The sequence below is a fragment of the Mustela lutreola genome, chromosome X (assembly GCF_030435805.1).
Source record: "Mustela lutreola isolate mMusLut2 chromosome X, mMusLut2.pri, whole genome shotgun sequence".
Taxonomy (NCBI): Eukaryota; Metazoa; Chordata; class Mammalia; order Carnivora; family Mustelidae; genus Mustela; species Mustela lutreola.
The window spans coordinates 99,070,275-99,142,363 of NC_081308.1; the positions used below are offsets into that span (position 1 = coordinate 99,070,275).

General features: G+C 41.8%; 1 protein-coding gene across 1 annotated transcript; it reads left to right on the plus strand.

The window, feature by feature from the left end:
* The first annotated feature begins 13,012 nt into the window (after nucleotides 1-13,012).
* Nucleotides 13,013-40,400, plus strand: LUZP4 (leucine zipper protein 4). The gene is given in 7 exon segments (XM_059156830.1): nucleotides 13,013-13,103; nucleotides 35,133-35,264; nucleotides 36,821-36,936; nucleotides 37,189-37,525; nucleotides 38,097-38,262; nucleotides 38,424-38,534; nucleotides 40,346-40,400. Coding segments are annotated over 7 exon segments (1,008 nt in total).
* The last annotated feature ends 31,689 nt before the right edge of the window (nucleotides 40,401-72,089 follow it).

The window sequence follows — 72,089 nt, forward strand, 5'->3', positions numbered from 1 at the left end:
GCCTTTGGCTCTGGTCACAATCCCAGAGTCCTGGGATCAAGCCTTACATTAGGCTCCTCCGTCAGCTGGAACTTGCTTCTCCCTCTCCCTCTATACCTCCCCATGCTCGTGCCCTCTCTTTCTCTCTCAAATAAATAAATAAATAAAAGAAAAAAAGAAAAAGCAAAAAAAAAATTCATAGAAAGCTTATGGGACAAAAAATCTTGGGAGTAGAAAAGTACAAGATTGCAGCAAAAGAAGAGTCTGAACCCACTTCCTCCCACAGACACACCAAATCTATATCTATGTATACAGCAATTTCTTCTGAAGAGGAACTGAGGATTGACTGAATAGCTTCTGCACAACAGGGATATAGGAACCACACAAAGAATGGCAGGAGAGATCGAAACACAGTAACAACAAAAATCTCTCCCCCGATGTCATGAAGTGTAGTGGAGATGGATAGCCCTGAGGGATCCACGTGCAAATTCACACTTTCTAGGACATAGAAAAAAAATCTGCAGTTTAAAGGGCAACTAGATTACAAGTAAACTAACCTTAGAGTTCCCACCAAATAATAAGGAAACTGCTGGAACTCTCTCTGGGGTCAGATGTACTGTTGAGCAAGATTGTTTACATTGTTTTTTAAATTGTTTTTTATTTTTAAGTAATCTTTATACTCAACATGGGACTTGAACCTACAACCCCACATCAAGAATCACATGCTTTACCAACTTAGCCAAGCAGCTCCCCATCTATCTTTTTTTTTTTTTTTAATATTTTATTTATTTCTTTTACAGAGCGGTAGAGAACCAGAGAGCACAAGTGGGGGAATGGCAGAGGGACATGGAGAAACAGGCTCCCCACTGAGCAGGGAGCCCGATGCAGAGCTCAATCCCAGGACCCTGGTATCATAACCCGAGCCAAAGGCAGACGCTTAACCAACTGAACCACCCAGGTGCCCCACCCCATCTAAATAATACAAATGGGAGTAAGATCTGGTCACTGTAGATGACCTGCTGCCTCAGCAAGCATTGCCCGTGAGCCCACATCAGCCCCAGCTGATCAACTGAGCCACCCAGTTGTTTTGGAATGAAGCACCCTTCATTGTTTTGGGTTTTTTTTAAGTTTTTTTTTTTTTTTTTTTTTTTTTTTTACAAAGAAACAGTAAAAGAGCCAACACAAGCAGGACCCTGAGATCAAGAGTCATGTGCTCTACCTACTGAGTCAACCACATTCTCCTATCAACTGATTTTTAAAAAAAGTTTATTGGGAGGAGAGAGAAAAAGGGCACCAGCCAGGGGTGGGGGAGATGGAGTGGGGGAAGCAGACTCCCACTGAGCAGGAACCCAACACGGGGCTCCATTCCAGGACCCTGAGATCATGACCTGAGCCAAAGGCAGACACTTAACCAACTGAGCCACCCAGGTACCCCTCAGCTCATTTTAGCAGAAACTTTACAGGCAAGGGGCACCTGGGTGGCTCAGCTGGTTAAGCATCTGCCTTTGGCTCAGGTCTTGATCTCAGTGTCCTGAGACAGAGCCCTATGTTGGGCTCCCTGCTCAGCAGGAACCCTGCTTCTCCCTTTCATCCCCACTCTTGCTATCTCTCCCCCTCAAATAAATAAATAAATAAAATCCTAAAAAATAAAAGAAAGAAAGAAAGAAAAAAAAAAAGAAACTTTACAGGCCAGAAGGAAGTCGCATGAGATATTCAAAGGGCTGAAAGGAAAAAACTTTTTCTTATAACCAAGAATACTTTACCTGGTAAGGTTATCATTCAGAATTGAAGGAGGGATAGTTTCCCATAGAAACAAAAGTTAAACAAGTTCATCACCACCAAACCAGCCTTATAAAAAATGTTAAAAACTTCTTAAAGTGGAGGGACATGGGTTGCCTGGGTGGCTCAGTGGGTTAAGCCTCTGCCTTCGGCTCAGGTCATGATCTCAGGGTCCTGGGATTGAGCTCTGCACTGGGCTCTCTGATCAGCGGGGAGCCTGCTTCCCCCTCTCTCTCTGCCTGCCTCTCTGCCTACTTGTGATCTCTCTCTGTCAAATAAATAAATAAAATCTTAAAAAAAAAATAAAAAGAAACATTGACTTTATTACCTAGACTTTGACTGAAATGTCATATTTGTTTTAAAATGTCATATCTGGGCAGAGATGTGTGCAAACTCAAATATGACCAGAGAGGTTTTTTTTTTTTTTTTTTTTTAAAGATTTTATTTATTTATTTGACAGATCACAAGTAGGCAGAGAGGCAGGCAGAGAGAGGAAGGGAAGCAGGCTCCCTGCTGAGCAGAGAGCCCGATGCGGGGCTCGATCCCAGGACCCTGGGACCATGACCTGAGCCAAAAGCAGAGGCTTTAACCCACTGAGCCACCCAGGTGCCCCTGACCAGAGAGTTTTAAAGAAACTGTGTTTGAGGGGCACCTGGGTGGCTCAGTTGTTAAGCATCTGCCTTTGGTTCAGGTTATGATCTGATCCCAGGGTCCTGGAATTGAGCCCTGCATTGGGCTCCCTGCTTGCCGGGAAGCCTGCTTCTCCCTCTCTCATGCTTCTCCCTCTCTCACTCTCCCTTCTAATGTTCCCTCTTTCGTTGCGTCTCTCTGTCAAATAAATAAAATCTTTTTAAAAAATCTTAAAAAAACAAACAAACAAAAAAAACTATTTTTGACTTCTTGAAGCCACTGTGTCCTTTGGAAAAATCAGCTTGGTACCTTGCTTATGAGGTTTCAACAAAGCAGCCTTAAAAAGACCTTAGGAGTGCCTGGGCAGCTTAGTTGGTTAAGCAACTGACTCATGATTTCGGCTCAGGTCATGATCCTAGGGTCTTTCAATCGAGCTCCATGTCAGTCTCTGTGCTCAGCAGGGAGTCTACTTGGGATTCTCTCTCTCCCTCTCCTTCTGCCCCTCTTCCCACTCTCTCCATCTCTCTGTAAAATAGGTAAATAAATCCTTAAAAAAAAAAAAAAGCATGTAGGGCCAATCACTATTCTTACAGCATTTATGTAAATAATCATAGCAAATTTAGTATAAACAAATTATCTTGGGGAAAAAGGGAGGCTTAATTATAGAAAGGAAAATTAGGTTAGCACTTTTTTAATATTAGATTCTAATTGTATTAATTGCCTTAAGGTTTTATTATACACCTATAACTGGACTGGGTTCTGAATTCTTCTGGTTTCCTCAATGATCTGGCTACAACTTTCCAAACTAACATTTCCAAGTTTCTCCCGCCCTTCCAATTTGGAATCACGCAGGACAAAGACTACCCTTGAATCTTCTTGGAAAGGACTTAACTAGGTCTTCCTCATTAATAATATGGCAGGTAAATTTTAGGGCATTTAACCTTGGTTATATATTTCACAGCTAAAGAAGTCTCCACCTGACATCTACCCCTCCACACAGCTGAAATCTTCAAAATCAAATTGGGTAGGAAAAGAAGTAGATGACATCAAGGTAGACTGCTTCCTCCCAGCACTCTGGATCAAGACTTCTTACTTTAACTAAACATGAAACCCTTTCTTTTTCTCTTTCTTTCCTTTACTCTGTCATTGGCCTGAAAAGGTAATGTCATCATCTCTATCTCCCAGACAATTGCTAAGGAAGGCAATCCAACCTCCAAACAACTGTTGAATTTGCACAATGCTTCTGCTTTCTCTAGAACAGACTCAGCCCCCTCACTACTCTGTCATACTGCTTACCTGGAGGTCCATTTGGTTGTCTCTGGTTAATGATCCCAAACCCAGGGAAGCTTTAGTCTAAGCTCTACACAAAGAAAGAGAAACAAGGGCACCTGGTTGACTCAGATAGTTAAGAGTCTGCCTTAGACTCAGGTCTTGGTCTTGGGGTCCTGGGATGGAGCCCCACTTCAGACTCCCTGCTCAGGGGAGACTGTTTCTCCCCCTCCCTCTGCCTGTTCATGCTCTCTGTCTCTCTCTCAAATAAAGAAATAAAATCTTGAAAGAGAGAGAGAAAGCAAGCAAGCAAGCAAGCAAGCAGAATAAAACCACTGGTATGGTCTATAGACCCTTACATTTTACTTACCCATGTGGCTCTACCAGAGGTCCTCGTGAATTAAAATTAGCTCCCTTTGACAGGTCCCAACTTCCCCATTCAGGAATAAATGTAAATAAGGTTATGAGCAAGAACATCTTCTTAATTCTTGAAAATATTACAGAATCTGTTGCTAATGCAACAGCTGTCTGACAAAAGTCCTTGGACTTTCTGGCCAAAATTCTTCTTGATTATAGGATAGCCCTTGATTATGTTTTAGCTGAACAAGGAAGTGTCTGTGCTGTGACCAAATACCATATGCTACACCTGGATTAACACTTCTGGGGAAGCTGAAACTTAGTTCCATAAGATCACTGAGCAAGGCACTTGGCTTAAAAAGGTGACCCCTTCAATGGGGTCTTTGACTTACTTGATTTTAATTGGCTTGGGCCTTGGAGACCATAGCTTTGAAGTACACTCCAGACATGGGTAATTATCTGCTTGTAATAATCATAGTAATCTCCTTGGCGTGCTATATTCTTTCAAAAGTTTAAAATGCATGTTTGCAGCTGCTAACCACAAAAAAAAAAAAAAAAAAAAAAAAAAAAACCTAAAACTGGAATGCCAGAAAAAGAATGAAGAAAATGACCAACTGAAAAATTGTGAGTCTGAAGATGCGACCTGTGTCAGCAAAATTGTTGTGACCTGTGAGTACCACACAAGAATCAGCAAAAACTGGGAGATCTTGAGAGGTCGCTGGAAGAGGCACTAATGCCTTAAAATTTGGTTATGTCTCTCAGCTGAGAGTTTGATCAAAGGGGCTGGGGATTGTTAAGAAAGAGACAATGGTCCAAAATGGAGTCACTTATGCCATATCCCGCATCACCACATTGAGACTTAATACTTAATGTAATTGTGGTTTCAGCCTCTTCCAAGAATGTAATCTTTAACCAGTTGATCTGGAATTACTTAGTCAGCACTAGTGAGGAAATCTGTCATTAGACCCCTTCCGTAGGAAGGCAACCTTATCTGAAACAATGCCCTCTTTGCTAATAAACTTCCTTTTCCTTCCCCTTTTCTGAATTAAAAAGCTTTCCTTTCCTACAGTTCTTTGGAGGTCCTTTCTGTTTGCTAGGTGGGGTTCTTCCCTATTCATGAATTAATAAATAATGCCAATTCGATCTTTAAATTTACTCAGTTGAATTTTGTTATTTAACACAAGTAATAAGAATCACTGTATTCCCAGAAGTATGTGTTTTTTTTTCCTTTAAGATTTTATTTATTTATTCACCAGAGAGAGAGAGATAGCAGAAGAGTAGCAGATAGAGAAGGGAGAAGCAGGCTCCTTGCTGAGCAAGGAGCCTGATGCAGAACTGGATCCCAGCCCCTGGGATTACAATTTGGCATTACAACTGGAGCCAAAGGCAGATGCTTAACCCACTGAGTCACCCAGGTGTCCTTCAAAAGTATCTGTAAAAGGGACACCTGGGTGGCTCAGTCGGTTAAGCATCTGCCTTCAGCTCTGGTCATGATCCCAGGGTCCTGGGGTGGAGCCCCACATCAGGGTGACTGCTCCTCCCTCTTCCCCACCAGGGCTTATGCTCTCGTGCTTTTTTTCTCTGCCTCTCTTTCTCTCAAATAAATAAATAAAATCTTAAAAAAAATTTTTTTTTTTAAAAAACCTGACAGACTGATAGTGGTCTCTATGTCATGTGACTGCACTCATTGGCCAGAGAAGTCACCAAGTGTTTGTTTCTCCTGTAGACTCAGATTTAGAAGGAATCACAGAGGTCATTGAATGTAAGCCATTGAAGTAGTCAGTAATTTAGTTTCTTTTTTTTTAAGATTTTATTTCTTATTTATTTGACACACAGAGAGGAAGAGAGAGAGCGCAGAAGCAGGTGTAGCATCAGGCAGAGGGAGAGGGAGAGGCAAGCTCCCAGCTGAGGAAGGATGTGGGGCTGGATGTGGGGCTCTATCCCAGGCCCCCGGGATCCTGACTGAGATGAAGGCAACTGCTTAACAGATTGAGCCACTGAGGTGCGCCAGTAATTTAGTTTCTGCTACAATGCTCCCAGCATCAATACCTCAATTCGAGGCAGTTTATCTCATTGTTGTGGTTTCGTCCCACTATTGTAGTTTCTTGGAATGTCTCTGTTGAGTACAGAAATGAATTTTCCTGTAACTTGAACTTGTGCTGCCCTCTAGCGCTGCAGAAAATAAATTCTTTCCCTCTTTCCAGGATTTTTTTTTTTAATTTCTTTTCAGAATTCATTGTTTTTGCACCACACCCAGTGCTCCATGCAATACGTGCCCTCCTTAATACCCACCACCTGGTTCCCCCAACCTCCCCCCCACCCCGCCCCTTCAAAACCCTCAAGTTGTTTTACAGAGTCCATAGTCTCTCATGGTTCATCTCCCCTTCCAATTTCCCTCAACTCCCTTCACCTCTCCATCTCCCCATGTCCTCCATGCTATTTGTTATGCTTCCCCAGGATTTTTTTTTAAAACAATTATGTTCCCCTGAGATTTCTACAGGCTTAAACATCTGCAATTTCTGCAATAATGTTTTACATGACATGATTTAAAACCCCTTGCAAAATTAGTTGATTTCCCTTGTTTCTATCCGGTTTGTCAGTTAATATCATGGCAGCCAATACTAAAGCAAAACTCAACTTACTTCTCTAAGGATGTGATATTGATACCAGTAGGAACAGTGTTCTTAGTTGAAGGGATTAACTCTGGTTGCCTTAAGAATGGAAGGATTTTACTGGGAGTCAGTTGGGTAGCTCAAGAAATAGCTACAGACTCTAGAGAACCAGGCTCAAGAAATAGGACGGGAACAAGAAGGGATAGAAATTCAGAATTGTCACTAAAATCATACCTCAAAATTAATCTGATGGCTCCACCAATGCCGTATGCTGATGCTGGAATCATACCTCTGCCGTTGTTGGCCCTAGGGACTGGCTGTTGTCTCCAGGATGAAATCTACACTGTCCCTACTTCTGTGTTGTACAATACCAGCTTCCATGCAGACCAAGTCTAGGTCATATGTTTTTGCTCAGTTTCTTGGAAATGTTCTTGATTTGTAATGGGAGACAGGCTCTGCCTCTCAAGATTCAAATGGTCAGATGTTCACAAGAATAGGAAGGGACTTCATTTGCTGAGCAGCTGACTAATGTTTTAAAAGCCTCATTTTAGCTTCTGTGTGGTGACTACACCAAGAGCCATGGCAGAACTGCGAAGAGTAGTTAGAATGCTATTTAAATAATCAAGGCAAGAAATGATGTTGGCAGGAATCAGGATGGTAATGGAGGTGGAAAGAAGTGGTGAGATTCTGGATACATTTGGAAGGTAGAGCTCACAGCATTTGCAGATGGACTGGATAGGGCGTGATAGAAGGAACAAAGTCAAGAATGACTTGGAATGTTTGGTCCCGTGCAAATAGAGAATAGAGGGACCATTCAAACCGTAAAACAGACTCTGGGCTAGAGAGAACAAATTAAGGGTTGCTGGAGGGGAGGTGGGAGGGAGGATGTGTTAGATGGTGATGGGGATTAGGAGGTCACTTGTGATGAGCGCTGGTTGTTGTATTTAAGTGCTGGGTCACTGAGTTCCACACCTGAAATTGATATTACACTGCATGTTAACCAACTGGAATTTATTATTATTATTTTTTAAAGATTTTATTTATTTGACAGATGGAGATCACAAGTAGGCAGAGAGGCAGGCAGAGGGGGAGAGGGAAGCAGGCTCCCCACAGAGCAGAGAGCCTGATGCAGTGCTCCATCCCAGGACCCTGAGATCATGACCTGAGCTGAAGGCAGAGGCGTCAACCCACTGAGCCACCCAGGCGCCCCAACCAACTGGAACTTAAATAACAACTTAAAAAAAGGAAAGGATGGTGTTGCCATTCACTGAAATGGGACGGAACATGGCAAGAGCAGATTTTGTGAGGTAAGAATTTGGTCTGGAAAAATTAAACCGGTAATGACCATTTTATATCTGAGTAGAGATGCTGATTAGGCATAGCAGTCACACTCTCTGTAGAGAGGTCTGAGCTAGAGATTCAAGGGACAGCTCTGTATAGCTGCTTTTGAAAACCACAAGACTGGATGAGATCACAAGGCGATATATGTAAATACGGAAACTGAGTATGGATTGGACTCTTGCTCCAGTGGCTATAGCAGTGGTTCTCAAAGTGTGGTCCCTAGATCAGTAACATCAGCATCATATGGAAATTTGTTAGAAACACACATTTTTCTTTCCTATTGCTGACCCACTGAATCAGAATCTCTGGGGGTAGAGCCAAGAAAGCTGTGTTTTAATAAGGTGACTCGAACATATGGGACAGTTTGAGCACCAGTGGTTTAGAGGACAGGGAGATGAAGAGGAGCTAGAAAAGAAAACATAAATGGAGCAGCCAGTAAGACAGTACTGTAGAAGGAAGCCCAGGAAACCAAAGTGTCTTAGTGATGTAGTTTCGGTATGTAGGTGAGGTTTGGTGGGGTGAGGTCAAGAGCTCCCAGCCAAGAAAGAATTCTTGAAATGTCTTTGGTGCAAAAGGGTGGTTTTATTAAAGCACCAGGACAGGACCTCTGGGCAGAAAGAGCTGCACTGGGGTTGTGATAAACTATTGATTACATACTATGGGATTGGGGGAGGTAAGGAAAAAAGGAGGTATCCAAAAGGAATTTCATATGCTAAAGACCTTCACAATACTGGATGCCTGGCTATTATCAAGCTAAGGTTGTTTTTCCCTCTAGCAAATCATTAACATTAAGACAGTTGGAGGTTTCCTGGAGGAATGTCCCACATACCCCACCCAGGAGTGTATATGTGTGGGAGAAGGGGAGGTTGCAGGGTGTCATCTTATGCTTTGTCCTCAGCTAGACTTCTGCTCCTTTGTCATTAGGAGTCAAGACAAGAAAACATTTCAAAGAGGAAAGAGTGCTCAATTGCATCAAAGACTGCAGGTGTATCAAATAAATAAACCAGTTCCTGTCTTTTGGGAGGATAAACAATATTTTACACTCTGGCCTTCACTTGATTCTTCTAATAAATCTTCTTTTTCATTTAACCTAGTTGGAGTAGACTTCTGTTATTTCCAACCAAAAGATCCTTGACTAAAAGAAAACCAATTGTTCTACAACTGATTTAGAGAAACAACATTCTGAATTGTACATTAATCTTTAAGTAGCAGGGGAACTCTGGACCTAAGCCTATTTGAATGAAGGCAGAGCATTCTTCCTTAAAAAAAGTTATGGAAGGGGGGGCGCCTGGGTGGCTCAGTGGGTTAAAGCCTCTGCCTTCGCCTCAGGTCATGATCCCAGGGTCCTGGGATTGAGCCCCACATCGGGCTCTCTGCTCAGCAGGGAGCCTACTTCCCCATCTCTCTCTCTCTCTGCCTTTCTGCTTCCTTGTGATCTGTCTGCCAAATAAGTAAATAAAATCTTTAAAAAATTTTTAAAAAAGTTATGGAGCCAAACTCATTAAATAACAAAGTGTTGTCAGAGGAAAGAAGCAATTTCATGCAAAGAAATGTTATATGGAGTGCTCTCTCCCTCTATCTCTCAAATTTGTCTCCTGGGCCAATTTCTACTAGACTTGATAGAGAACACTGTACTCTAAGTTGGCTGACCAAACCAGCAAGGGAATTCCAGTCCCTGTCTCAAGGCCCTTCCGGGTTCTTCTTTCCTACCCCATTTCTGCACGTGCCAAAAGTACCAAGTATATGGAAGTAGAAGGGTATAAATTCCCCTCCCAGTTTGTGCTCGGGGCTCACACCTTTGGAGAATAACGTCGTCTGAGCCCACAGGTGTTAAATAAACCCCCGATCCTCCAAAGTCCCCAAGTGCTGCTTGATTCTTCCGCCAGGATCCCCTCCAGTTTCTGTAACCAGCTCAATTCCGAAACCTAAGGAGGAAGGGGACTGCAAATTTAAAAACAGAACAAAACAAACCCCAAATTAACAACAACAAAAATGTTCCAGTAAAACTCTTTAGGACATTGGGATCTAGAAGCATCACTTTGGGGTCCCTCTAGTAGAAATGACCCAGAAGGAGAGACAGAAGTTCTCTATGCCAGCATGTGGCTTTTGACTTCTCAAGGGTTCCAATTCCTTATTTGTAGCAGGAGATGATGGAGCTTAAAGGAGATGGTGGTACCAGAAAAAGGGGTCCAGAGGAAGATAAAAGGAAAAAAAATAGCAGAAGATAAAAGGATTACTGGATTGTTTGAGATTACATTTATGAAAGAACCCCCCCCCCCAACTCACCCAGGAAATATTAGAGGAAACATATTTCAGGGAGCTGGATCCTAACCTTAACCTTACAAGATTATAGGGAAACAGAAATTATTGAAATTTAAGTTATTACTATTAATGTACTACTAATGATATCATAGACTGAAGATGAGGCTTGGAAAAACGTGTGTGTTACACAGGGAATTTTTCACTTATTAAAGTTCATCTTTTTAGTATATTTTTCCCCCTCCTATTCAAGACTATTCTTTTAATTGCACTCTTTAATTTCATCTTTCCTGTCTCCTCTAGGATAGGGAAATTGTTCAGTGATTATTTCCTATTCTCTTTATTTTTAATGCTTCTCCTTTCCTAGCTCCTTTTCCATAGCCTGTAAGTATGTTTAATTAAATCTTTTCCACTAAAAAAACCTACTGTATAGGTGCTTGACCAGCTCAGTTGGTAGAGCATGGTAGGGCATGTGACTCTTGATCTTGGGGTCATGAGTTCAAGCCCCAAATTCAGAGTAGGGATTATTTAAAAAAAAAAAAAAAAAAAAGCCAAACCCACTGTATTCTACCTTGTGAGAGTAGTGGTTAAAAGCATGAATTCCAGGGGCACCTGGGTGGCTCAGTGGGTTAAAGTCTCTGCCTTCGGCTCAGGTCATGATCCCAAGGTCCTGGGATCCAGCCCCGCATTGGGCTCTCTGCTCAGTGGGGAGCCTGCTTCCTCCTCTCTCTCTGCCTGCCTCTCTGCCTACTTGTGATCTGTCTGTCAAATAAATAAATCTTTTTAAAAAAAAGCAAAAAAAAAAAAAAAAAAAAACAAAAAAAAGCATGAATTCCAGAGCCAGACTGCCTGATGTTGAAAACTCTACAATTTATTAGTTTTTTGTCCCTGGGCGAATTTTGACATGCTCTGTGACTTCATTTCCTTACATGCATAAAGGAAATAATATTAGTTCTTACTTTCTGGGGTTATTTTGAGTATTAAGTGAATGGATATTTGTAAAGTTCTTAGAACAGTGCCTGGCGGATGGTAAATGTTAACATGTATTCATGAAATAAAAATCAACTAATCGATCAATCCTCAACTTACAGCCTGTTAAAAGTCTACTAAAGGTTAGAAAAACAACAAACCAGGGCGCCTGGGTGGCTCAGTGGTTTGGGCTGCTGCCTTCGGCTCGGGTCATGATCTCAGGGTCCTGGGATCAAGCCCCGCATCGGGCTCTCTGCTCTGCAGGAAGCCTGCTTCCCTCTCTCTCTCTCTCTCTGCCTGCCTCTCTGCCTACTTGTGATCTCTGTCTGTCAAATAAATAAATTAAATCTTTAAAAAAAAAAAAAAAGAAAGAAAAACAACAAACCAACTCTTAATTACTAAACTTGAGGAGTTTAGTAACTCCTTAATGAAATAACTGCAGACAGTTCTTAGCTAACCTGATTGTTTAGCAATACTTGACTTGGTGGTCCCCTAGTTTCTTCTTAGAACTCTCCTTTAATTTCCTGGATATTTCTTTCCTGGTTCGTCCCATATCTCTCTGATGTTTTCTATTCAATTTCCTTTAAAATTTCCTTGGTATTATGTCTTTGGTCCTCTTCCCTTCTTACTCTTAATTACTCTGTAATTCAATAAATGTGATATTAAAAAGTGCTCCAAACCCACTGCAGGAAATTCCCTCCATAATCTATTCTCTGCTGATCTTTCAGATTCATCTTTCAGTACCCTACCACATGAAGTGGTTTGAACTTTTCAGAGTGCTGGTAAGGCTGCTTCCCCCGAGAGTAAATACCATTCCTACCCCTAAAATTATTCCCTAATTTGTCAAATCTTAAATGAATTTTTCTTGATACTTTAGGTGATTTTATCTTGTAATTCTCATATATATTTTATAGATAACATATAAAATATAACTAACACAGTAAGGAGCTCAGTATTTACTGACAGACTGAATTATAACATCTACATTAATATTTTACATGTATTTATTGTCTTCACCAACTGTATAGGCTTTGAGAAAAAGATTTACTTATTAATCTTTAGGTTCCTTGTGCTAAGTAATGACTTAAATACAACAGTTAAACAATTTGTATTTTAAAATCTCTTCATATATTTATGTTGTGATTTCTGTAACAACTTAAATAAGTTTTCAGCTCTCAAAATCTATTAGCTTGATTTTTATTGCCTCTGAAGACCCAGTGACATCCAGGATTCTTCTAACATTAAAAAAAAAATAGTGTATAGTGAGCAGTATTAAGATGGTAGAGAATGATTATATTTTTTTCTTAAGAAATGTCATGGACACATCTTTAGGGAAGTCTTCGAAAAGTTTGTGGTGCTGCAAGTTTGTGGGTGGGCCCTAACTACTAGATTTGTGATAGATCTTCAATTTTGAAGGAATCGGAGAACCAGTCTATCACGTCAAGAACATAAGGTCCTAGTAACCAAGAATGCCAACAGCCAAGAGGACAAATGATTTTTTCTTTGTTATGAAAGGAGAAGGTCAAGAAGTCACAGAAGAAAAAAAGTTGCAACTGACTGAGTGGCAGATGCACACAAGAGACAGTTTCCAGAAAGCGCGGGAAAGAAATGGGCGTGTCTTTTTTTTTTTTTTTTTTAATGAGCCAAGTTCCTGATAGGACTTCTGTGGAGGGGTAACTGCTAAGCTCCACCCCCTGAGCCTCAGCAACAGTGAAGGGAAAGACTGTGATTGGGTGACAAGTTTAGCCGAAACCTAGGAAGTACTGAGGGTGCGTGATATAGAAACTTACCTCAGAGCTGGGTGCAGTTACGCTGAGATGGCTTCGCTTTCCAACCCAACTGTTTCTGGAAAAGTGCTGAAAGAACCCAACAATGGGGGAAAGATGACCTATCTAGATATGTCTCTAGGTATGTAGACCCCAGACTCCAGCCCCCGCTAGTCTGGGCTCACTGGCTTTGAATAGCCGACCTCGGTTTAAGGCAGGCTGAAGTGGCCCCATAAGGCATATGCTCCTGGGCAGCGAGGCTTGCGCTCTGTGTACTACTCCTGCCCCAACGTGGATAAAGTCCAGGCCAGCTTAGATCCTACCCTTCCTTTCTGCTCCCATATTCCTATGACTCCTCTTAGGTGGGAAACGGGCGAAAGCTGACAGGAATTGTGTGAGGCATAAGGATTGCTGCCAAGGTTTAGGCTGAGGGAAATAAAAAGCCAGCGATCTCCATATATTTTATTCTCCTAAGCATTGATAGCAAGCTACCCACCCAGTTAAAGCGTGGGGCCACAAGCTCCTCGAAATCACTCTTTGAATCTAAGAGCCTGTCACAAACGACTGTTTTCCAAGGGCTAGTTTATAAAGAGTGAAAGCGGGCAGCAAGACTGGGCAAAGAGGGGGGTTTATTTGCTTGCTTGCTTGTTGATTGGTGCTTATACACCTTAAACCAACTTTCCCCTACCCTGGAACCCTCTAATCTCTTAACCTCAGACCTCTTCGGGACTATCACCCACTTTGGAAGTGGGAAGTGGGCGGGGGATGGGAGGGAAGACTTCATAAATGTGGGAGAAGGATCAACGCTGGGAGGCTGACTTTTAAAATGGCGGGGGATGGGGTGGAGTGGGGATGGGAGGGCAGGAGAGCGGGGAAAGAGAAAACTTTAACAGAGCTGAAAGGCAAGGGCCTTAGAAATGAGAAGGAGAGGAGGAAGGAGTGCTGAACTTCGAATGGGAAGAGCAGCGTAAAGAGATTTCATTTTGAGTTGAGGGTTGGAGAGCTGAGCAGGGAAGGTTGAACTTAGAAATGGCGGAAGGATCTGTTGGTGGGGGTAGGATTAGAGATGCGAGAGTAGGAGCTGGAAGCCGGGGAAGGAGAGTGTGCCATAAAAATGAGGTGAGTAAGGACATGGAGGATGTACCTTATTATGGGAAGGGAGAGTCATGAGGGTGGAGAAGAGCGAGATAGGCAAATATTAGGCATGGGAGGAGCAGAGCAGATGGGGAGATTTGAAGATGAATGGGAAAGAGTTGGAGAAGAGGGAGGCAGACTTCCAAAAATAAGAGGGAAAGCAGACTGAGCAGAGTGGACCTTAGCGAGGAGTGAGGAGTAAGGAAAGCTGACAGTAGACGTGGGGTTGAAGAGGAGCAAGACCAAAGACCCTAGAAATAGAAGGAGTAGAGTAGGGATGGAAGACCCTAGAAGTGGGAGGCTGGAGAGCAGTGAGGGTGGAACTTTGGAATGGAAGGGCGCAGAGCTGGGAAAGTTGACCTTAGAAGTGGGGAAGGAGGATAGACTTTAGAAATGAGGAGGAAGGGGCCCCTGAGTGGCTCAGTGGGTTAAAGCTTCTGCCTTCAGCTCAGGTCATGATCGCTGGGTCGTGGGATCGAGCCCCGCATCGCATCGGGTTCCCTGCTCAGCAGGGAGCCTGCTTCTCCCCTCCCCCCTCCTCCACGCCTCTCTGCCTGCTTGTGATCACTGTCTGTTACATAAATTTAAAACAAACCAAAAAAAAAAAAAAAATGAGGAGGAAGGAGCAGGGGTTGTGATATAAAATATGAGATAGGGAGCAGCTGTGAAGGTAATCAGTAGAAATGGGAAGAGAGAGGAACCGAAGAGTGGACCTTAGGAATGAGAGTGAATGAGCAGACAGGGAGGGCAGACTTCAGAAAGGAGCTGAGAAGTGCAGTCAGGGAAGATCTTGTAAATGTCGAGGAGCAGGTAGAGTGGACCTTACAAATGTGGTCTGAGGGAGTGGACTTATGAAATGAAAGAGGGTTATCTGCCTTTTTATTATTGTAATATATATATATGGAATGCTAGACCTTTCTCAAGTATACAATTTACAAATATTTTCTTCTGTATTGTGGGATGGCTTTTTACTTTCTTGATAGTGTCCTTTGAAGCACAAGAGTTTTTCCTTTTGATGAAGTACAATTTATTTTTTTCTTTTATTGTTCATGATTTGGTATTCTAGCTAAGAAATGATGAAGATTTACCCCTGTTGACTTCTAGGAGTTTTCTAGTATTGGCTTTTACATTTATATCTTTGATCCATTTTGAGTTAATTTTTTCCAAATGGTGTGAGTTAAGATCCAACTTCATTCTTTTGTATGTGAATATCCAGTTGTTCCAACATCATTTGTTAAAAAAAACAAAACAAAACTATGGTTTCCCCTATTGAAGGGTCTCGGTAGAATTGCTTTCTTAACTTCATTTTTGGATAGTTCATTGCTAGTATATAGAAACAGGATTGATTTTTGTGTGTGGATCTTCTAGCTCACAACCTTGTCAAGCTTGTTTATTAGCTCTAATTTGTGTGTGTGTGTGTATCTTTATGATTCTCTTTATATAAGATCATGGCAACTGAGAATATAGATATTTTCACTTCTTTCTTTCAAATCTGGTTTCCTTTTCTTTCTTCTTCTTCTTCTTTTTTTTTTTTAATATTTTATTTATTTATTTGACGGAGAGAGAGAGATCACATGTAAACAGAGAGGCAGGCAGAGAGAGAGTGGGGAAGCAGGCACCTTGCTGAGCAGAGAGCCCGATGTGGGGCTCGATCCCAGGACCCTGAGATCATGACCTGAGCTGAAGGCAGAGGCTTAACTCACTGAGCCACCCAGGCGCCCCTTTTTCTTTCTTTTTCTGGACTAATTCTCCTGGCTAGAATTTCCAGTGAAATGTTCAATATGTGTGGTAAGAGTGGGCATCCTTGACTTCTTTCTGATCTTACGGGGAAGGCTTTTGTCTTCCCTATGAATCATCATTATAGCTGTGGGTTTTCCTAGATGCTTTTTATAAGGTTGAGGAAGTTTCCTACCCTACCCTGTCACCTCTGTGGGGGAATGGCCCCGAAGAGCACCTAAGAGATTTTCTTGTTTCTTTTTTCTTTTTCTTTAATGTGTTTGTAACAATCTATTTCACGATGGGTAACAATAGGCCTTACTATTCTAAGACGTAAGCCTTGTGGATTCCAGGCTGTGGCTTGCCCTCCACCTCAGGCTCCAACATGAATTCTGAAGTATTTTGTGACATTAAAGTGACTTTTAAAAAATAATAATTGGGGGCGCCTAGGTGGCTCAGTCATTAAGCATCTGCCTTTGACTCAGGTTATGATCCCAGGGTCCTGGGATCAAGCCCCTTATCAGACTCCTTGCTCAGTGGGGAACCTGCTTCTCCCTTTCCCACTTCCCCTGCTCGTGTTTCCTCTCTCATTGTCTCTCCCTGCCAAATAAATAAATGGAATCTTTAAAAATAAATAAATAAATAAAAACCTTACTTTAAAAAAAAAAGATTAAAAATTAGTATTTGGTGACTGGGCAGGATTGGGACTAAAGTGAGGCAAGTGAGGAACTTGCCAAGGGTGCAAAATTTAAGAAGGCAATAAAAATTCAATGGTTAAGGGACGCTTGGGTGGCTCAGTGGGTAAGCATCGAACTCTTGGTTTCAGCTCAGGTCATGATCACATGGGTCCTGAGATCAAGCCCTGAGTACAGTGAGTCTTCTTGAAGAGTCTCTCCCTCTGCCCTCCACCTCCACTCTCTCTCTCTAAAATAAATAAGTAAATTTTTAAAAAAATTTGATGGTTGAGATAATTTGTTTGTTTTTTTGTTTGTTTGTTTTAAGGAGCCCAGTGTGGGGCTTGAAGTCACAACCCCAAGGGATGCCTGGGTGGCTCAACTGGTTAAGCATCTGTCTTTGGCTCAGGTTATGATCCCAGGGTCCTAGGATCGAGCCCTGCATTGGACTCCCTACTCAGTGGAGAGCCCGCTTCTCCTTCTGCCCCTCCCCTGTTCATGATTTCTCTCTCAAATAAATAAATAAAATCTAAAAAAAAAAGAACTCACAACCTGGAGATCAATACCTGAGCAGAGATCAAGAGTTAGTCACTTACTGACTGAGCCACCCAAGAGCCCCAAGATAATATATGTATTTTTTTTTAAAGATTTTATTTATTTATTTGACAGAGAGGAATCACAAGTAGATGGAGAGGCAGGCAGAGAGAGAGAGAGGGAAGCAGGCTCCCTGCTGAGCAGAGAGCCCGATGCGGGACTCGATCCCAGCACCCTGAGATCATGACCTGAGCCGAAGGCAGCGGCTCAACCCACTGAGCCACCCAGGCGCCCCAGATAATATATGTATTTTTAAGATTTTTATTGTTTATTTTATTTTAGAGGGAGAGAGCAGGAAGAGGGGCAGAGGGAAAGGGAGAGAATCCTGAGCAGAGTCCATGCTGAGTGCAGAGCCAGATGTGGAACCCAATCTCATGACCTGAGATCACGACCTGAGCTGAAATCAAAAGTCAGAGGCTTAACCAACTAGGCCACCTGGGCGTACCCTGAGATAATATCTTTAATGAAATATTTTTTTAAAGATCTAAAGGATAAACTAAAGCCCTCTGGCTGGTCACATGTTTTTGTAAATAAGGGAAAAGGGTGAAGCAAATTTGGCCATGTTGTATGTGCACGGGGTCTGATCTGGTTTTTGTTGTTGATATTTTTTTCATCAGGGATTGTTCTTGCATTGATTTTTATTTTAAAAAATATTGTGTTGGGGTGCCTGGGTTGCTCAGTGGATTAAAGCCTCTGCCTTTGGCTCAGGTCATGATCCCAGGGTCCTGGAATCGAGCCCCGCATTGGCCTCCCTGCTCGGCAGGAGGCCTGCTTCTCCCTCTCCCACTTCCCCTGTTGCGTTCCCTCTCTCACTGTGTCTCTCTCTGTTAAATAAATAAATAAAATATTTTAAAAAAAGTAAAGAAAGGCCCTTCCAGTTTGAAGCCAAGAAAAATACATCATAAAGGACAAATACATGTTGCTTCTGTGAGTTGATGAGAAATCCATACTCTTCCAGTAAATTTCCCCATGACCTTATTAAAGTGAAAATATTACTTTTAACAATGCATGTTTGTCTTTGGATAACTACACATGTACATATGAAAAGCAATTTTATGTTTACTTATGTCATTTATGTATAAGTTTATATTATTTATGTAATTTATATTGAATGCAAGATACTTATTACTTCCATTTTTAGAAAAGATTTTATTTATTTTTACAAGAAAGAGAGTAAGAGAGAGAGCACACAAGCAAGCAGGGGGAGTGGCAGGCAGAAGGATGGGGAGAACCAGGCTCCCTGCAGAGCAGGTAGCCCAATGCTGCAGGGGCTTGATCCCAGGACCATGACCTGAGCAAAAGGCAGACACTTAAGAAAATGAGCCACCCAGGTGCCCTCTGCAAATTTATTTTTGTTCTTGTCCCTAGTAAACATTTTCAGAAGGTATTACAGTGCTTTATTAGAAATAAAAGGCAAAAATATGGGGCACTTGGGTGACTCAGTTGGTGGAGCATATGAATCTTAATCTCAGGGTGTTAAGTTTGAGCCCCACACTGGATATAGAGATTACTTAAAAATAAAATATTAAAAAAAAAAGAAATAAAAGGCAAAAGTAAAACCAAAATTGGAACTGGCAATTGCAAGAACTTAGTGGGAACCCTACCTCTGTCTTTACCACTTCTGTTTAAAGGAGACTAAGCCCAAAGTACTGTAGTCTGAGAGAAAAACATCCCTTTCTCAGTGTAGTCAATCATGGATCCATAAATATTTATAAAACATCTACTCTGTATTAAGCACTGTGCTGGGTACTTGGTACACTGATAGATAAACAGTGGCTTCTTCTCAAGCTGATCATAATCCAGTTGGGGAGGCAGCTAAGTAAACATGTGCAATTATATGTTGTTTTCAGTGTTCTGGAAGTATGCATAGTCAGAAATTGAGAGGAAACTAAGTCACATTTTTTTGAGGCTTCTGGTATTTCACATATTTAAAGAATGATAGAACAATGTTTACAAAAATCGGGATATATTTTTAACGTTCACAGATAATAAAATAGTGATTTCAACACCTTCTAAAATACAAAACAATATAATTGTGCTTTTTACAAGAAAATTGGTTCTATGACTTATATCAAAATTTGATTATATGGTACCTCAAGCTGGATGATCTATTGTTACTTAAAGTTTATTTATTTAAGAAATCTCAGCACCCAACATGGGACTCAAACTCACAATCCAGAGATCAAGAGTCGGACGCTCTTCCAGCTGAGCCAGCCAGGTGCCCTGGGTGATCTATTTAATTTATTTAATTTTATTTATTTATTTATTTGGGAGAGAGAGAAAAAGATTGGGAGGACAAGTGTAAGGAAGAGCAGAGGGAGAAGTAAACTCCCTGTGGAGCAGGGAGCCCAACAGGAACTTGATCCCAGGCCCCTGGTATCATGACCTGAGCAGAAGGCAGATGCTTAACCCACTGAGCCACCCAGGCACCCCTTGGGTGATCCATTTTAAACTGTTTGAGGAAAGTTGTGTTTCCTTAATCCTCACGGCGTTTTTCTGACACAAATCTTACTTAGGTCAAGAATTCAAATTTGAGGGATACTTGGATTGAGCCCCACATCAGGATCCCTTTGCTCAGCAGGGAAGCTGCTTCTCCCCCTGCCTTTTCTCTTGGCTTGTGCTCTTGCTCATAAGCTGTGCCTCAAATAAATAAGTAAAAAATCTTAAAAAAAAAAAAAAAAGAATTAAAATTGAGGGTCTTTGGGCCTGAACCAAATGGTTCTTGAGAGACTGGCTAGGTAGTCTCCAGATGGAGTCAGTGGAGAATATCATCACAGACAGTACGCAGGAATATAGCACCATGTCTCTGTAATGACGTCATATCCTGAGAACTAAGGGAAAGGACGTGAAAATCTGGAAGGTTGATTATTATGTTAAAGATACCTTCCGGGGGCCCTTGGGTGGCTCAGTCAGTTAAGTGGCTGCCTTCACCTGGGGTCATGAACCCAGGGTCCTGGGATCGAGCCCTGCATCAGGCTCCCTGCTCAGTGGTCAACCTGCTTTTCCCTCTCTGCTCTGTTGCTTCCCCTGCTTGTGCTCTCTCACTCTCTCTCAAATAAATAAAATCTTAAAGAAAAAAAAAAAGACACCTTCTTCGTAACCTCATAGACTATGCTGAAAAGGTCTTTTCATACCTTATCTAGGTCTAAAAGCCATTTGTTTTCTTGTCTCTGTGGATGGGCTGAGCAGCAATTGGATTTCATCTCTAAATCGTAGCTGATAAGATCTTTGATTTCTACATGTATAATGTATATTCTTGTGCAATTTCATCATTATAATGCAACAAATGAAATGGTGGTCTCTTGGAGTTATGAAGTCCAGGGGTTAAAATAATGTATAATTGAAACTTTAAAAATAATTGTTTTTCTTTCTTTCTTTTTAAGATTTTATTTATTCATTTGAGAGACAGAGAGAGCACAAGCAGGGGGAGAGGCAGAGGGAGAGGAGAAATAGGCTCCCCGCTGAGCAGGGAGCCCGATGATGGGGGGCTTGAACCCAGTACTTGGAGATCATGACCTGAGCTAAGTGACTGAGCTACCCAGGCACCCCTTCTTAATAGAATTTCAGAGCTGCACGGACACTATATGGACTCTCTTGTCCCTAAAGTCAAATAAGAAACCATTTAGAAAAAGAATTAAAAGAATGTCATTGTTCAATTTATTGATACTTTCACTGAGTCACTGAGGCTTTACCAGAGGTTTTTGTTTATTTGTTGTTGTTGTCTTTTTTTTTTTTTTTTAGTCTCATAGTACATTTCTGTATTGGGGCATAGATGCATTTTCCTAATACCATTTTTCTTCCAATTATATCTCAATTTGAACATTGGTTAATTTAATATGAAGTATTTATGAAATTGCACTAGGTTTATTTCTAGAAAATCCAGCATAGGGTGGACGTTCAAGATTAAAAACTAAAATGTATTTCTTCTCTCCTTTTTGAATCGGAAGTACTTTTCAGATTAAAATTTCCTATTCGCTTTCATCACAGTTTGTATCTTAGATACTCATATTTGCATCATGCAATAGTTTAGGCAGGTACTATGCCATACAAGCCTGTCCTGAGGTGACACCACATCGGTGTCAAGTGCGAAGAGAAATGGAATAGTTAGCATTTGGCAAGAGGTGAGATAAAAGATCTGTATTATATAAAGCTTTTCTACTTGATTGGGAGCCATGCACAGTTGCACTTCGGAATATACCAAACACATTTGCTTTTAAAGATGTAATGTTATATTTAAATACGCGTAGCATTTACCTTTTCTTTGACTACCTTCCTTTTGTAGCCTAAGCAGCTTTCCAGCTTTTGCTAAAACAAGTTGCCTTTAAAATGTGGTCTTAGTCTCTAAACATAGTCAAATGAAATTAAAATTATTGGATCACAGAAAAGAAGGCAGTTTCCTTTCAAATGGCTGTGCAGTGATAATATCAGTTCTCTATTATTTTTAAAAGTTTTTATTTGTTTAAGTAATCTCTATACCTGTCGTGAGGTTCAAAGTCACGATCTTGTGATTAAGAGTCATGCATTCCTCTGACTGAGCCATCCAGAGGTCCCCTCTCTATTATTTAAAAAGCACTGGGGCACCTGGATAGCTCAGTCGGCTAAACATCTGCCTTTGGCTCAGGTCATGATCTCAGAGTCTTGGGATCGAGCCTCACATCAGGTTCTCGGCTCAGCAGGGAGTCTGCTTCTCCCTCTCCCTCTCCCTCTGTGCTCTCTCTCTCTCAAATAAATGAAATCTTAAAAAAAAAAAACAAAAACAAAAGCATTGATAACTTTCCTGATTTCAGATAACACCTAGCATATTGCCAAGCACATAGAATGCTCTCAGTAAGTGCTTATTATTTGACAGATTGAGACGGCACTGCTTGAAGTTCTGTGGGGTTCTCCCCTCACCCTCATCCATAACTCTCACTACATGTGCCTTAGTTCCTATCCCTTACTGTACATTCAGATACTGATACCCAAGGCCGGCCTGTCTGTCTGTCTTTCTTTCTCTCTCTCTCTCTCTCTCTTTCTTTCTTTCTTTTTAATATTTCTTTATTTACTTGAGAGAGAGAGAAAAAACACATGAGTGGGGAGAGGGGCATGGGGAGAGGAAAAGAAATTTCAGCAGACTCCCTGCTAAGTGTGAAGCCCGACACCAGGCTGGATGCCAGGCTCCATCCTAGGTTCCATCCCAAGCTCCATCCCACAACCCTGAGATCATGACCTGAGCCAAAGCCGGGTGCTTAACTGACTGAGCCACCCAGGTGTTTTGATACTCAAAGCTTTTCATCATCTCCCTTGTCTATCTAACCTCTCCCCCGTAACTCTCCAGCACTAATCTTCCATTCTAGCCAAGCTTATCTTCTCCCTGAACATACTGTATTAATTCCTGGCTCCAAGCCTTTTCTTGCGTTGTTTCTCTTTTCCAGTGTTGGGGTCTTTCCCCTCTTTCAGGTCCTATCCTTCTTACCTGTCTCTGCCACAAAGATGTTCCAGCTGTTCCAGTCCACAGTAGTCTGTCTTTTCTCTGCAGACTTGGAGTATTCTGTCTCTGTGTTATTCAGTTGGTATTTAATCATATATAGGCCATTCCCAGCTGGCAAAGTGTTGTGCTCCAGTACCTCATTTGTATGCCATTTGTTGGATGCAGAAAGAATTTCCCGTAGAAATAATAATATAAAGGGTGAGTGGGATTCTAGGGCAGTGCACAGAAGTCTATTCAGGACTATTCGGGTTGCAACAACTGTTTATCATATGTTATGCAATAATGTTTTTCAGAGTGAAACTGAGAATTCTAGGAAGACCACTCCCTTACTATAGTTCTAAGAACATCTCTCTCTTTTTTTAAAGATTTTATTTATTTATTTGAGAGAGAGAGAGTGAGAGAGAGAGAGCATGAGAGGGGAGAGCATCAGAGGGAGAAGCAGACTCCCTGCTGAGCAGGGAGTCTGATGTGGGACTCGATCCGGGGACCCCAGGATCATGACCTGAACTGAAGGCAGTTGCTTAACCAGCTGAGCCACCCAGGTGCCCCTAAGAACATCTCTTAATGGGTTCTTCTCCCTTCTCAATAGAGCCTCATTTGCTTGGTGGCTTGAGGAGTTATCTTTGGTAAATGGTGGATCAGGGAGAATAGTGTGAACTCTGGGGAAGAGCTTTGTGCTTGCAAGCTGATGAGTAGAAGAGGCTGACTCTGTGGAGACCCCTCCCGTTGCATCTGAGGTGAATGGGGAGAGGACTTCTTTTTTTTTTTTTTTTTTTTTTTTTTTTTTTTTTTTTTTTTTTAAAGATTTTATTTATTTATTTGACAGAGGGAGATCACAAGTAGGCAGAGAGGCAGGCAGAGAGAGAGAGGAGGAAGCAGGCTCCCCGCTGAGCAGAGAGCCCGATGCGGGACTCGATCCCAGGACCCTGAGATCATGACCTGAGCCGAAGGCAGCGGCTTAACCCACTGAGCCACCCAGGCGCCCCGGGGAGAGGACTTCTTGTTTCTCTTTTACATTTCCCCCTGGCGCTACCTTAGGATAAACTTTGATCTCTACCTGCTTAGACTATTGTCATCCTTCTGCCTACCTCAAAATAATTAGTTTTCTTTCTTTTCTTTTCTTTTTTTTTTTTACAGATTTTTATTTATTAATTTGTGAGGGAGAGAGAGCACATGAGCAGGGGTTAGGAGCAGAGGGAGAAGCAGGCTCCCAGCTGAGCAAGGAGCCAGGACCCGGGGATCATAACCTGAGCCAAAAGCAGATGTTTAACCGACTGAGCCACCCAGACGCCCCTAGTTTTCCTTTTTGTCATCGGACATTATTCTACAATTTACTACTGATCATAAATGGCTATTTCCCAAACCATCAATTCACCATAATTTCACTTATATTCTCTTTGAAGTTCTTCATTGACTCACAGGGTTGCTGGGCAGTTTGGGCTCAACATCAGACTTCCTTGGAAGACTCTTAAAAAACAAATACTTGAGTCCCATTCTAGTACTACTGAGTCATAATCTTGCATAGGGACCTCTGTATTTTAAAATAAATCTCTCCAGGTGATTCTGATGCATAGTCAGGGTACAGAACTACCTGAACTATAGGATACAAAAAATGTTGAAAAATCTTAGCATTGGGGTGAGTGGGTGGCTCAGTCAGTTGGGCTTCTGCCTCAGGCTCAGGTCATAATCCCAGGGTCCTGGGATCAAATCCCATATGGGGCTACTTGCACGGTGCAGAGCCTGCTTCTTCCTCTGCCTCTGCCTGCCCATTCCCTTGCTTGTGTTCTCTCTCTCTGTCAAAAAATAAATAAAATCTTAAAAAGAAAAGAAAAGAAAAGAAAAATCTTAGCATGACTTTATTTTTTTTAACTGTAATCTTTTTGTTTATTTTTAAATCAACTTATAATGTATTATTAGCTCCAGGGGTACAGGAGCTAATGTGAATCGTCAGGCTTACACACTTCATAGCACTCACCATAGCACATACCCTCCCCAATGTCCATAACCCAACCACCCTCTCCATACTCCCCTCCCCCTGGGAACCCCCAGTTTGCTTTGTGAGATTAAGAGTCTCTTATGGTTTGTCTCCCTCCTGATCCCATCTCGTTTTATTTTTCTCCTTCCCTATCCCCAAACCCCTCACTTTGCCTCTCAAATTCCTCATATCAGGGAGATCTTATGATAATTGTCTTTCACTGATTGACATATTTTGCTCAGTGTAATACCCTCCAGTTCCATCCACGTCATTGCAAATGGCAAGATTTCATTTCTTTTGATGGCTGCATAGTATTCCATTGTATATCTATACCACATCTTCTCTATCCTTCATCTGTTGATGGACATCTAGGATCTTTCCATAGTTTGGCTATTGTGGACATTTCTGCTATAAACATTCGGGTGCACGTGCCCCTTCAGAGCACCACGTTTGTATCTTTAGGGTAAATACCCAGAAGTGCAATTGCTGGGTTGTAAGGTAGCTCTATTTTCAACTTTTTGAGGAACCTCCATGCTGTTTTCCAAAGTAGCTGCACCAGCTTGCATTTCCACCAACAGTGTAGGAGGGTTCCCCTTTCTCCACATCCTCACCAGCATCTGTCCTTTCCTGATTAGTTAATTTTAGCCACTCTGACTGGTGTGAGATGGCATCTCATTGTGGTTTTGATTAGTGTTTCCCTGAAGCTCAGTGATGTGGAGCACTTTTTCATGTTTCTGTTGGCCATCTGGATGTCTTTTCAGAAATGTTTGTTTATGTCTTCTGCCCATTTCTTGATGGGATTATTTGTTCTTTGGGTGTCAAGTTGGATAAGTTCTTTATAGATTTTGAATACTAGTCCTTTATCTAATATGTCATTTGCAAATATCTTCTCCCATTCTGTCAGTTGCCTTTCGGTTTTGTTGACTGTTTCTTTTGCTGTGCAAAAGCTTTTGTTCTTGATGAAGTCTAAATACTTCATTTTTGCCCTTGCTTCCCTTGCCTTGGTGATGTTTCTAGGAAGAAATTGTTGTGGTTGAGGTCAAAGAAGTTGCTGCCTGTGTTCTCCTCAAGGATTTTGATGGATTCCTTTCTCACATTGAGGTCTTTCATCCATTTTGAGTCTATTTTGTGTGTGGTATAAGGAAATGGTCCAGTTTTCATTTTTCTGCATGTGGCTGTCCAACTTTCCCAGCACCATTTGTTGAAGAGAGTGTCTTTTTTCCATGGGACATTCTTTCCTGTGTTGTCGAAGATTAGTTGACCATAGAGTTGAGGGTCTATTTCTGGGCTCTCTATTCTGTTCCATTGATCCAAATGTCTGTTTTTGTGCCAGTACCATACTGTCCTGATGATGAAAACTTTGTAATAGAACTTGAAGTCTGGAATTGTGATGCCACCAACTTTGGCTTTATTTTTCAACACTCCTCTGGCTATTCGAGGTCCATTCTGGTTCCATATATATTTTAGGATTATTTGTTCCATTTCTTTGAAAAAAAAAATAGATGGTATTTTGATAGGGATTGCATTATATGTGTAGATTGCTTTAGGTAGCATAGACATTTTCCCAATATTTTTTCTTCCAATCCATGAGCATCGAACATTTTTCTATGTATTTCTATGTATTTTTCTTTGTGTCTTCCTCAATTTCTTTCATGAGTACTTTATAGTTTTCTGAGTACAGATTCTTCCCCTCTTTGGTTAGGTTCATTCCTAGGCATCTTCTGGTTTTGGATATAATTGTAAATGGGATTGACTTTCTTCTCTTTCTTCTGTCTTGTTGGTGTATAGAAATGCAACTGATTTCTGTGTATTGATCTTTATATCCTGACACTTTACTGAATTCCTGTACAAGTTCTAGCAGATTTAGAGTGGGTTCTTTTGGGTTTTCCACATAAAGTATCATATCATCTGCAAAGAATGATAGTTTGACTTCTTCTTTGCCGATTTGAATGCCTTGAATTTCTTTTTGTTGTCTGATTGCTGAGACTAGGACTTCCAGTACCATGTTCAATAGCGTGGTGATAATGGACATCCCTGCCATGTTCCTGACCTTAGCGGAAAAGCTCTCAGTTTTTCTCCATTGAGAATGATATTTACTGTGGGTTTTTCATAGATTGCTTTGATGATATTGAGTTATTTACCCTCTATCCCTACACTTTGAAGTGTTTTGATCAAGAAAGGATGCTGTACTTTGTCAAATGCTTTTTCAGCATCTATTGAGAGTATCATGTGGTTCTTGTTCTTTTATTAATGTATTGTATCACATTGATTGATTTGCAGATGTTGAACCAACCTTGTAGCCCTGGAATAAATCCCACTTGATCATGGTGAATAATCTTTTTAATGTACTGTTGGATCCTATTGGCTAGTATTTTGGTGAGAATTTTTGCATCTGTGTTTATCAAGGATATTGGTTTGTAATTCTCCTTTGATGGAGTCTTTGGTTTTGGGATCAAGGTAATGCTGGCCTCATAAAATGAGTTTGGAAGTTTTCATTCCATTTCTATTTTTTGGAACAGTTTTGGGAGAATATGTATTAATTCTTTTGTAAATGTTTGGTAGAATTTCCCTGGGAAGCTGTCTGGCCCTGGGCTTCTGTTTGTTGGGAGATTTTTTTTTTAAGAGATTTTATTTATTTATTTGATACACAGAGAGAGATCACAAGTAGGCAGAGAGGCAGGCAGGCAGAGAGAGAGGGGAGAAGCAGATTCCCTGCTGAGCAGAGAGCCCAATGTGGGCCTCGATCTCAGGACCCTAAGATCATGACCTGAGCTGAAGGCAGAGACTTAATCCACTGAGCCGCCCAGGCACCCCTGTTGGGAGATTTTTGATGACTGTTTCAATCTCCTTACTGGTTATGGGTCTGTTCAGGTTTTCTATTTTTCCTGGTTCTGTTTTGGTTGTTTATATGTCTCAAGGAATGCATCCATTTCTTCCAGATTGTCAAATTTGCGGGCATATAGTTGCTCATAATATGTTCTTGTAATTGTTTCTATTTCTTTGGTGTTGGTTGTAATCTCTCCTCTTTAATTCTTTCAAAGAACCAGCTCCTAGTTTCATTGATGTGTTCTACTGGTTTTTTTTTTTTTTTTTTTTTGGTTTCTATTTCATTGATTTCTGCTCTGATCTTTATTATTTCTCTCCTCCTGCTGGGTTTAGGTTTTTTTTGCTATTCTTTCTCCAGCTCCTTTAAGTGTAGGGTTAGGTTGTGTATTTGAGACCTTTCTTATTTCTTGAGAAAGGCTTGTATTGCTATATATTTTCCTCTCAGGACTGTCTTTGCTGTGTCCCACAGATTTTGAACAGTTGTGTTTTCCTTATCATTTGTTTCCACGATTTTTTTTCAATTTTTAAATTTCCTGATTGATCCATTCATTCTCTAGCCTCTGTGTATTTGGGTTCTTTCCAGCTTTCCTCTTGTGATTGAGTTTTAGCTTCAGAGCATTGTGCTCTGAAAATAATGCAGGGAATGATCCCAATCTTTTGGTACCGATTGAGACCTGATTTGTGATCTAGGATGTGATCTATTCTGGAGAATGTTCCATGTGCACTAGAGAAGATTGTGTATTCTGTTGCTTAAGGATGGAACGTTCTGAATATATCTGTGATGTCCATCTGGTCCAGTGTGTCATTTAAGGCCTCTATTTCTTTGCTGATCTTTTGCTTGGATGATCTCTCTGTTTCAGTGAGGGGAGTGTTAAAGTCCCTTACTATTACTGTATTATTGTCGATGTGTTACTTTGATTTTATTATTAATTGGTTTATATAGTTGGCTGCTCCCATGTTAGGGGCATAGATATTTATAATTGTTAGATCTTCTTGTTGGACAGATCCTTTGAGTATGATATAGTGTTCTTCCTCATCTCTTATTATAGTCTTTGGCTTAAAATCTAATTTATCTGATATAAAGATTGCTACCCCAGCTTTCTTTTGATGTCCATTAGCATGGTAAATGGGTTTATACCCACTCACTTTAAATCTGGAGGTGTTTTTGGGTCTAAAATGAGTTTCTTGTAGACAGCATATTGATGGGTCTTATTTTTTATTTTTATTTTATTTTACTTTATTTTACTTATGACTATAAGCATGAAAATTAAAAAAAAATTTCTAAAAAAAAGGAATTGTTAATATAAGTTGGTTGGGAAAAGAAAGTGGGGAGAATTTTCTCAGGCTGGAGAATAGAACAAAGCCCTGTGCTAAATTAAGGATATACTTTGATCTATTAGAAGAAATTGTATCCCAAAAATTTTTTAGAAGAAAAAATCCTATATGTATTCAAAAAATAAAGTTAGTTACAATGAAGGATAAAATATGACTAAAATAATGAAGGTTTAAATAGATTTTTAAAGAAAGATATTGTTACGATACACTAGTTAAAAAACATTAAGAGGAAAGATGAGGGGTGCCTGGCTTGCTCAGTGGGTTAAAGCCTCTGCCTTCGGCTCTGGTCGTGATCCCAAGGACCTGGGATGGAGCCCCGCATCGGGTCTCTGCTCTGCAGGGAGCCTGCTTCCCTTCCTCTCTCTGCTTTAAATTTAAAAATATTTAAATTAAAAAATTTTAATTAACTTCGCAAGACTAAAGAATCATGGGGAGAGAGCCATGAATTCCATGCTTTGCTTCCCCCTCCTCTGGAATTCTGCTGTTCTCCTTGATCAGTGAGCTTGGTCTTGGCTGGTTGTTCTTGCTGATCTTCTGCAGGAGGGATCTGTTGTAGTGATTCTCAGATGTCTTTGCCTGAGGTGGAATTGCACCGCTCTTGCCAGGAGCCGAGCTAAGTAATCTGCTCAGGTTCCCTCCCAGGAGCTTTTGTTCTCTGAACACTTTCCATAAAGCTCTGGAGGACAGGAATGAAAATGGCGGCCTCTTAGTCTCCTGCCTGGAGGAGCCGAGAGCTCGGGGTCCCACTCCTCCATGCACCCTTAGAAAAAAGCACTTAATCATTCCCGTCTCTCTGGTCTCTGGCCGAGCTCTGAGCTCACCTGGCCTATGACCAAGGGTTTCTGTCTCGGGCACACAGTCCCATTTGGAGTCTCCAAACCCAGCAGATTCCTGCCTCCAGAGAAGGAAGGTGAGTCTCCCCAAATCTGCCACTTGTGGGGTCCCTGCTCAAAGAGCAGTGGTCTCACTGTGCCGCGGATTACAGTTTAAGGTATCCCCGAGCTGAGAGCTCACTCTTTGGCTCCATCTCTGTAGCTGGCTTCCCTGCTCTGATATTGTGAGCTCTGTTACACTGAGACAGCCCTGATCCTTCTGTGACCCCACTGGACCTGAGACCACGCTGTCCCCGTGAGGACTCCACCCCCGCTTAGCTTCCAGAGCAATGTCCCTCAGTGGAGCAGACTTTTAAAAGTTCCAATTTTGTGCTCCATTGCTCCACTGCTTGCCAGCCTCCCCTCGCCCCCCCCCCCCGTCTATCTTTGGATTCACTTCTTCGCACATCCTACCTTTCAGAAAACGGTCGATTTTCTGTTTCTAGAATTGCTGCTCTTCTCTTCGATCGCCTGTTTGATTTAACTCTCTAGCTGAACTCCTGTGACCTGATGTCATCTCAGTCTGCTACTCCTCCACCATCTTGACTCCTCTCCCTCTCAGCATGACTTTAAAAACCTTTGTGTTGAGCAGATCTCTGTTCTAATTCCAGTTCTGCCAATAGCTAACCTTGGGCACATTGTTTCCTCTCTCTGGGCCACAATTTTCTCATTTATAAAATAAAGGATAATTGCTTTTCCACTCAGTTGTTTCCATTGCAGTTTCAAGTTGATTCTGGACTTCTTTTTACCTTTATATTTTAGTGAATGTGGTCTTTTAGTCATATTTCAGGAAAGCTGATGTAGGAGGCAGTTTTGGGGGGTTTTTTTGGATGCAGTTTATTTTATTCTTTTTAAAATATTATTTATTTTGAAATATATAGAGAGAGCATGCGCACAAGCAAGGGGAGGGCTAGAGGAAGAAGCAAACTCCTTGCTGAGCAGGGAGCCTGATGTGGGACTGGATCCCCAGTCCCTGGGATCATGACCTGAGCAGAAGGCAGATGCTTAACTGAGTCACCCAGGCACCGTAGGGGGCAGTTTAAATGAAACATACATGTGGGTGATTATTTTCAAGCCTAAAACATACTGATGATGTCCTTTTCAGCTTTTAAGCAGTTTCATTTATGTGTGTTATAGATTGTCAGAACAAATTCCTGCTATGTTCTGTCTGTGTTTCCTGCATTCTACTTTGGTGTGCTTGTCTTCCCTTGCACGAGTGAGCCCTTTGACATGAAGTTTAATTGTGGGAAAATATAACAAAAATGGAAAAATACCAAAGCCAAAGTTGAATTTCCTATTAGTTAAGTGAATTTTTTAAAAAAAGATTTTATTTATTTATTTGAGAGAGATAAATAGAGAGATAAACAGAGAGAGAGAAATCACAAGTAGGCAGAGAGGGAGGGGGAAGCAGGCTCCCTGCTGAGCAGAGAGCCCTATGTAGGGCCCGATCCCAGGACCCTGAGATCATGACCTGAGCTGAAGGCAGACGCTTAATCTACTGAGCCACCCAGGCGCCCCTAGTTAAGTGAATTTTATATAGCAGCTATGAGCTTGGTCATTAAACCCGAACCCATATTACAGCACTGCTGATATTTTAAAGATTTGTTTATTTTGGGGAAGGGGAGGAGAGAGATAAAATGCAAATGAGAGAAAGGGCATAGGGATAGAATCTTTAACCAGACTTCCCACTGACAGTGGAGCTCAAGGGACATGGGGCTTGATTTCATGACCCATGAGATCAAGAGTGAGATGCTTAAGGCACTGAGCCACCCAGGTGCCCCAGGGCTGCTGATATTTTAAAGAAAAGCCTGTATTATCACTTATGAAGCTAAATTGGTGAAAGCAGTGACTATTTTTATGAAAATGTAAATGTCAGTGCCATCACAAAAGACTTAAGGTCATAGGGACACCTGGGTGGCTCAGTTGGTTAAGCAGCTGCCTTCGGCTCAGGTCATGATCCCAGAGTCCTGGGATCGAGTCCCACATCGGATTCCTTGCTTGGCAGGGAGCCTGCTTCTCCCTCTGCCTCTGCCTGCCACTCTGCCTGCCTGTGCTCGCTCCAAATGTAACAAAAAAAAAAAAAAAAAAAAAAAAGACTTAAGGTCATAAACAGCCTTGGATAAGGCTAAATAGGTGAGAAAATAATGTATTTTTCACCCAGAGAGTCTCCTGTTTGTAGATTTGGATGGATATCATAGTTTATTTTTACCTTCTCTCTTCTAGAATAATTACTCTAAGTGAAAATATCTTGATGCTGTTGACCACATAACAGATATAAAACCTATACCTATTTGTTGAATGTGAACAATGACGGTTAATCTCTGCAAAGCCTGTTTGGAAATGGCAATTCTTATTTAAAAAAAAAAAAATCTTGCCTGAAATGTACAACATTTTGCTTCCTATTGTACTCCACTGTTCACTAATTTTTCCCCTGGTCATTTGTTCATTCATAGTACTAGGGAGTTGTATGATATTTGGGTTGGGTCAGATTGTGATGGGAAAATGCTTCCATGTACTAATATATTCAAAAGGAAAGGATTAAAAAAATCCTGTGGCATTAATGTGGCACTGTCAGAGTGACACTAAGACTGAAGTCTTTATAATGTTATCTATAAGCACAAAGTAAACTGATACAGATTTGCTTATGGGAGAGGAGGAAGCTTGGTATTTCTAGAGCCATGTTATATATATTTCCCTCATGAATTAAAAAGGCTTATGTGAGTTGCAGGGTGATTGGTTGGAAAGACCAATCGACTTCAGTCCTATTGTGCAAATGTGGCCACTGCCCAGAGTCTCACCATAGCTATCCCATGGCACTCTATGGTTCCCAACAAGCCTGAGAAAGGTTGTAAAGGGGACAGGACAAAATGAGTGCTCAAATAACTGTGTTAGAAGTAGCCTTATACTACCTGAGTGCTAAACTTGATGTGTAATTAATTGGAAACAGAATTGAAAGGAGAATGCTATTTTAATAAGAATATTAATTCAAATGGAGGTTACTAGCCTAGGTGCTGCTCTCCTCATTCTTGGGGTAGCCAAGAGGTTTTTTTGTTTGTTTTGTTTTTAAGATTTTATTTATTTGAGAGAGAGAGAATGTATAAGCAGAAGGGAGGGGCATAGGGAGGGAGAAGCAGACTCCCTGATGAGCAAGGAGCCAGAAACCAACTCCAACTCCAACTCCAACTCAGTGCTCTATCCCAGGACCCTGGGATCATGACCTGAGTTGATACCAGATGCTTAACTGACTGACTCAGACCATGATCCTGGGGTCCTGGGATTGAGTCCCAAGTCAGGCTCACTGCTCCATAGGGGGGCCCCACTTCTCCTCTCCCTCTGCCTGCTGCTCTCCCTGCTTGTACTCTGCCTTTCTCTGTGTCAAATAAATAAATAAATAAATAAAATCTTCAAAAAGAAAAAAAAGAAAAAGTCATGTAAGTCTATTTCCTTCTTTAAAAAGTGAGGATAATCTCTGCTGCCCTTTAAGGGTGGGGGTGCACTACCTCAGATATATGAGACCCTTGATAAACATCTATTCATTTATTTTCTCATTTATTGAGTGTCACACATATGCCGGTACTATGCCAAGAGCTTTTATATGGAAACGCTTTATAAACTTTCAAATACTATCCAACTTAAAGGTGTTCTTAGGAACCCACCTGGTTTATCCATTCAGCCGTCCCTGCAACAAGGTACTGGGTTGATGTTTCTCAATTGTAGCTGTGTCTTGCATTAGCCCAAGACATTTTCCAAATTACTTAATCCTCATGGGATTCTAAGACGGAGCTTGCCTTATTTTGGGTGACTCAGAAGTGAGGAAAATGAAGTCACTGAAAATTGTCCGTGAGGACCACAGGACGGACTGGTCCCGGAGCACTCCCTCATGGCTTCATGGCCTTATGAAACCATTGACTCAGGGAGGATCTTGCTCCTCATTCTCCTCTCTGAGGTTTTGCTCTCCTATTTCAGAAGTCACGCATCTCACCCACAAGTCTGCTTGGCCATCATTTCAGGGCTGACGAGGAGGAGGGGTTGGAGCTTAAAAAACCTTCACTGTCCCAGCACCCAGCAGCACCTGGGCTAGTGACCCTCCCCTTAAACATGATATTCTTATTAAAATAGCATTTTCCTTTCAATTCTTTTTCAAATTCATTATACAAAATAACATCCTGAAAGATGTTCTTATTATACAGTAATCAGAACTCTCTTATACTGTAATGAGGAAGAACCCTGTATAGAGATTTGTACAGATTTTAAACATCAAATACAGGGGAAGGAATAGAGGGGAAAAATGAGAAGGTAACACAATGCAGAAGGAATACAAAGAACAGAATGTTAAAGGCTATGTCTTTGCAAGATGTTATAACCATTGGCTGCCAACAGGCAGAAAGAACAAAGGCTTAAAATGGGCTTGTCAGGAAATGGTACTCAACTGATTGAGATTTACCCTGACTTTCAGGTTTGAAGACACCAGCCATTTCAAGATTTTTGGAGAACCTGAGGCAGGACTAGTAAAAAGCAAAATAATGAAGGAATTAGTTAATCTCTGGTGTACAACTGTCTCCTCTTTTGTACCCTTCCCAGCTCCCCCTCTCTCTTCTAGTATTCCTAGCTCTTTCCAAATACCTAGCTTGTGCTTATCTTGAAGGGTCCCTTGACCTAAGTGAGCTTTCATCCATTGATAGAACATCCCACCGTTAAATCTTCCCATCCCAGATGTTAGGAGAGGTGTTTTAAAGTAGGTTGTACCTGTCTCTCATCTTTCAGTTCATGCCATGTAAGTGCTCTCTGCATGAGTACATGAAAACATGCCTGACTACGAAGTAAAGTCTGATTGCTTCCTGCTACTATACTAATCTTAACTTCCTTGCCTCTTTGGTATCTCCTCTGAATGTCCATCACCACTGCATCATCATCATAACTTTCTTGCAGTTCACAAAAATAAATTCAACTAATTGTCTAGCACTTAACGTTTCATCAGGAATGACACAATTGCTCTATGTTTCTCTGAAACTACAACATTTAGTAAAATCATCTATTTAAATGATTTCCCCTTTAGGCTACTTTACTCTGAAAGTATTTTATTTTATTTTATTCATTTATTTATTTAATTTTTGCGAGCGAGAGGGAGAGAGATCATGCACATGCAAGAGCATGAGCAGGGGGAGGAGCAGAGGGAGAGGGAAAAGCAGACTCCCTGCTGAGCAGGGAACCCCATGTTGGACTTGATCCCAGGACCCCAGGATCATGACCTGAGCTGAAGGCAGACATTTAACCGACCAAGCCACCAGATACCCTGAAAGTATTTTATTTTTTCAGGAATGAAGTTATTATAAATCTGTTTAACAGGAATCTTTCTCTTTATTGCTCTGGGGATCTAACCGTAAAATGTCTGCATTGTTTGGTCTTTGTTATGGTTTTACAAATTAATTATTATTATGCTGTTATCATTTTTCAGGGCTACCAATTTTTACAATGTTCTGAAATATGATGAGGTAGAATATAGATTATTCACTTGAGACATGCTGTAACTTGGCTTTTTCTATTGTCTTTGTTTTTCATGTGTTTCCTAATACAGATGACATTATAATCCTTAAAAAGTTAGAAAGTAAAAACACTGAATCAAAAAAGAATGGGACACAGAACCGTAAAAAAAAGAACCCAATTTCAAGACAGCGAGCAAATGCTCGTAGGCATCGCCGGCAAAGAGGTAAAGTATACAAAAAATCAAACAGCACAAAGAATCTGAAATATTTGTGAATAACTAGGTAAGCAAATTCGCAAACTTGGAATGTATTCGAAAGTTGCATTATGTTGCTAGTTTTATTTTTCTTGAAACTGTAGGCATTTAAGGTTGGTAAGTATTTATGCCATGACAAATGAAAACAATTTTAAAAATTTATATGTGTTTCTTCCATAAGGGAGAGCAGGATGAGAATGACAAATGTTTTATACCTGTTCACAAACCTGCCTGGTTGGTCCAGTTCCACCCTTAGGAGGCAACACAGGAGGTATAAGAGCATGGTTAATAATCTGGGCACCGGGATGCCTGGGTGGCTCAGTGGGTTAAAGCCTCTGCCTTCGGCTCAGGTCGTGATCCCAGGGTCCTGGGATCGAGTCCCGCATCGGGCTCTCTGCTCGGCAGGGAGCCTGCTTCCTCCTCTCTCTGCCTGCCTCTCTGCCTCCTTGTGATTTCTGTCTATCAAATAAATAAATAAATATTTAAAAAAAAATAATAATCTGGGCACCATGGCCTCTCCGTTTTGAAAAAACAAATACTGTACGGCAGAGTACAGAGCACGAAGAAAACCTTTTTTTGGTATTTCTAATCCGATGGGTCACTGCAGTCTGCATATTTTAACAACACTGTGCTGCAGACTGCCGTTGTAGAGAAGTCTTCCCAACAATTAAGGCTCTCCATGGTTTAGTCAGCTGGCCGGAATCATCTTGACAGTGTGCATTCTACTCCAAGTCCCTGCCAGTTGTGTATCCCCTGCCCCCTGCCCCAGCTTCATTATAGTCCTTGTTTGAATCCTTCATTGGCTTAGTGGGTTCTGAGAAAAGGAGAGATAGTGGTTATTATAGGAACAAAGCTGCTAGGAATGGTGAGGTGGCCTATTCTCATATTTCTTTTTTTAAAATTTATTTTAGAGAGATAGCACGCAGTCGGGGAGGAGTGGAGGGAGAGGGACAAGCAGAGTCTGCTCTGAGCACATAGCCCATTGTGGGGCTCGAGCCCACAACCCTGAGATCATGACCTGAGCCAAAACCAAGAGTCAGATGCTTAACCGGCTGAGCCACCCACATGCCCCTCCCCATTCTCATGTTTCTAACTAAACATAAATTTGATCTTTGTGGGCCTTTTGGAGATCCATCTTCTTTATTTCTTAAGCTATCTTTACACCCAAATCAAAGGAGACAACTGAGGCAAATATTCACATGATTAATACAAAGCAGACAGTTTTTCTCCATCTCTTTTCTTTCTAGTAGATAAAAGATATGCCCCAACTTTGTTGGCGTTTGAAAACAAATTTGAGGTATTGTATACAAAGAAGACTTCTTTATTAAGGTATGCGAATAGAAACAGTATGGCAAAGACTTCCCTAGAATTTGGTGAGACTCTCAGATGATATCAGACTAATGAAATGTCAAGTTTGCAAAACCCAGTGAATAGCCTTAAAGCAGTGAGATCACAGATAACACTGAGAGATATGTTGAATTTACTGACATATTCTGAAAAATACGGAAAATAATTATTTTTCAAAGGATACTCAAGATTCAGAAAGAACACTGAGGAAGGAAATGATACAAAACTGTACCAAGAACCTTCTGGATTCAAGCCTGGACAAAGCTCTTTAAACAAGCAGCCTGTAAATAAGCAGGTAAATAAACATTGAGAATTAACCGATATAAAAGATCCTAAATTCAATATAATTCTTAATATTAAGTAAGGATTATTTTAAATTCCTTGAGAGCAGAGGTTGTTTCTTAGTATTCCCTCCTGGTGCCTTGAACAGTTCTGAGAACTGTTTAGTTTATAAAAATAGGGGCAATGAAGTTCTAAAAAACATAGCCCATAGAAATGGCTTTGACAAAATATTATATTTGTTTTGCAAAATTGTGATTCTTTGCAGGAGAAGTGCAATGAAAATTCTAAGTCCCAAGCAGAGAGGAGTGGAAGCCAGTCAGAAGGGAACCAGAATCAATTGGAAGGATCTCAAGGCCAATCATCAAAAAATCGACATCATTCAGAGAGATCTCGTGGCCAGTCAGAGAGTTCTTGTGGCCGGTCAGAGAGTTCTCAGGGCCAGTCAGAAAGATCTCATGGCCAATCACAGAGTTCTCATGGCCAGTCAGAGAGATCTCCGGGCCAGTCAGAGAAATCTGGAGGCCAATCAGAGAGATCTCGTGGTCTGTCAGAGAGTTCTTGTGGCCAGTTGGAGAGATCTCCAGGCCAATCCGAGAGATCTCGTGGCCAGTCAGAGAGAGATCCAGACCAATCAGAGAGATCTCATGGTCAGGCTGAGAGTTCTTGTAGCCAGTCCAAGAGTTCTCATAGCCAGTCCAAGAGTTCTTGTAGCCAGTCCGAGAGTTCTCATAGCCAGTCCGAGAGTTCTTGTAGCCAGTCCAAGAGTTCTCATAGCCAGTCTGAGAGTTCTCGTGGCCAGTCTGAGAGATCTCTTGGCCAGTCTGAGAGATCTCATGGCCGTCCCAAGAGATCCCAGGGCCAATCAGAGAGATCTCGTGGTCAGTCAGAGAGATCTCGTGGTCAGTCAGAGAGATCTCGTGGCCAACCAGTGAGATCTTGTGGCCAACCAGAAAGGTCTCGTGGCCAACCAGAGAGATCTCGTGGCCAATTAGAGAGACCTCGTGGCCAATTAGAGAGACCTCATGGCCAGTCAGAGAGAGCTCATGCCCAAACAGAAAGATCTCGTGGCTACACAGAAAGATCTCGTGGCTACACAGAAAGATCTTGTGGCTATAGAGAGAGATCACGGGGCTGCCAAGAGAGATCTCATGGCTATAGAGAGAGATCTCACAGTTACCCAGGGAGATCTCGTGGCTACACAGAGAGATCTCGTGGCTACACAGAAAGATCTCATAGCCAATTAGAGAGATCTCGTGGCCACACAGAAAGATCTCATAGCCAATTAGAGAGATCTCATGGCCACACAGAAAGATCTCATGGTCACTCAGAAAGATCTTATGTTCCATCAGGGAGATCTCATGTCCTATCAGGGAGATCTCATGTCCTATCAGGGAGATCTCATATCCTATCAGGGAGATCTCATGTCTCATCAGGGAGATCTCATGTCTCATCAGAGAGATCTCATGCCCCATCAGGGAGATCTCATGTCCCATCAGGGAGATCTCATATCCTATCAGGAAGATCTTATGGCCAATCAGGGGGATATCGAGGACATTCATCAACAGAAAGAGTCAAAACATCACCCAAAACTGAGAGAGCTGATTTTGACAGGTAAAAACATAATAAATACTTAATCATTAGTACAATGTGTTGAGTAATGTGGAAATGTAAGGGCATGCTTCTTTTATAGATCTATATTTTAGTGACTAAATAGGTTTTTGTAACACACGTTGTATTGAGACTGAGATATTAATAGAATGGAGGTAACATATACATGGCATCAGTTATCTTTCAACTTGCTGACTACCTCTCCTATCATCCAGTTTTCCAGTGAGCCCTCATGAACTTGTTACATCTAGGTTGGCTTTCCCTGGTGGAGCCCCATTTACTCAGCCTTTCCTACTGAGCCTTCCCCACAATAAAAATATATTGACTCAGTGTCCCATTCCCTTTGAAACTTCCAGCTTGTTAGGCTAGCTAATCTAACAACAAACTGTGCTAGATTCGATAGTACATCTTCTCTGCTAATGAATTTCTGTGCTTCTTTCCTCTGTCTCCTTCCTAGAGAATATTCTGAGTTCTCAGCACACAAATGATCGTTGTATCTTTCGGCAGCTGAACTTTTCTGTTTTCTTCTAATCAGACCCTAGAAGAGCATGTTATTCTATGCATAGATCAACACTAACCTTCTGAATATATTTTGAATATATTGTGTATATTTACTGTTACTGGATAAAACTGTTAGGCTAGGTCTGTCTGCCCTGGGTGGGGCCTATGGTGGGGAAAGTAATTTAATAGTATTGCAAATTGGTTGAGTTTTAAAAACCACAAGACATCTTTATTATGATTAACTAGTTAATTGAGTAAAAGTTTATTTTTAGTTCAAAGTCCTCGGTAATTGCTTTCAGTTTGCATTGCCTATAAACTTCTAGTCAAGTATTCTATAACATATTAACAACTGCATGGAATTAATAGTTTTAGCTAAAAAATGATTTCCAAAATGTATGTGTGGGTTATTGTGTATATAGACAATGTCTGATGTAGGCACCATTTTAATGCTAAAGGCCCCATCATACTTATATTAACAGTATACAAATAATTTGCTATAAAAAATTAAAATTTAACACTGATGACACATAGTTAATATTTCTGCATTTCTCAGGGATTTTCATGTTTTACTTCATTTTATACAGTAATTTTTGTTTTTCAAATGGCATAATACTTCCCCTGAGGCCCAATGCCATATTTCTGTCATTTTACATTTTAAAATGCAATGAACAATTCTGTTCATTTTTTTCTCCTTTATCTTCTATCATTATGTTTTTTTGTAGTCTCAGCACAAATAAGTAGTACTTGATCAGTTAAGGTTGAAGTTATCAAATGCTGAACTATTATAGAAGAATAAAAGAATACATAAAGTACAGAAAATTAATATACTTTTATGATTGATCCCTTGGAGATGAATTCTTCTACTCCGTAATTTTGCATTCTCATACTATACATAAGTTGACCAATTAGGTGTAATAATACTCTTCAGATCTGAAGTTGGCTTCTCCACCCGGTAGAAAATAAAGACTTCAGTGATTTCATGCCCTCACACCAAATCTTCCTCTCAGGCCAGCTTCACCAGGAGCTAAAGACAAACCAGAAGTTCTCCGTACATTTCTGCCTTAAACAAGCCACCAATGTAGTAGCCCAGTGTGGTCTAAATAAAAGTAGTTGTGCAAATATCTGGAATAAAGAATGATAGCATATTCAGAATATTATTTATTTATGGAGATTTACAATAACTTTTTTCAATTTTGAAAAACCAATATGATTCTCAAAAACTAAACAGAATTTATTGTAAACAAGGTGTGGATTTGGGTGTTTCACACTCCAAAATACTGGATTTCAGCTTTTGCTCCTTTTTCCTGATACAGTAATGATATCCAGAGACAGATGCCTGCCTTGGCCAGGAAAGTGGTGTGTAAATAGAGAAACAGAACAAAAACTGTCTTTTGTACTCTCCACTAAATAATTTACATGAAATGAATGGCAAAATGCGCATGTCTTTACATTAATTGGGCTGTCCCCCAGACAAAGCTTTTCTAAACACAGATAACAGCTTCAGAGGAAATGAGGTACTTAGTTTTGGAGTGCTTGCCATTTAAACTCCAATTATAGAGTGACAACTGACATCTTATTACCACACCAGCATTCCAAGTAATTCTTGCAACAGATTCAAACCTGAGTACAACTGACAAATCAATTTTGGGTCTAGAATCTCTAATTTACTATGTATTGCTCTAAAAGCAGAAGTCTTTTCAGACCGGCTGATTTCCCTCTCTGTATTCCCAAATTCTTCACTACTCCCTAGCTCTGTTTGTTACCCAGTTGTTAGTATTATTCTTATTTCTTGAAAGAAGATGCCAGTGAGAATCTGATCTATGTTTTTAAATGAAAGGCTCCTAATGGAGTATAAGTAGCATGGGTGAGTGGAAACAACATAAGAATATGAAGACATGCCTTTGTGTCCCAACTCTGTCACTAAATATATCAAGCAAATTATTTACTCTTTCTGGATCTCAATCTCCTATTATGTGAAAGGAGAAATTTGGACTATGTGACAGGATCTATGGCAACTGGCAACATCTTAAAAGTTCATGAGTTTCATCTTTTTATTTTTTTATTTTATTTTTATTTATTTTTAAAGATTTTATTTATTTATTTGACAGACAGAGATCACAAGTAGGCAGAGAGGCAGGCAGAGAGAGAGAGAGATGAGGAAAGCAGGCTCTGCACTGAGCAAAGAGCCCGATGCGGGGCTCAATCCCAGGACCCCGGGATCATGACCCAAGCCGAAAGCAGAGGCTTTAACCCACTGAGCCACTCACACACCCCTCATCTTTTTATTTTAAAAAATTGTAAAATACAACATGAAGTTTACCATCTTAATCACTTTCAAGCATACATTTGAGTGACTTTAAGTATAGTCACAATGTTGTGAAACAAATCTGCGTAGCTTCTTCATTTCACAAAATGGAAACTCTGTACCCATTAAATAATAACTTCCCATTTTCCCTCTATCCCTAATCCATGGTGACTACCATTTTCCTTGCTGTTTCTGTGACTTTGACTGCTTTAGATACCTCCTGCGAGTGGAATCATGTAGTTCTTGTTTTTTTTGTGACTGGCTTATTTTACCTAGCATGATATTCTCAAGGTTCATCTGTGTGGTAGCATGTGACAGGATCTACTTCCTTTTAAAGATATTCCATTGTGTGTATATAGATATCCCATTGTGTGTATATACCACACTTTATTTATCCATCAATGGACATTGGGCTTGCTTCTACCTCTTCAAATAAACTCTCTGCCCCCCTTCCCTTTTGGGATTCTCGTAATGCGTATATTGGCCCTCTTGATAATGTACCATAAATCCCTTGGGCTCTTTTCATTTTTCTTCATTTGTTTCTGTTTTTGCGCCTCCAAATCAATGATTTCCAGTGACCTGTCTTCCAGTTTGCTGGTTCTTTTTTCGGCTGAATCCAATCTCCTGCAGAAACCCTCTAACGATTTTTTCATTTCGGTTATTGTATTTTTCAGATTCAGAGTTTGTTCAGTTATTTTTTATAGTCTCAGTTATTTTTTATAGTCTCTGTTTCCTGGCTGATGTTCTTATTTTGTTCATGCTCCATTTTCCTGATTTCCTTTAGTCATGTACCTGTGTTCTCTTTTAGCTCATTGAGCATTTTTATGACCATTATTTTAAACTCTGCCAGGTAGTTCATAGATCTGCATTGCTTCAAGGCTGATTTCTGCTGTCTTATTTTGGTCCTTTGATTGGACCAGGTTTCTGTTTCTTTGTATGTCTTATGCTTTTGGCTGAGATTTGGGCTTTTTTTGTGTGTGCGTGTGATTTTTTTGGTTTATTTGAGAGAGAGAGAGAGCACAAACACCACAAGCACAGGGAGACACAGGCAGAGGTAGAGGGAGAAACAGGCTCCCTGCTGAGCAGGTAGGCGGATGCAGGGCTTGATTCCAGGACCCTGGGATCATGACCTGAGCTAAAGGCAGGCAGACGCTTCACCGACTGAGCCCCCCAGGCACCCCAAGGAATTTGGGCATTTGAAACAATAAACACCTTCCTTAGTTTTTTAATACTGGCTTCATGCAGAGGAAGACCACCAATCTACTGCCTGGGGCCTCTAGCACCTTGCAGACCTTTTATAATCTTGTACCGCTTGGCATCTGCCTACAGAACTGCAGCTCTACTGTGCTGCTTGCCTCTGTTTTCAGTAGCTTCCAAACTCTGGCACCGGTCCCACGGATGTTCTGAATCTGGTGAGACAAAAACCAGTCCCTCAGGCAGCCCCCAGAGAAACCAGAACATTGCAGACATGGTCCACTTCTAGTTTCCATCCCAAGAGAGAAGCCCTAGTATGGGTTTTTCTTACCCCAAATTGCTCTCTGTGGGAGGCATAGGGGGAGGGACACAGATGGGCACATTAAATGTTGTGACTATTCCTACCCTATTCCCTGGAATCCCTTCTTGGTTTTATAATGGCCTGGGTGCTGTAGCTTCTCAGCTGGTTTCTAGAGTTCTCATAGAGGCATTCTAGTCTATATATAGCTTTTAATTCAGTGTTATCTCTCAGGCAAGGAGGGCCTATAGCTTCCTCGTCTGCTGTTGTCTTATTTAGTCTGCTTGGGCTGCCATGGCAAAATACCTCAGACTGGGTGCTTTAAATGACAGGAATCTATTTCTTCCAGTTCTGGAAGCTGGAAGTCTGGCATCAGGGCACGAGCATGGCAGGAGTCTGGTGAGGGCTTTCTTCCTGCTTGTATCCAGCCACCTCTCTCTGTATTCTACCGTGGTGGAGAGAGAGCAAACTGATCTCTTCCTCTTCTTATAAGGACACTAATCCCATCATGGGGCCCTGGCCTCGTGACCTCGTCTAATCTTAATTACTTACCAAACGACCTCTGTTCCACATACCATCACATTGGGGGTTAGGGTTTCAATTCAGGAATTTTGAAGAAACAAAGCTTTGAGTCTCTAAGTATCATCTTGCTGACATCACTCCTGAAGAAAATTTTAAACAAAAATAGTCACCCAAATGCCTGATTAACTTCTGATCTTTGTTATGGATGTGGTAAGTAATAATTCACACCTAAGCTGAAAAATCACTTATCAAAACACTCTTTTGTATTTTAATTGTCTCTAGTATTCTGTTTCAGATCAGATGTTGAAATATGCATAATAAAATAATATCGCTTGAAAACATGCATTTTACATAATTTCTTTGAAAATAAAAGTTTGCCTTTTAAATTATCAACATTTATGATTTGTATCAGGTTTTTAGTAATGAAAAGAAGGAATGAATACTTCCAGAAGCAGACGCGTCAAAGACATGATCAAATGGACAAGAATCGAAGGGTAACTATCAGTGCTTTCAATTTTATAGCTCAGAGTCTCTGTAGTTTTTTAATATCATTTGCATTTGAACAGGCTTTTCTTTTTGAAGCGGCTTTCCTTCTGGTAGTTAGTTTTGACATCTGCTTGTACTGGTGATTACTTTAATACATTGTTAAAGCCTTTTTATCAACAATAAGCAAAATCTTTTTATCAGCAATGTAGGAAGAAGCCGTGTATGCTGCACATGTCGACTTGACATGAGTCAGGTATTTCCAGCTTTGTAGTATAATTGCTTGCAATAGGTTTCTACTTCTGTTACCCTCATTCTACCTTACTTTATTGAGCTTCTAAGTGGGCACTAGCCACAAGGGAGATAAGATGATACAGGTAAGACTTTTTTTATTTTAAAGATTTTTATTTCTTTATTTGACAGAGAGAGAGAGAGTGCACAATCAGGGGGAGTGAGAGAGGAAGTAGCCAGGTTCCCTGCTGAACAGGGAGTCCAATGCCATGCGGGGCTCAATTCCAGGATGCTGGGATCATGACCTGAGCCAAAGACAGACGCTTTACAGACAGCCACCTGGGCGCCCCACAAATTAAACTTACAATAGAATGTATTACTTTTTTTTAAGTAGGCTCCACAACCAACATGGGTCTTGGACTCACGACCTTGAGATCAAGAGTCCCACGGTCTACCGACTGAGCCAGCCAAGTACCCCTATAGCATGTGTTATTTTAAATACTCTTTACAATCTTTAAATATTCTTTACTATCCCTAGGGTACTGTCTTTATTTTATTTATTATTTATTTGCTGAAGTTCTATGAATAGCAGTTACAAGAAATGCTGTCTATTGATTAAGCCAATTAAATCTATTTTGTGGGAAACTTCCATCTTTAATACAGAGCCCATGTGTTTCATGTAAGTATTTATTTATTTATTTTTAAAAGCTTTATTTATTTAAGTAATCTCTACACTCCACATAGAGCTTGAACTCACAACCCTGAGGTCAAGAGTCACATGCTCTTCCAACTGATCCAGCCAGCTGCCCCTGACATAAACATTCTGTTGAGTAGATTTAGCTCCTACATAAAATACCTAATACTTATTCTTACACATGGCACTCTGGTATTTTTCCCAATACTTCTTTACCTATAGGAAAAGACAGGGTATCTTAAATGACAGCATGTAAAGTGTTCTAGCCTGGGTCTCAGGGACTTGGCTTCCCTTCCTGGTTAATCTGCTTACTAGCTGCATGTATGACCTTCTCCAAGTCACCTCCTCTGCTCTCAATATTAGTTTTCCCCCCAAGAAATAAGATTAGAATGAAGGACATCTATGAGATAGCTAAAGAAATCTAGGTGGTGTGGTATGGTGACTAATGACAGGAGCTTTGGACTCTCGTTTGGATGAAATCATATCTAATCAATTTCAAGATACACATTTTTTTTCAGGTTTTAATATCTCTGAAATCAGGTAGCGCCTTACATTCAATGATATACCATGGTTAAATTGAAAAGCGTTAAAGGATTTTTCAGTGATATGTAAAATGACAGCCCATTTTATAACCATGGTGTCATGGTTATGTCCAACTGAGGAAGCCCGAGGCAGTCACTTGGAGCCTGTTTTCTCAGCTATAAAATGGGAATAATATTGCTCTCCTACTTTGCAATGAGCCACCTAGGTGCCCTATCAACAGATTTTCAAAGCGAAGTAAAAATCTCCGCGAGGGATGCCTGGGCGGCTCAGTTGGTTAAGCGTCTACCTTTGGCTCAGGTCATGATCCCAGGTTCTTGGGATCCAGTCCCAAATCGGACTCTCTGCTCAGTGGGAAGCCTGCTCCTCCCTCTCCTTTTGCCTGCTGCTCTGCCTACTTGTGTCTTCTCTCTCTCTCTCTGTCAAATAAAATAAAAAATTTTAAATCCCCATGAGAATATAGGGGCAAATATGAATATTTTAAAAATAGGAACAAAATCTCTAATAGGCTTCCATATAGACACAGCTACAACCTCCTAAATGTTTCTGTTTATCCATTATTTCTTGAACATGACTTCAGTTCCTACCATTCTAATAAGATAGAGGTGGTCCCAAGGTACCAACCAGCTAGGGAGGTCAGGGAAGGCATCCAAGAGGAGAGAAAGTGTTTGCCTTGGGTCCTAGAGGCAGAGTAGAGTTAAGCAAAGCAGAAAAGGTAAGAAAGGCATTCTAGTCAGAGGAAACATCATGTACAAAGGAATAGAAGCGAAAAAAAGCCCAGCATTTTTGGCAAACCTCAATTAGCTTCGTTTGACCAGCCTGCAGTAGTTTTCCAAACTTTATACTGCAGCGTACTAGCATTTTCAAAGCAGTGCCCTAGGGGCCAATGAAGGCAGTTTTGCTTTCCTGTATTTTGCATATCGGGGTACCTAAAAAGACTTTGTTAGAACTCGGTAGTCTACCACTTTAAAAAAAAAAAAAAAGTTTGAAAAAAATCACTGAGCTCAAGTGCCAAGTGTGTGGGCAGAGCTATTGAGAGGCAAGTGTGAAGAGGTAGAGTGTCAGGGGCCCGATCACGGAGGGCCTGTGTGCCATGCTAGAGTACGGATTTTATATCGAGGGCAGTACAGAAGTATTGGAAGACCTTAAGGAAGGAAATGGCATTAATCAATTTATTTTAGAAATAATTACATGAGCTCAAGTCCCTTTCTTTTTTTTTTAAGATTTTATTTATTTCTTTGACAGAGAGAGAGATCACAAGCAGGCAGAGAGGCAGGCAGAGAGAGAGGGGGAAGCAGGCTCCCTGCTGAGCAGAGAGCCCGATGCGGGGCTCGATCCCAGGACCATGAGATCATGACCTGAGTTGAAGGCAGAGGCTTAACCTGCTGAGCCACCCAGGCGCCCCAAATCCCTTTCTTTTAATAGCTTTGAGTTGTAATTCCTGCTCCTTTCCCCCTAGCTCCATGGCTCCTATTCTCATTTCTCCTTTTTTGGCTTCTATACTACCCTGTTAAGCTCCTGGGTAATCTGCTGTGATTGCCACTAGTTTGGATGTAAACTGTACCCCCATTCTAGGGGCATCCTTATCCTTCTTTAGTTCTTGTCAAGGACCCTATTAACTAGTGTAGCCATATGTGAGGCTCTGTTTCGCTCATGGAGTCATTGCCCTTAGACACACATGCATCTTGACTTCAGGGCTGCCTTCGTAATAGGTTTAGTTACGAACACTAATATGTGCTTCCAACTTGAACATGAACTTTCCAATAAGAGCATATTTGACCTGTAACCACTAACACTGAGAAATACCTTCATGTGTTATGGTCCTTTTAGAGCCTACTGGCTTGATGGACTTTTTGGCTGCTATTACATTGTTTGTAAGGCTCTTAGTACCAAATCTGCTTGCAAACTAACTGTGGTTAGGATTGCGTATAAAAAGAGCCGAACCACTAAATACCAGCTACACATAACTGGACGCACTGAAACCAGCTCAGCTGTGGAGTGATCTGGACCAATTAACATTTGAATGGAATGTTTTCATTATGCTTTGGTTAGTTTCATTGACCACATGTAGGTGCAACCTGTGTGGTCATTTACAAAGTCATTACAGGCATAAGGGATTTAAGCTAATTATTGGAAAAAATCCTAACTTGCCCATGAAATGGCTGATTAGGATACAGGTTAGATTTTCTAAAATTAAGTTATTAGGATAATACAGTTCTCTACCTCACTTAGCTATCTTTTTAGTTTTGTGGGTTTTTTGGTAGGTTTTATTTTTTTTTTTAAGATTTATTTATTATTTGTTTGACAGAGAGAGAGAGAGAGATCACAAGTAGGCAGAGAGGCAGGCAGAGAGAGAGGGGGAAGCAGGCTCCCTGCTGAGCAGAGAGCCCCATGCGGGGCTCCATCCCAGGACCCTGAGATCATGACCTGAGCTGAAGGCAGAGGCTTAACCCACTGAACCACACAGGCGCCCCTATCTTTTTAGTTTTTTACAATTTTTTTTAAAGTAATCTCTATACCCAATGTGGGGTTCAAACTTAAAACCCCTGAACAAGAGTCACTGGCTACGGATGGAGCCAGCCAGGCATTTCCCCCCACCCACCTACCTTAGTTACCTTAAATGCAGTCGAATCACAGTCTTATTAAAGAAAAGTTATAAGGACACATTGGTGTATTTTAGCTACAGTTATTATCTTTCTCCTGATCAAGAGAAGTACCATGGGGATCCAGACCACATCTAGATCCTAAAAATTTTCTTCTGGGTCTCCACGAGCTATAAGGCCTTTGGGAAGACATCTGACTTTTCTGAATCTTCATTCCCTAATTTGCTATCTGAGGGGGTTGGACTGCTTGATCGCCAAGGGACCCCTGGCTTTGACATTCTTACATCTGTGAATAGGGGAGGAAAATCTGCAATTGAATGGTAGACTGAGGATCAAGCAAAGAGAATATTGTTACAGAAAATGTTAATTGAAGATGCAGAAAATAAGCACCTTGTGCTGAGGACAGAAGGCTTTTGCATGATTTGTTTCAACTTTTCCCATTTAGATGTCACCAGAAGATGACCACAGCGTCCGTGAAAATGATCGAAGACATGAAAGGTAATTGCTGATAGACATCTGCACAATTAAATTTTGTTATTCTTAGGGGGAAAATGAAACAAAAACAAATACAGATAACTTACAGCAAGGGCCTCTGATTCTGAACAATCCATAACAATTTCTGTTAACGATCCTAGTATAGAACCAGAAAATTCCCGAGTAAAACTGCCCGGCTTGATTTTATGTTTATGTTTGAGATTTCCATGTTTCATTTTGCTACGGTGAACATAAATGTCTTGAGGTTGTATCCTTTCTACTTAAAGCATGCAGGAATTATCACCCTGAGGAATTCGGTGCCATGAAGATTCTTCCTCATTTTCAGTTTTAAGATTAAAGCCCTCTGCTCTTTATAATCAATGCCAGACAATCAATGCCAGACATACTAAGTAAATTTCAGTGTTCCACATGATCTTAGATGTAAGCATAGAGGACTTTGCCAGGTGAAGTTATCAGGAGCATTTGCATAGCCTTTTAGAGCCATAGCTGTGAAAGGAAAAGTGCTGTTATCCTCTCTTCAAAGGGGGTCTAACTAAGGACATCTGTGGAAGGGTTGAAATAGCTGTGGACATAGGAGCGGATTAATTATAATCGATGGCATTTACTGAGGGCCTGTTATGTGCTAGGCACTGTGCTAAGCGCTTTCACATTTGTGCTATAATTTAATCCCCAGCAATCCCGTAAGGTAGGTATGAACATTTCCATATTACAGATGAACAAAATAAGCTCAATAGGGTATTTAACTTCCTCAAAACAGTACAACTACTAACATAATTCAAATTTTGAATGATATATTCAAATTTGGTTTGTGTGGCTACAGAGCTGTAGGCTTTCTACTCTTCTTTATTTTTTAAAGAGACTTTTATTTATTTATTTGACAGACAGGGAGAGAGCAGCAGTAGAGGGGGGCAGCAGACAGAGAGAGAGGGATGAGTAGGCTCCCTGCTGAGCAAGGAGCAAGGACCCTGGGCTCATGACCTGAGCTGAAGGCAGATGCCTGATGACTGGATCACCCAGGCGCCCCTCAGACGTAGTTTCTTTTTTTTTTTTTTTTTAAGATTTTATTTATTTATTTGACAGACAGAGATCACAAGTAAGCAGAGAGGCAGGCAGAGAGAGAGGAGGAAGCAGGCTCCCTGCTGAGCAGAAAGCCTGATGTGGGGCTCAATCCCAGGACCCTGGGATCATGACCTGAGCCGAAAGCAGAGGCGTAACCCACTGAGCCACCAAGGCGCTCCTCAGACATAGTTTTTTATAACTCTCTGGTCATATTTGAGTTCGCACACATCTCTGTCAGATATGACATTTCAAAACAAATATGACATTTCAGTCAATGTCTTGGAAATATAACCGATGTTTCTAATTGTGTCCTCTTACAAGAACAGATATTTTTTTTTGAGATTTTATTTATTTTTTATTTTTAAATTTTTAAAAAGATTTTATTTATTTATTTGACAGACAGCACAAGTAGGAGGCACAACAGGCAGAGGAGGAGGGCGAAACAGGCTCCCCACTGAGCAGGGAGCCTGATGTGGGGCTCAATCCCAGGCCCTGGGATCATGACCTGAGCTGAAGGCCCCTGACTGAGCCACCCAGGCGCCCTTATTTACTTATTTATTTATTTAGAGAGAAAGAAAACCTGAGTAGAGGGTGGGGCAGAGGGAGAGGGAGAGAAGCAGACTCCTCCTTGAGCGGAGAGCCCTGGGGGGTAGGGAGGGTGCTCAGTTCCATGACCCAGAGATCATGACCCAAGTGCAAATCAGGACTCAGATGCTTAACCAACTGAGCTACCCAGGCGCCACTCTTCCATAGTGTCTTTCCACCAGTACAGGTAAAGACAAGGTTCAATTCTTTAAAAGCCTAGCATATTAGTTTTCTATTGCTGCTTAAAAAAAACACCACAAACCGCTTAGAACAGCACTCCTTTATTATCTCAGCATCCTAATGCTCAGATGTCCAGGTACGCTGGGCTGGTTTTCTACCTATGGCCTCCTGGAGCTGAAATCCAATTGCTGGCCCTGGGCTGTACTCTTATGTGGAGGCCCTAGGGAAGAGTCCACTTCCAAGCTCGCTTTAGTTATTGGAAAAATTTAGTTCCTGGAGGTTCTAGGAATGAGGTTTCTGTTTCTCTGCTGGCTGTCAGCCACGGGTCACCCTGCTTCTAGAGGCAGCCTGAATTCCTTTTCTTGTGGGGCCCTTTCCATCCTCAAACCAGCAACAACATGTCATGTCCTTCTCATTCTTTGTTGTTGTTGTTGTTGTTTTTAAAGATCTTATTTATTTATTTATTAGAGAAAGAGAGAGAGAGAGAGAGAAAGCACAAGCAGGGGAGCCCGATGTGGGGCTCGATCCCAGGACCCTGAGATCAGGACCTGAGCAGAAGACAGAGGCTTAACCCACTGAGCCACCCAGGTGCCCCCAAAGGCACACATTTAACCAACTGAGCCACACAGGGGCCTCCTCTTTGTTTTCTTTCTTTCTTTTTTTTTTAAAGATACATATTTATTTATTTATTTATTTTTAAGTAATCTCTACACCCAACATGGGACTTAAACTCACACCTGAGATCAACAGTCCATGCTCTACACTTGAGTCAGCCAGGTGCCTCTCCACTTTGAAACATCCGGACTTCTTATTTTACCCCATCTTTTGCTTTTCTCATATGATTAGATTAGGCCAGGCCAGATAAATCAGGATAATCTCCCTCTTTTTAGTCAGTTCACTGATAACTTCAATTCCATGTACAAGGTCTCTTTTGCCATGGATGTGATTTCTCATCATATTCACGGTTCTGAGGTGACACTTTGGGGATCGATTTTGGAATTTCGCCTACCATATCTAGAATATTACACTTACCCGCTTTTCAGATGAAGACTGTAATATATTCTGTGTTCAACAAATCAAAAAAACATGTCCACGGTCTCTGGAATGTTGTCAAAGAAAAGGAAAGAGAAAGTATAACTAAGAGTTAATTAGCAAACCAGTATTTATTTAATCACTCAATGCACTCTCTCTTTTTGCCAAATCAAACACGGGTTTTGGTCCAGTTGGGTCCTCAGAGCAATAGTATTTATAACCAGAAAAAAAGCAACAGTGAAAACAACACCTGACTTACTTAAAACTGCGTACAGGGGCGCCTGGATGGCTCAGTGGGTTAAAGCCTCTGCCTTTGGCTTGGGTCATGATCCCAGGGTTCTGGGATTGAGCCCTGCGTCGGGCTCTCTGCTCAGCGGGGATCCTGCTTCTCCCTCTCTCTCTGCCTGCCTCTCTGCCTACTTCTGATCTCTGTCAGATAAACAAATAAAAAAAAAATCTTAAAAACTGCTGAGTACAGCAGCTTAACTAACAATATCAAGATAACCACACAACAGTCAGGCTTTTGTTGTTTTCTACGTCTCATAGAGTATGACTACATGCTCTGGTCTGAATGTTTGCATGCCCCCGAAATTTATATGTTAAAATCCTGATGCCCCATGTGAAGGTGTTAGGAGTAGGGCTTTTGGGAAGTGATTAGATCCTAAGGGCAGAGCCAAGCTGGATTAGGGTTTTTATTTTTTTATTTTTATTTTTATTTATTTATTTTTAAAGATTTTATATATTTATTTGACAGAGACATCACAAGTAGGCAGAGAGGCAGGCAGAGAGAGAGGGAAGCAGGCTCCCCACTGAGCAGAGAGCCCGATGCGGGGCTCAATCCCAGGATGCTGAGACCATGACCTGAGCCTAAGGCAGAGGCTTAACCCATTGAGCCACCCAGGTGCCCCTGGATTAGGGTTTTTATAAAAGAGACCCCGCAGAGCTCCCTGGTCCCTTCTACCACAGGAGGCCATAGCTAGAAGTTAGCAGTCTCTAGTCCAGAAGGGGGCATTTATCAGAACCTGATCGGCCCGCACCTCAATCTTCGACTTCCCAGCCTCCAGAACCATGAGAAATAAATGTTTGCTGCTGATAAGCCACCTAGTCTTTTTTACTTACAGTAGCCCAAACAGATGAAGACCATCCTGAAATAACAGTAAAGCTTCTTTGGCGTTTAAATAGAAGCAAAACTCATCGAGTGGTTTTGAAGTAACAATATAAAAGAGGCTAGATTAAGGCACGCTGGTGATCCTCTTGGATACTATGCAAACATCCCTAGTTTCAATACTTGGAGTCTTTTTTAAAAGAGATTTCTTTATTTGAAAGAGAGAGCGAAAGTGGGGGCAGGAGCGGAGGGAGAGGGAGAGAAAATCTCAAGCAGACTCCCCACCGAGCACGGAGCCTGCTGTGGGGCTCCATCCCAGCACCCTGAGATCACGACCTGAGCCAAAATCAAGAGTCAGGTGCTTAACCAAATGAGCCACCCAGGTGCCCTAGAATCTATTTTTTTTTTTTAAAGATTTATTTGTTTATTTAAGAGAGAGAAAGTGGGGGAGGGGCAGAGGGCGTCTTAAGCTGTGGAGCGTCTGTGCACGGAGCTCCACATGGGGCTTGATCTCACCACCCTGAGATCATGACCCTGAGATCTCAACTTGAGCCAAAACCAGGAGTCAGATGCTTAACCTCCTGTACCCCCAGGAGAACACAGTACGTGGAATCTTGATACTAAAAGGAACTTTGAGGATTCTTGAGTATACCTTTTTCATTATATAGCTGGTGGAAAAGAGACCTAGAGAGGCTAAATTGAAGGGCCCAGAGTTGCTCATCTACTTAGTGCCTGTCAAATATATTTTTATTAAATATTATACTTAATTGACAGAAGCACGAGACGGACTAAAACTTCAGCTTCACTTCCAACAAGTAAAAATACCTCAACCAAAAGTTCCCAGCAGCAGGCCAGAGGAAAATACCTGAAACTCAACTTTCGAGCGACTGGTAACCAGGTAAATGTAATAGAATTGCAGCATAAGTTTGCCCATGGGATGTTCAAGAATCCATGTCTATGTTAAGTACATAAAAGGGTTATCTTTTGTTTTTTAAGATTTTATTTATTATTTGACAGAGATACAGTGAGCGAGAGAGGGAACACAAGCAGGGGGAGTGGGAGAGGAAGAAGCAGGGTTCCCGCTGAGCAGGGAGCCCGATGCGGGGCTCGATCCCAGGACCCTGGGATCATGACCTGAGCTAAAGGCAGACGCCTAACAAGTGAGCCAGCCAGGTGCCCCAAGGGTTATCTTTTATGTGTAGGAAAAAAATGGTTAACCAAAGCCTATCTGGAGCCCTTTAATATAAAAGAAATGTCTTCCCTGTATTTCGCGTTTGTGAAAGACCTGAAGGTCAAGAAACTAAGCTGACCTCCATTACATTTTGTTAAAGTGAACTCAAGTCAAATGAAGATTTAGCTCCGTCCACTGTGCATTTACGTCTGCAGTGGCCATAAAGCTCAACAGGGTTCCCACCTGCCAAGGAGTCATTCTGTGCATACTAAAGAAAAAACAAAAGCGAGAACGAAAACAAAACTAAACAAAAAAAACAATGTATTTTTACAGATTTTCACAGGAGGGGTTGAAATCAAAAGAATGATCTGCCAACTTTCGACTTTCGGTTAGCAATAGGTTAAATTAACCAGAGCACCCTCTTCCATTCGTATTCTGATTAATTATGTTCCACATAAAACCAGATGACCTAGACATGGGAAATAGGCAATATGTAATATTGGAGAGATGACCTCCGCCTCAGAGCAGTATCAGTCTGGCTTCTGACTTAGGTTTTGGGGTGGTGTTAAGAAGCCATTTCTTTCTTTCTTTCTTTTTTTTTTTTTTTTAAAGATCTTATTATTATTATTATTATTATTTTTATTTGACAGAGAGACACAGAGAGACAGGGAACACAAGCAGGGGGAGCGGGAGAGGGAGAAGCAGGCTTCCCGCCAAGCAGGGAGGCCCATGCAGGGCTGGATCCCAGGACTCTGGGATCACAACCTGAGCTGAAGCTACCCAGGTGCCCCTAAAAAGCTATTTCTTAAGATGGAGAGAGAAACTTAGGCTCAGTGGCAGTCTATATAAGGAAGACCCTGGAAGTTAAGTCTCCGGAGATCTCTGAGGTATTCCAGATGGTTAAGGACTAATAATACCAATTGGAAGTCACTTAGCCCTAGGGGGTGTCTTCACAAGGCAGATGACCAGACTCCTGGGCATAAGTGAGGCATTTAATGTCCACTGCATAGAAGTAAGCCCGCCCCTCATTCCGCTGTGGAAGCTTACCCACTTACTCTGTGGACAATTGTGTGCTTTCTTTGTTACCTCTTCAATTAAAGCCCTTTGAGGACACTGTTAAGCCTAAGAACCCAAGAGCTGGTTATACCATAGATCAGGCAAACTCCTTCATGATTTTAGGGTCACAGAGAAGAGCTCTATGAAGTCTCTTCAAACTCATGGTCTTGCTCTGGTCACTCCTAGCCTTCTCCAGCTGTCCCTTCCCTATCTAATTCAATAACCAAGTTCCCTGAGTGTTTTTTAACATTCACCCACTGAAGTCATAGCTTTTCTTTCCTTCACAGACTAAGCTTTCACTCAATGAAAGATTCTCTAAGCTAAAAATGAAGAAAATGCCAGAATCAATCATCAGTTCTGAAGACCCAAAAGCCCTTTCCTCTTAAAAGTTGGCTGTCAACAGGAATATCGTAGTGAATTAATGCTAGAGCCTAGATGCATTGTTCCAGTATTTAACTTTTTGCTGCTCTTGTTAATGTATTTCTTTCTTAAGTAAGCTTTGATGCGAATAATCTGTAACAAGTGTTTACCTAAAAGAAAAAAAATGTTTAATCTGTTTGCCGAAAAGAACAGAAAGATGAGTAAGAAGTAGGAAAGATGATTTGGAAGGAAAGCTGTTAGGAAGAGAGCTATGTTTTCAGAACGACGTGTCTTTTGAATATTAAAGAATTTGTTTCTTTGGTTTAATTTGTTCCTTGAGCTCTAGAGCCCACATATGAATCCCAAGTAGACTCTCTTTCAACAATAGAGCAAAATTATTGATAAGTATCTTTTGTGATAAATAATCTCTGCCTCAAAAGTTAGTAAGATTGAATTCTACTCTTTATTAAAAGGACAAAATTGTATCCAAGACTTTTCTTTTCTTTTCTTTTTTTTTTTTTTGAAATTATGCTTTTGTTTTGGACATGAACTTGTAAGAATTTCAAATTGTTCTATCATTTTCCATGAACATGTTACATTAATAAAGTTTAAATACAAACGTGACTTTTTTCCTTTCCATCGATAGTTGGGGTCCAAAGTAAGGATCCTGATGTAGACGGTGATCGAAGTGTAATCTGGATGTCAGCTGTGGTCCCACCAAGCCTGTCATTACAATACCCTAAAAATACTGTTTTATAATTACCTGGTACTTCCACATAGGGCTGGTGGTTTTCCGCTTAATTTAATAAATCCTGTCCTCATTTGTAATAGTTATTTGTGCAAGGAACATGAAATACAGTATAGAAATACAAGAATAGGTGGATTTTAGTCTGGCTCATTTATACCATTGTTTTCTGAACCAAATTAACAAGTGGTAAAGACTCTCCCACTAATAACATCGTATTGAAAAGCCAAGCAATTGCGAGTTTGACCAAACGTCCGTATACTTTGCAGTAGCTTTGCCGCCAAATCCTAATCTTGAATATGGAGAACGACAATATGCAAGAAGCTTCAGAGTGTAGTTTGTAGCAAGTGATTTGGGGAAAGAATGTCTCCTCAGATCGCAAAAACAATGCATGCTCATTGAAGGAATTTTAGAAAACACAAAATACAAAAAATATATATGTATATGTATATGTATACGTATACACACACACACACACATAACACCTGTGAACTCTACCTCCATATTTATTTTCCGGACACTAAGATTTCCTCAGTAGCAGGGCTTTCTTTCCACAGTATGTACCCAGTTCCCCAGTGCTAGACATTTAGGCTGCATCTAGTTTGAATTTTTGTAAATTAAACTTGTGATGAGCATCTGTGTAGCTCTATCTTTGCAGTGTGACTCCAGTTTGTTCCATATGATCATTTTCTGGAAGTAGAATTGCTAGATAAAATAGTACTTATTTAGAATGCTCCACATATTGATAAAGTGCTGTGCAGAATATATACAGAATAGGAAAGGCTTGTTTTCTCATACCCTCACCAACAGAGAATGTGGGATAGATATATTGTTTTCAGTGTCTTGCCTGCTGATGGATAATGTTGAGTAAAGAGGAACAGCATAAGTCAACGAACTTTGTAATATCTTCCAAGCTCCAGATGGCCTCTTTTCTATTTTAAACGGTATCCATGGTGTCTTTTCTATATTAAACAGCAGCCATACAACTCACACATCTCTCCCTCTCTACCTTGAATAGCGTAAGAAGTACAGGAGTGTAAACAACCAGTATGGTCAATGCCAAGAGAGAGGCACTCTAGCTATTTGTCAGTACACGAACCAAGAAACAGGCTGACTGAATTTTCCATGTTTGCCTCATTTGGCACAGATCATAGCATAGGTTTTTTTTTTTTTAACTTTTCATTTTTTTTAAAGATTCTATTTATTTATTTGACAGAGAGAGAGACAGCAAGAGCGAGAACACAAGCAGGGGGACTGGGAGAGGGAGAAGCAGGCTCCCTGCAGAGCAGGGAGCCTGACGAGGGGCTCCATCCCAGCGCCCTGAGATCACAACCCGAGCTGAAGGCAGATGCGCTTAACCAACTGAGCCACCCAGGTGTCCCACCATTGATTTTTATTTTTACGATTATTTATTTATTTATTTGAGAGAGAGACAGAGAGAACAAGCAGGGGGAGCGGCAGGCAGAGGGAGAGGGAGAAGCAGGCTTCCTGCTGAGGAGGGAGCTCCACAGGGGGCTCCACAGGGGCCTCAATCCTGGGACCCTGCGATCATGACCTGAGCCAAAGGCAGACACTTAATTGATTGAGCCACCCAGGCGCCCCCATATAGCATTCATTTTTGAAGTGAGGTCCTTAAACCAGTGTCATCAGCATCACTCAGCACTCTCCACTCATCACTCACACTCTCCAGAGTCAGCGCAGCCCTACTGAATCTGAAACTCCAGGTGTGGCCCCAGCAGTCTGTGTGATGCAAGCTATAGTGTGAGATTGTGCGCTACCTGGCTCCTCGGTGGCAACTCAAAGTCCCACCCAAGACCAGGTAGAAATTGAAGGGCCCACCCTATCTCCCTGTCTTCTGTTTCAACCTCTCTGCTTACTACTTTTTACGGATGTCAGGTACGTGCGCTCTCCACCTTCCTCTCCATCTCTGCTCTAACGCTCTCTCCAGGGGACGAGAGAGGATGTTGGAGAGCCCCTCCTTGTCTGTATCTGTGGTCCTCCCTCCATGTGGCCACATTCTGATCTTAGGTTTTCTAGAGCTAAGGCCTGGGACGTACCAACAGATCCCACTCTATTTACTATTTGGGGTGGGGGTCGTCATGGAACTGGACATGGCAGGGCTGGCTTTTGAACCCAAATCTCTTAGCATGCACGCGTTTGCTTCAGTCACGCCTCTCTCTGGGATGTTCTTTTGCTCCTTTGTGGACTTTGGATCCTGCTTATTCCTTCAAGATGCAGCTCTGCCATGTCACATGAGTTTAAATGCGGGAAAACTACAAAGTTGTCTGTAAGTTATTTGGCCCCTTTGTCATTTGACGCCTGGCTTCGTCCTCTTCTCTTTACTTCCAATTTTCTTCTCCCACATGCCTTTCTAGCCACTCTGGCCTCCTTGTTGTGCCTCTAACCAGGATGATGCTCCCACCTCAGAGTGTTTTGCACCTGAGTTCTATCCACCTGGACGCTTTCCCCCAGAACACACTTCTTTCAGACGTTTGCACGGCTCCCTCTGGTCATGCAGGTTTCTGTTCAAATGTCACTTCTCAGTCGCCCCTCTCCTGTCACCTGTCATGCAACGCACATTCTTTCATGGGGAACCTGGTGCCAAACCATTCGTAGACAACTTGGGTCAGGGGATTTTGTATGGGGAGAGCAGCTCTCTCCCTGCGATCTATTGAAAGTCAGCCCTCAACATGAGGGTTTGTCCTATATAAATAAATAAACAAACAACAACAACAAAAAGATAAATATCACTTCTACCACCTCAGAGACTGTCCATGACCACCTACCTAAAATAGTACTGCAATCCCTCTGTCTCCTTATCAGGCTTTCTTTTTTCTTGACAGCATTTTAAAAAAAGATTTTATTTTATTTCTCAGAGAGGGAGAGAGAGAGAGAGCGCGCACAAGCAGGGGAAGGGGAAGAGGGAGGCGGAGAAACAGAGTACCTGCTCAGCAGGGAGCCCTATAACAGGGCTCAAACTCAGTCCCAGGACCCGGGGACCATGACCCAAGCCGGAGGCAGACGCTTAATGGACTAAGCCGTCCAGGTGCCCCTTTCTTTACAGCATTTATCATTCTATAGCATTTGGTGCTATCTTCATTTGGTGATTTTTGCCCCTACCCTTGAATATAAGCCCTATGAGGGCAGGGATCTCCTTGATTTTTTTTTCTTCAGTGTTTTAATCTCCAGTGCATAACAAAATGCCTAGCATATAGAAGGTGCTAATCAATATTTGTTGACTGAAATTCAGAGTGTTGCAAAAAAAAAAAAAAAAAAAAAAAAAAAGCCTTAAACAAAGACTGGGAAAAAGGCACCATTGTGCCTTAGAATTTGAGAACTGTAGGAAATGGGTGTTTTCCCACACCAACCTTTCCAGACTTCACACATTTTCTGAAATAATCACATTTTACTTATATATGAAAAAAATAAATCCATTTGTGAGTGAAATAAGTCTTAAATTTGCTTTTTGGATTGTACAGCCAAGTACCTTGAGTTGGGGGGGGTGGTTTTGTCTGTCGGCTGTGGGTCAGGAAGGAAGATTTCCTTTCTCCAGCCGAGTGCTGCCCCACGGCCAGCAGATGGCAGTATTCAACTTGTAAAAGAGCCTTCCACCAACCTGCCAACACCCATTACAAGAACAAAAAGGTAGGAGGAAAGAAGGGGAAGGGAAATGGGGGGCGAGGGGAGGGAAGAAGAAAGATATTTTCTGGTTAAACAAGTTGTGGAGTGTTTGCATACTTCAGAAAACGGACATTTGTTTGAAGCTAAAAAACAGCCTTACAGCAGTTTTCTGGTTTAGTTCAGACGGGTTATCTTCAGGCTAGTTGTTTTCTGATGAAACATTTTATTTTGAAATAGCTAGAGGCACCTGCAGTCGTTAGAGGCAGGACAGACCACATGTGCCCTGGACCCGGTTTCCCTGGTGGCACCACCTGCAGAACTAGAGTCTCGACCTGGATCCTCAGGCTTTTGTAATGATCAGAAGTGCGTCATCACACCCAGCAGATTTAAGTTATAGCGATAGAAAACGTGCAGGTACAATCTGTTAAATTCTTTAAAGGCTAATTTCCTCAAGCTCCCTTTCACTGCCCCCCGATATTTGGCTAAACCAACATGTGAGTTTCTCATGCATGAATGGAACAATAATAAAATCTCCCTCGCTTTCATTTTCTTCACAATATCCTCATTAAAATAATTTCAGGGTGCCTGGGTGGCTCAGTAGGTTAAGCAGCTGCCTTTGGTCTTCATCGCAGGGTCCTGGGATCGAGTCCTGCATCGGGCTTCCTGCTCATCAGGAGTCTGCTTCCCTCTCTCAAAAATAAATAAAAATACTTTTAAAAAAAGAGTATATACCTTGTCATGTAGTACTTGCTTTAACATATTCTAGCAATAAAGAAACAAGTAAGGAAGGGATAATTATATGTAATTTGTAAATAAGTAAAATGCACGAATATTCTATAACAAAAAGGTTTTTTAAAGATTTTATTTTTTATTTATTTAGAGAGAGTACTCATGTGTGAGCATGGGAGGAGGGGCAAAGGGAGAGAAAGAGAGAGAGAGAATCTCAAGCAGACTCTGTATTAAGTGTGGAACCCAACCCGGGGTTTAATCTTACAACCCTGGGATCCTGACAAGAGTCAAAATCAAGAGTCAGACACTTAACTGACTGAGCCATCCAGGTGCCCCTATAATAAAAGTTGTTTTTTTTTTTTTTTTAAGAATATATCTTATTATACCTTGGTTTATGTAAGTGTACTAGATATTCTCTTCTTTGACAGACGGAGATCACAAGCAGACAGAGAGGCAGGCAGAGAGAGAGGGAAGCAGGCTCCCGGCTGAGCAGAGAGCCTGATGTGGGGCTCGATCCCAGGACCCTGGGATCATGACCCGAGCCGGAGGCAGAGGCTTTAACATACTGAGCCACTCAGGTGCCCCTAGATATTCTCTTCTTAAAGCACATCCAGACTGGAGAACTGAGCAAGAAATACCAGAAAAGGAAGGGGGAAATGGCGAGGTTGAGGGTGAGGACAAACTTCTTCCAGTTACTTCCTTATCTAGTCTTGGTTCTTGACTGAACCAGCTATATGATCTTAAATCACTTCTCTTCTAGAGGCTTCAGTTTCTTCATCTGGTATGATCTTTAGAAAAAAAAAAAAAAAAAGGTCTTTCACATTCCTAAAAGTAATGCATACTTTGGCTCCCTACAAAACCTGAATATTTAAATTCCTCTTTGGATTTTCTGAAAAAGATGCCAAAGGAAGCCTCAGATCAGAAAAAAGCTCCATGGTCCTGGCTTCATCATTTCATTTTTTTTTTTTTTTAAGATTTATCTGTTTATTTTAGAGAGAGAGGGAGAGAGAGCACGAGCAAGAGGGGCAGGGGGAAAGAGAGAGAGAATTGTAAGCAGACTATGTGCCCAGTGTGGAGCTCGAGGCTGATCCCACCACCATGAGATCATGACCCAAGCTGAAAGCAAGAATTCCAGTCTCAACCAACTTTGCCCCCTGGGGCCATTGTCGTTCTTTAGAGCTAAGCAGCCCTACAGCCCCATGGTTCTTCAGAAGGCTTAAGGCCACCCGCTCTGGAATGGGACTGAAGTCTTGGGCAAGCAGACATACTGAACGTTGAGGTCTCCCCATGGCCCGGGGGTACCCAAGGAACATGGCTATGTACCACTCCCATGGGTACCCTCAGCTTCCACTGACTGTAAGAGCAGAGGCTGGGGTAGACTGAGTCCCATCTCTGGCACTTCCGAGCTGTGTGTGATCTTGCTTGGTTTATTCCTAGTTCTCAGTCTCCCCACAGATAAAATTGTTGTGAGAAGCAAGGTAATAATAAATGGGTGTTGGAAGATAGACAGAGAGGTGATGGAAGCATACATTTGAAATACTATGAGCTTTCAGGGTTTACCCTTCAGGGTTCACCCCCTTTCCACTCAAGTTGTTAGTCATGGTGTAAGTGGTAGCAACGAGGGTATCAGAAGGCATGAGCAGTGGGATCTTCCTGAATTTAGAGGAACAAAGTTTTTAGGCAGTGGTGAGCTAGATCCAGCTCCAGATGGCTCTTGGTGAAATTAATATAGAATTAACCACTTATTTAATTTTAAAAAAATTGTTAAGAGAGAGAGAGCACAGGGGTGCGTGTGCGAGTTGGGGAGGGGTAAGGCAGAGGGAGAAAGAGAATCTTAAGCAGGATCCCCGCCCAGTGCAGAGCCCAATGTGGGACTCGACCTCATGACCTTGGGATCATGACCTGAGCTGAAATCCGGGGTCTGACGCTTAATGACAGCCAACCAGGGGTTCCTAGAATGAACCGTTTTGAAATCAACGGTTCAGTGACATACATCTAGTGCCCAAACGTTTCCATCACTCCAAAATAAAACCTCATGGCCATGAAGCACTTACTCCCCCTTCCATTCACCCTCACCCTGGCCTCTGGCAACCACCAATCTGCTTTCTGTTTCTATGGATTTATCTATTCTGGATATATTAGAAATGGAATCATGTGACCTTTGTGTCTGCCTTCTCCCACTTAGCATCATGTTTTCGAGACTAATCCATCTTGAAGCATATATCGGTATTTTATCCCTTCTTACTGCTGACTAATACACACCACGTACCACATTGTTTGTCCATTCACAGTTGATGGATATTTGAGTGGTTTCCACTTTTTTGGTTATTATGAATAATGCTAACTTGAACATTCCTGTATAATTTGTGTGCGCGTGCGTGTGTGTGTACACGTTTCAGTGCTCTTGGGTATGTACCTACGAGTAGAATTGCTGGGTCATATGGTAACTCGGTGTTACCAGGGTTGGAAAAAAAAAATGTCTATAATCAGCTTTCATGGCCAGCTGGAAATAAGCACATGAAAAGGCATGCCACATCATTAGCCAGCTGGGAAACGCAGACCCAAACCATGATGAGATACAGCTTCACACCCGCTAGGATGGGTATAATTAAAAAGACACAGGGGGCACCTGGGTGGCTCAGTTAAGCATCCAGCATCTGACTCTTGGTCTATGTTCAGGTCTTGATCTCAGGGTCGTGAAGTCTACTTAAAAAAAAAAAAAAAAAAAGAGAAGTGTTGATGAGAATGTGGAGAAATGGGAGCCCTTATACTTTGCTGGTGGGACTGTAAAATGGTGAAGATGCTTCAGAAAACATTCTGGCATTTCCTCAAATGGTTAAACATGGAGCCTGTGCATTTGTGAATGTTTCCTGGGCACGGGGAGGGGGCAGTGGTCAGAGTCTGAATAGAACAGCTGGAGATCCTTTTCCCTTTCCCAGGGGTGGGCTAAGCATTAAACACATGCCTGTTTTTGTTGTTGTTGTTGTTGTTTTGTTTTTTTAATATTTTATTTATTTATTTGACAGAGAGAGATCTCAAGTAGGCAGAGAAGCAGGAAGAGAGAGAGGAGGAAGCAGGCTCCCCGCTGAGCAGAGAGCCCGATGTGGGGCTCGATTCCAGGACCCTGAGATCATGACCTGAGCCGAAGGCAGAGGCTTTAACCCACTAAGCCACCCAGGCACCCCTAAACACATGCCTGTTGAAGGACTATATGGGGATGACATTCATCTCCTTGGTCCCCTTGTCATCTCCTCCAACCCTACCTCAACCTCTCACTTCCCCAAATGATGGGATCTTATTGCAATAGGAATTCTTCTCCCCTAGACAACTTGTGGTTTTCCTTTTTTGGTGATAACTGATTTTTTTTTTTTTTTTGGAAGGGCTGGCAGAGGCTTACCATGTAATCCACATTATGTATTTCATATATGCAGTTCACATTATGTATTTTCCTGCTTCTGGATCTTATTCCCACTGTCCTACCTATGCAAATGACTGACTCATTCCTTTCAGCCTGTCTAGATCATTCCCATCCTGTGAGGTCCCAGCCAAATTCCACTCCTGCCCCCTTGTAAACTCTTCCCTCCATCAAACTCAGGATGGAAGAGCCCAGTGACTCTGGAGCAGAACTCCTCAATATCATAATACCCTTAACCAAACACCGTAAAACACTTTTGTATTTTAACCGAATACAGTTACGTATATCATTTTTTTGGTATATGTAGTATCATCATGTGCTATGGAAACTGAGGCAAAGGCAAATAGTTCAAGAAATAATTAAGGTGGGTAAATTTCAGATGGAGCAAATGTGAACTAGATTTTTTTTTTAATTTTACTTGGAATGGTTTGATTTTAGTTGGAGGAGCACTAATGCTTTGTAGCTGTATCGTGTCACTTCCTTTGGGTGCCCACATAAGGGGGATGAGAAATTGACAGGTTGAGGTTCTGGTCCTAGCTTTCATTGTTAACTGGGTATGTAATCTTTGAGCTACCTTAACCCTCCCTAATAGATCAATTGGAAAGTGGGGATAATATACCTACAAATAAAGAATTTGTGTAGATTCTACCTTCCTTTCTCTGCTACTCCTTTGGTCCAGTCTTTCTTTCCTGGTTAAGGTCACATCATCCTCAGGCCAGGTCCTTGCTACTCCAAACATAGTCTGTGGCCAAGCAGCAGCATGTTAGACATGCAGAATCTCAGGCTCCGCTCCAGACCTACTAAAACAAAATGTGTGTCTAACAAGATCGTTACGTGACCCCTATGTCCGTCAAAACCTGAGAAGCAATGGCCTTATGTTCACTGTAGTCTCTTAGCTGGTCTCTCTGTGTCCACTCTGGCCCCTTCCAGTCTCTCCTCTACATTGCGCCTAGGAAGATTTCTTCAGTGGGCCAAGCAGATTTTATTACTTCCCTATTTCAAATCCCTCAGGGATTTGAGCCACCTGGGTGGCTCAGTCGGTTAAGTAAGTGTCTGCCTTCAGCCTCGGTCATGATTTCGGGGACATGCGTCATGCATCAGGCTCCCTGCTCAATGAGGAGCCTGCTTCTTCCCCCGCCCCGACCCTGCTCGTGTTCTTTCTCAAATCAATATATAAAATCTTAAAAAAAAAATCCTTTAAAAAAAAAATCCTTCAGGGACTCCCAGTGATAAAATAGCAATATGGAAAGAGCATAGGCATAGTTTAGAGAATGTGGCATGCTGTTTTATGCCTCTGAGCTACTGTCTATGTTGCTTCTTTTTGGGGGAATGTTTGCCCATTGTCGTTTCCTTACACTCTTTTAATATTCAGCTCAAGTGTAGCCCCATCAGGGAAGCTTTTTCAGTCCTTCCTGTAGTCAGACCCCTACGCTAAACAGACTTTTTTGAAGGCATGGGCACTAGTTTATTCTGGTGATGTGTGTACTTGTCTGTGTCCCTTTCCAGGTTGTGAACTCTACCCACACTGTGCTATGTGTGGAGATTCCGTGGGGAACAGGACAAAGTCTCAACCCTCCCGAAGCTCCCAGAGCAGGTAGGGAAAGGAGACAACAAACCAGTAAATTCTCAAATTAAATTGTGAGGGGCAGCCGGCTGACTCAGTTGGGTAAGCATCCAAACTCCTGATTTCGGCTTAGGTCATGAGATCGAGTCCGTTTCATGCCCAGCACAGTCAGCTTAAGATTCTTTCCCTCCTTCTCCTTCTGCCCCTCCCCCTGTTCTTTCTTTCTCCTCTAAGTAAATAAGTAAAATCCTAAAATAATAATAATAATAATAATAATAATAATAATAATAAACGGTGCTACGTCCTATGATGGATTCAACCGGGTTATGGTAAGAGTTGGGGGGTGGGGAAGCAAAGTCCTTCCTGAAAAAGTGACATTCACAATGAGATTGAAAAGGCCTAGTAGGTGTTACCCTTGTTCATATGCTTATGTTGAAGCCTAGCATAGCACCTGGCATGTAGTAGGGTGCGCTAAATACTTAGTGCATTGATGCAGGGGGCCTAGCTCACAAGATTCTTGAGAGGGTCACGTGTGGTAACGTCTGCAAAAACTCTTAGGAGAGTATAAAGTGCAATAAAATATAACTGTATTACAGACTCTGTCTTCAGAGGGTGGGAAGCAGAAGTGACTCTTTTACTGGAGGGAGCCTTAGGAAATTTCTACAGACCAGCCGGTTCTGCCCCGGGCCAAGTGTACTCAGGCATACAGTCTTCTCCCCAAACATAATTTTCCCATTCTGTTTGGATCATCAACATGGCCTTAAATAAGATAGAGGAGGGAGCAGACCCATGGCTTGTGTGGGTGTAGTTTTGGATGAAGTCCTGTGGCGGGAAGGCAGCCAGCTCTGGCGCATTGACTTGAAGATCAAACTGGATGACCTTCAAAGGGGATGGGGGGATGCTGAGGGCAGTGGGAAGTGGGGAAGGTGATTAAGAAGAATATTCATGGTGTTTTGGCCCCCAGTACGATCGGATTCTATGTTTAAGTGCTTGAGTTCCTTTCCTTCACCTCCCTGACTTATGGCTGTCCAAATATTTCCCATTTCCAGCAAGACCGGAAGAGAATTAACATAAATTTAGCATCTGCTGTGTGAAAGACACTATAGTATGTGCTTTTAAAATATGTAGAACACAGGCTCCTGAGTCACTGTCTAGACTTGAACCCCCTCCCATTCCATCACTTTACGCTAACCATCTAACCTTAGTCAGAATGCACTCTCTCTCTGAATCTAGTTTCCTCCTCATTGATGGGGATAATATCTTGTAGAGCTGTGAACAAGACTCAGGTAAGAATGAGATATAAGATCTACTGAGTATCAGTACTTAATAAATGAGCGTTCTTATGGCAGCTATTATTGATTGGTTGATTCCTGGATTGAGCCAAGGTCAGGGTCAGAACTCCCATTGACTGCCAACAGTGCTGTTGTCATGGAGTTGAGGCACATGATTTAGGGAAGTGATATTGTACTAGCTCCTTAAGATCTTTGTCGGTTACCTAATTAAGGATTTAAATCTTCACTGACTGTGAAGTACTATTGAGTACCTACTACATGCTAAGTCCTCAGAATCAAAGAATAAGATAGTCTGGGACCTAGTTAAACAGTTGCTTCTTGAAGATTAGGATGGGGCTCTTTTTTGGGTCTTATAGAGGACCAAAATTTAGCATCAAGGATCTCAATCTTGGGGGACCAAAAAGAGATAGAAACAGAAAGAACACTATGGTAAATGTAGCTGGCCACTGTTGCTTGTAAGCTCTTGTATTTCAGAACATAATGAACATAGCGATCCAAGGTAGTTTGATGCTGACCTTGGCTCCATTCAGGAAAGACAGATAGAAACTCAAAATAAATTGCTTCTAAGGAGTTCGCACGGGAAGAAAGATTAGCTTTCCATCACAAATTCTTTAGTGTGCCTTGACTTGTTACTGGGTGCACATAGTATTTGACCTTACTTTGATAAAGTTCAGAACAAAATTAACAAAATATGAAACTGACTCTAAAATATGAGAGCCTAACACTTGGTATTTCCATTTGGACCAGCCATTGGATACATCTAGGGCTTGGGATGAGATAAGGCTTTGGAAAAAAAGATATTTATTGGGCAGGCTGCTTGACAATGTTTTATTTAAGCTTGAAAGTTTCTTTCTTCTTATGGCCAAAATATTTTCACATCAAAATAGCTGAATCGAAACAACCTACTTAGTGTATTTACCCTACTGTCAATACTTGACGTCTAGTATATTATCTCTCTAGTACCTACGGAAAATATATTGCCAAGTTGTATATGTCTCATGGGCTTTCTGGTCCCAGCTATTCCTCCTCTGAGTTGGATGGCACTAGGCAAATTCCTTTCCTCCTCTGGATCTTAGGCCCATCTGTTCATGGGATTGTGGATTGTATAAGTAATTTTCACAGTCGCAAGCTTGAGTTTCTGTGGGAATTGAGCAGGAACTTCACACGACTTAAGGAGGGTAAAGGGGAGCAGAATTGCCAGAACCGAGAACATTCACCTTGCTTCAACCAGAGCAGCTAAATCCTGCTTCCATCTTTTATTTATTGCTCTTTCGAATAAAGTTTCTACTGAAATAAGGGTTTTATTTATATAAAGTATTTTTCTTTTTTTCTTATTTTTTTCTTGAGAGTGAGAGCCTGCGAGCAGGGAGGGGTAGAGGGAGGAGAGAGAAAATCCCAACCAGGCTCCACACTCAGTGCAGAGCCCAGTGCGGGGCTCCATCTCAGGAGCCTGATATCATGACCTGAGCCAAAATCAAGAGTCAGACACTCAACCAACTGTGCCACCCAGGTGCCCCTATAAAGTATTTTTCTAACCACAGAAGTAGATATCTAAAGTAGATAGCTATTTCTATGCTACAGTTCTATGGTCTTAAAGGAATGTTCTAACTAGTCAAATTTTGAAAGCAATAGTGTATTTCCAAAGGAAAATAGCTTAAAAATCACTTTGAAATCATTATCTCATTTGCTACCCAGAGTAACCCTATGAGGGTTAAAGAAGGAAAAACCAAGTGAAGAGGAATTCTTGGGGCACCCGGTTGGCTCAATCAATGAGAATGGGGTTGTTAGTTCAAGCCCCACGTTGGGTGTAGAGCTTACATTAAAAAAAAAAAAAAAGAAAGAAAGAAAAGAAAAGAAACAAAAGGGGGGGAAAAAGGAGAAGAGAGGAGTAGCTGGAGAATGGAAGAACTATGATGAACCCAGGTCTTCTGACATTGATTGCTTATCTAGTCCCCACTGCACTACACCACAGCACTTCTCAAAGTTTGGTTCTTGTACAAAACAATGAAAAGTCCCTCAGAAGCAATGTTGGGCACCATAGACACTGAAGTCAGAAAGTTCTTTAGTGCCCTGGAAGTTCAATATGCTCAACTCCCATAGGCCAGAACTGTCAGTACCCAGCCAGAGTTGTTGTTTATGTCTCTTTCCCTCCCTGCTCCTACTTTTAGTCAATTTTCCTTCACACCTGGCTACTTGAGCAGAAGAATCTAGCTTTTCCCCTCATGTGAATTACCTAAGTGATGTTTGTCTTCCTCATTTAAGAATTTTATTTGGGTTCCTTATCTTTTTTTTAAAAGATTTTATTTATTTAAAATAAAATCCAGGACCCTGGGATCATGACCTGAGTTGAAGGCAGAGGCTTTAACCCACTGAGCCACCCAGCGGCCCCACATTTGAAGTCTTGACCTTTCATTGTAAAAAAGTTTATACTCCAATGATTTGAAATTCATATTTCCATACCCTCGAGGTGGCCATGCTAACTATTCTAAGGGTACTGTCCTAGAGTACCAATGAGTTTGCTTGACTCCTCTTAGAGGCAAAGCTTCCTCTGTCATTTGAGAAGAATTAGGTCTCTTAGAAAAAAACCCACTTCAGACCTAGGCCTGGTTTTAAAAGATATAAACAGGGGCGCCTGGTTGGCTCAGTCAGAGGAGCGTGGACTCTTGGTCTTGGGGTCATAGGTTCAAGCCCCATGTTGGGTGTGGAGATTACTAAAAAAAATAAACTTCAGAAAAAAGATATAAACAAAGTTGTAAATAGTAAAGAAAAAGATGCTTACTGACCTCAAGATTTACAAATTAGTAACTAAAATAGCGCCTAATACTATGGTCAAAAAATAGCTGAGGAAAGGGGTGATGAGAAAAAGTGACGAATAGTGTGTGGCTGGGGTGGATATGTTTTAAAAAGGAATTAGTGTGCCGCCTGGGTGGCTCAGTCAGTTAAGTGTCTGCCTTTGGCTCCCGTTATCTCGAGGTCCTGGGATTGAGTCCCTCCCCCACCCTGTTGGTCTCCCCAGTCAGCAGGGGGTCTGTTTGTTCTTCTCTTTGCCCCTCCCCCCTGCTCGTGCTTGTTCTCTTTCTCTCTCTCTAATAAATAAATAAAATCTTTTAAATAAAAAGAAAAATTAAAAAAAAAAAAACCCAACAGTGGTTCTTAATGACTGTTCCTGTAGGAAAGAGGCAAGTCTTCCAAAAGGGCTTAACTGTCTGTGTCTCTATCTTTTTAGGCCTAGTGAAGATGCTAACGATGAACGAGGTGTGGGGCAGAGAGCTGAAAAGGGCCCGAGGAGGGCAAATTTATCAGACATCTGGAATTCTCTTGAAGCTGCTCTGAAACCACCCGAGGAATCAAGGAAGAGAAGGGAGAGAACGACTTTGGGTGTTGCTGAACCACAGCCACAGGCAAGGGTGTTCCGTGCCCGGACTTACGTATGCAATTCCGTAGATTCAGGCAAAAAGTCAGGTCACAATCCTGCGTAGATGAGTTCTCCAGTGACACGTGAAATCCTTCTTGGACAATCTGTCGATTTGGATGTAGTTTCTTTTTGTACCCCAAGATGGAGCTAAAGCAATGGCGTCCTCCTGAAACTCAGTGGATTTTTTACTGCTGGAAGAAGAGGGGAGATAATGGAAGCTTCTGCCTGGCCACTGGCCACGGGGCAAGTGCAAGAGAAGGGAGGCATGGGGTGTTCTGTTCATAAAGCATGATGTTTCCCAGCGGAGGAACATGCGGGAGCCTATGAGAAGCACAGAATCATTGTAACTGTTCGGACTGGCTTCTTTTCTCTGCAGCGTCACACTGTTTTCTCTGGGAAGGCAAGCCCCCTTTCCACGGCAGGCCACAGGTGAGGTTTTGCAGACAAAACTGTCTGCCCAAAAAAGTCCTGTTCCCAATCCTAGCACTGACAGGTGTGGTCTGGACTACCTCCCGGGCCTTATTAACATCAATACTTAACACTATTAATGAGGGCTTATCCCACGCTAGGCCCCATTCTAAACACTACACGTATCCACTCATATCTCACTAGCCCGTGAAAATGGTACGATGACAAAAGGGGAGTACAGAGAACACAATTTCCGACGTTCGGAACTGGTAAGTGGTGCTGGGCTACCGCTCAGGTGGGCTGACTCCAAAGACCATCCTCTTTTTTTTTTTTTTTAAAGATTTTTATTTATTTATTTGAGAGAGAGACAGTGAGAGAGAGCATGAGCGAGGAGAAGGTCAGAGAGAGAAGCAGACTCCCCATGGAGCTGGGAGCCCAATGTGGGACTCGATCCCGGGACTCCAGGATCATGACCTGAGCCGAAGGCAGTCGTCCAACCAACTGAGCCACCCAGGCATCCCCAAAGACCATCCTCTTAACCCCTGAGCCCTGATGAAGGTGATATGTTCATCTCTGCGGGAGCCCGCCTAGTCCACTTGGAGCATCAGTTTTCTGGTCAGACGGTTGGGCCTGTAACTTAACTTCTCTGAAGCCAACGGTAGAGTTCAAGAGGCAGAACTACAGCTGAGCCTCTTGTTCAATTCCTTCCCTGAATGCTTGTCCCCATCACCCCTGACCTCGTGTCTTCGAACAAACTGGTAGATGGGGAGATGGGCAGGCAACGGCAGTTTTCGCCTGTGCCTGTCACATCCGATGAGTCTGCTAGGGCACCATATTTTTCACTGGATCTGAGGGAGATCTAATGAGAGATCATTTCCTGATAACACATAGTCTGCTTTCCACATCACCAGGAAAGCATTCGGCAGCAAACAGTCCCCATTTGGGCATAATTGCCTTTGAAGGGGGTGCCCAAAGAAGTGGCAGAAACGCCGCCTCAATGTTTGGGTCTGATTTCCTGAGGTGTTCCATTTCAGAAGAGGCCCCTGACAACAGGCAGAGAATAAAAACAAGTGTGGTCTGGGGCAGACAGTGTTTTTCAAACAGTTGGCCAAATCTCTCCTGGCAGCCGGGAAGCAGCTGAATCATCAGACGCCAGGCCTCTAACGACATGGGGGCTGGGCCGCACTGCAGAGCATTCCAGACAGACTATGACGCCCGCCCCAAGCTGCTGCTTTACCAACGCTGGCTCCCTTCCAGGGGGCTGGCCAGGCCCACACGGCACGACACGGCCCAGGTTTCATCTCCTCTCTCGCTCGATTTTCCTCCTCATTGTGATTTCCCATCCAGCGTTTGCCTGCCTTTGGGCGGAATATTTGAATGACTTTGGGGGGGGGCACCCCAGGTCCAGCCTGGGCTCTTCAAGCTGAGGCTAATAAAATCCATTTCCTGGTCGGAAAGTCACTGAGATGGAGCACTCGGGGACTGGACAGTCTTTTCCAAGATGCAGGAATGACCTAGGCATTCCAAAATTGCAAGCCAGATGTTTGGACAAAACCCTAGACCCCACTAGAACCTTCAAAGTGTTGAAATCCCTTAGGAAATCCTTTGACTAAAGCTTCAGAGTGTGGAAGGTAAGGAAGGCGACCTAGGTAGGGTCATGCTCCTTGAAAAGAAGTAGATCCCTCCATCTAGATCAGAAACAAAACAAATGTTTGGCCTCATTAAGCATGAAGAATGAAGAATGCACGATATTTTCTGTCTTGTAAAAATTATGGGCTTGGTTTCTCCATCTTTTTGATGGTGCATAGAAGTATTGTGTGATTACATTAGTCTCTAATAAGTAAGAGGAAAGTAAGTCATAGATAGATAGGTATAATCAGGAATAGGTAAGGGGAAAGATTCAGGGCTTTGTAACCCACAGTGCCATCTTGGGCACTGATCACAACCTGCTCAGA